We start from the raw sequence: 72,089 nt of genomic DNA, 5'->3' as shown, positions 1-72,089 counted from the left end.
ACAGTCCAAATAATGATATTTGTTATAGCCTTTGGATATTTCTTAACTTATTTGTTGATGAAGTCCCACTCTAGGTATCATCAATTTTCAAATAATTCTAGAGACCAACATTCATCTATACATCACTGGATCAGTTGATTCCATTTCTATTGCATACCCCCCAAATTATCAAGAACTCTAATTTCTTCTTTACAAATTTACTATGGCATTCATAGTTATCGTTGTAACTTGCAAGCTACTAACCTTCCATAGAATCAAAACCATTATCTAAACTATTAAGGAATTCTCTAGTCTACCACATATCTTCCTCCAAATGAGTTTGGTACCAATTTTTCAACATAATTTATGGAAAGAATCTTTTTCCTAACTCTATCTTTGTAATTTTTTTCTGTGGATTCTAAGATTGGTTATGTAAACAAGTATTGAATATTTCAGGCCAAACAACATATTGTATTTCTCACAAATAAGAGCTCTAGTTTATCTTGAGTCCTTGCCTTAGTAAAGAGTTTAAAGTATATTTTGAAAGAAAAGATTTGAATAGATGTGTAATGCCCCACTTGGGAACCCAAATGAAATAAACCTAATATGTTACAAAGCTTATTGAACTATTTAAAAGAAAAGTTTGAACAACATCAAAGTAACAATAGTATAGAAGCAATATATACATACAAATCAAATACACATAAGTAATTACAAATATAGGTATCAATTTCTCAAGGGTTCCTTCACATTAAGTCACATTTAAGAACATTTTATTAATAAGTTTAATTCTCAATTACAATGTCCATAGTCATAAAATGAATAAACACATAGATAATCATATAAACAAATGCATAAGTACAAATGATAATATGAAAGTACATATAATGAATAACATCCACTTTGCAAGTCATAGGGTATGTGAAAATAGATACAAGTACATCAATATACAATACACTATCCTATAGGATCTCAAAACACATGATACATAGATACCTCAAACTAATAGAATTCTCCAAGATAAGAATAAGAATGATAAAGGCACAACTGCATCACTGATCACCCAACAACTGACAATATGAGGGGTACCCAAATTCTCAGAAGTCATACCTCCTGATTGCATGGTTACCTAGTCAAGATTCCACTCCCACTGTGCATGGAAGATAAAAAATGACCTATAAATGGTTAATCAAACATAAAAGAATCCTAAGAAAGGAATCCTAATAGCCAATTTTACTTCAAGGATAATAGGAACTACTCAAGAAGAAAAAGACAATCAAAGTCAAAAGGACACTCAATCCAATACCAACACCCCATGCCAAGTCAACACCCAAATACCAAATAGAATACCATGTCAAATAAAGATAAAGTCAATGAAATATATGGACACCTTAACTCAGAAGTTTCTTGTCAAAGGACAATAATCAATAGCTAACAACTATCGTCAATAAAAGTAAATCACCAACAATAGGAACATCCACCAATAAGAACACCGATAATTATACCACTATAGGAAAGTACAAAATCTATGGAGGAGACTCAAGCTACATACTAGGGAGTTTCATGAAATTGTCAAACTACTTGAGTTACCCTAGATTGATCCCTTAATAGACCTCGAACCCTCAAGCATTGAGTTACCATAGACTGGTCACTCTAGACCTCAGACCCTTAATGTAACAGATGTAGAACTATAACACCATCTCATGGAGATGAGGAAATATAATCATAGCTCTCACTAGGTATCATACCATTCTCATCCTTAGCTTATACAAGCACTCAAGGCATGGGCAAGGAAAACACCTCTAACTTATCTTTTTATTGTATCTCAAGGAGAAAGGGCTAGGAGAGATATTTTGATTACTATGTTATCACTCATTACACAAATTACAATAGGTTACCCTGGTACTGACCACTTTGGGTCTTTGACACCAATTCTGATGTACTCCCAAAGATATGTACCTAGAAAACCTCTCCTAAGGACATAAACCACAATTGTGTCTCATACGACGACACCCATAATGATAGAATTTACTTTCTTAACAGATAATCCAAAACTAATTTGGTTCTCAAACCCAAGTCATTATATATGCTCACCAAATAAAAATCGTAAAAGGAAGCCTCAATTTTGAATCATAAAGTACATCCTGACATCTAGTCAAATGATCATCATAATAGAAATCTTAAAAGACTTCTTTGGTGCACAACCTAGTTTGGCCAACTAAGCAACCCACAATGAAAAACCATCACGAAAATAAACATCACAAAACTATAAATAGAATATTAGAAAACACTTAGTTTTTAGCCATATGATTTAATTCCATCAATTTCTCTTGTTTAGTTTGGGTCATAAGGATGTGTTTAGAAGTAAAATAAAAATATACATATAAATTGCTATGCTAATATACTTATTTAAATCAATCAGTATTTAAATATCCAATCTCTTTGCTTATAAAATATCATGCAATATTATCATGAATTTAATTTAAATAATCTTAAATCATAAATGATTTAATTAGTAATATAAATGTATATTATTAGATTACATATTAATATCAATTTCATTTCTAAAATATTAATTTGACTTCTATTTAAGTCTAAAATTAATATCTACTTTTCCTTTAACTCATAATACAACTAGAGATAATATTATAATTTTAATAGAATTATTTATAATTTCTCTCCAAAAGTCAAATAGTTATTAACTAGATGATTACAAAGTGAACTCTAGTGCAACTTCTCATAAAATATAATAAAATTATAAATATTTATTTATTAACTTCCCTCTTGCATTAATAAATATGAAAATCCTTTATATGCAACAAAGAATTTGACTTTAATACTCTAAGAGCAATGTTGGGGAAAAATATGGAACACAGAGCAATTTTAAGTTTTGCAAAACCTTCAAACTTGGTAAATAATGACATACACCATTATTTTATTAAAGTTAATGACAAGAATCTACGATTTTTGGGGAAATCTCAGAACCTTAAATTTGGGTCACATTACAAGTAGCTGGAAAAAAATTCTTTGCCTTCATCATGGAGAACTAGAGGAGAAACAAACAAGTCTAGGAAAATTTGTTTTGGCAACCCTCATGCAAAGTTGAGGTATGGAGTGTAGATATGAAATGCATTTTTGGCTCTTAATAAGTTCATTGGTTTGGGACATGCTAATATCCAATAGAAAAATTTGAATCATCAAAGTAGCATTATAAGTCTAGTTGCAACTATTTCAAATAATCCAGAGAAATCCTCATAAAGGCTAAGGTTGCAGCTAGTGGTAAAACCCAAAAGAAATATATGTGTTAGGGAAACTCTGGATTCAAACCAAGACATTCTAACCCAATTCTTACTAGTTTAGTATGAGGCAAGTAAGCATCTAACAAACCCTCAAATCCTTAAAAGTGACGATTTCCCCCATTTAGTAAATTTTTTTGCCAAGAAAGGATTTTAACCTAATATCATATTCTCCACTAAAAGTCTTAACAAACAATCCTGCATTTTTTATCTTGTGAGATATGCTACCTGTTATAGATTTCTAATGTATCATCAATAGATAGGCTCTCTAATTGAACCCAATGCGATTTCCCACAATACCCATGAAGCATATTTTTGTTAGTTTGATACCTCAATTTCCAACCCACCAGATAACCCCCCAATACATATATCCCCCCTCACCAAAGGAATATTTTTCCCATATCTCCTTAGTAGCCCCCCTCTCATCCCCAAATGGCTCCTCAATCCAATATCCTGATTATTAGCAATCAACACAAAAAATATTGTTAGCAAGATTGTCAAAATGTTGGTGTATTCACATTTTGGAATGGGCCAAAACATGAATTGATCAATCTCATTAAATGGCTAAAGAACTTTTACCAAAATTAGGTAAGTATCTCTCACCATTCAGATAGACTTGTTTACATTCACTATAGTGATGAATATGTCAAATATGATTTTTTTAATCTCTGTATACTATTTTAAAGGTTGTGTTGTTAAATTCTTAGAATTGACCCTAGATTGTAAAGAAGAATAATTAAAGTTCTCCATCCCAATCTGGATCTCAATTCAATCCATCCTACCAGAACTTATGCATGTAAAGATTCTTAGGAATATAGGAACATCAATTGGTATTCTAATAGGCTTCATATAAATATTGTAATAATGTTAAATTTCTTATCAACCTAGAGAATCATTATCTAGAAATCCAACCTATTAAGGTAATAAAAAAAAAATCTATCTATAACTTAAATTTTGATAGATTTGATGGAAATTTTTTAGAAATAATTAGATTAGATGATTAAGGCAAGATTGCTTTCAAAACTTTTCAACAAACTTTGGACCTTAAGGACACCTTCCTTATGATAAATATAAGAAATAAAAAAGAATTCTAGGGAAGTGCATTCATTTTACAGTAGGAAAAGAAATTTCAGATTTAGAAGAGGGTGAAATAAGAAATGGAAAACTAGTAGTCCTATCTCAAATTTTAGAAACTAGATATAGTTCTCCTTCTGTCCTCAAAGATCAAAAGAAAGTGTCAAAGCTATTACAAGAAGTAAAAGAAAAAGAATATCATAGCATAGAAAAAGGATTATCTTCAAAACTTGAGAACACTAAAGAAATTATTGAGCTATTAGATATGGAAGAAAATAAAGGCACTGGCTCATAGTTGAAATTTAAAGCTACATCTGAAGTCCAAAATTCTTATGATATCAACAAAAGAGAAGGAATAAAAATAGATATCTTTTTAGCCAACAATAGGATAGAAAAGACAACAAATAGTTGTAGGAGGCTAAAAAGGAAACCAAAAAAAGAACAAGCTAAGGCTACAATAGAAATGAGTCAAAAAGAAAATGAGTCAAAAAAGGATTCTAAGTCTTAGGATAAAAATATCATGGGCGATACTAATAGCAATCTTGAAGAAAATGAAAGAAAATGTCTCTTCTCTATTACATCTCTTGAACAAAGCAAGGCTAAATACACAAAAAAATTAATGGAAACTTCATTGCAACAAAAAGGAGAGTCTGTAAAGGAGACAATATACTCCAATAAAGAGGTAGTCAAGATGTTCACCAAATTTAGGCAGACACCAAATACCTCATAGGAATCCCCTATGCATAACCTCAATGGTCACAATTTATGGGAGGGATCAAAGTAAGAAAAAGGGAACATTAACACAAGATTTTCATGACTTCTTGAATAAAGACATGTCAAAGATTGATGATCTAGAAATTTTATCTTCAAATGAGGCTAAGAAAGAGATTTTGGAACTACTAACAGATGAACTAATCCAAGCTTTTAAACTTGACAATAATGATAAAAGTGTTGACTTATAGAAAGAGGAACCAGTGTTGCAATTCTGAGACTATGAGGACATAACTACACCTTTGAAGATTTAAGAAAAGATCTATTAATCATTGATGATGAAGATAAGAGAATTAAAGCTTTAGAAACAACTAAACATAGAATAGGTACAAGACATGGTGAGGCTAATAATTGGGATAGAACATGGAGTAATCTAGATGTAGTAGATAATATTCACACAGATGTTCCGAATACCCTCGTAGATCAAATAATGAAAGAGTTAGAAATCAAAGAAAAAGAAGTGAATGAAAGTCAACAATTGGAAAGTGTTGTAAATGCATAGGATAACATAGAACAATTGGGTATTCTGATGAATCAAGAAGGATTAACTACTCCCAAATATGGCATACAAAAAGCTAAGAGAGGAAGGAAGTCTATTAAAGAACTTAGAGAAGCAGATGGGCAGGCAAAAGAACAACAAAAGATAAGTCAGATACTTAATCCTAGGAAGGGGAAGATCCTTCCCAAAGTAGCATGAAAATCACTACCTGGAATGCTACAAGCTTAAATGCACCTAGCAAGAAACATTTACTAAAGCATAATTTAAAGCAATTTGAATGTAAAGTTATTATATTACAAGAAACAAAATTTAATAAGGAAGAAGGAATTAAGCTAGGAAAGAAACTAGGTAATTTGAACATTAACTTACATGAATCTAGAAGAGCCTTAAGGGGAATAGGAACAATTTGGAATCTCAAGAAAGTAAATTTAAATACACATAATTCAAAAAATTCAAGGATGAGTAGTAGAATTAAAAGCATAAAGACTAATTTATAGCTGATTCTAATAAACATCTATGGACCAACCCATAACATAGATAAAAAACTGCTATGGGAAGAAATAAGTCTTTTATTAAAAATCACACCAATGAACTCATTCTAATAGGTGGTGATTTTAATACTATTACAAGTATAGATGAAAAATTTGGAGGTATCCAACAAATTTCCCAAGCAATGTTAGAATATAAAAAATGGATAGACCTTAACAATCTATTTGATATTCCTATTAATATTGGTAAGTTCACATGGAATAATAGAAGGAAGGAATTTGAATTTATCCTTGAGAAATTAAATAGGTTCTTTCTCAAAGGAGAACCAATTGGATTAGATTTAGATATTCAAGCTTCAATTCTACCTATAGCAGGACTAGACAATTATCTAGTTACAACACTCTTTATAATAGACCTAAAAGAAAAATTATTAAAATTAAAAATGTCTCAAGCTCTATCACTAAAAAACCCTAACAATATAGAAAAGACTTTTGCAGATCATTTTAATAACTTATTAAATAATTTTGATCACTCAAATTTAACTGCACAAGAAAAGATGGTTGAAACCATACCAAATGTGGTCTCTAGAGAAGATAATAAAGCATTAAATTTACCTATATCCCTGGAAGAAGTTAGAATTGAGGTATATAACACAACCCCTAATAGCTAGCTAGGTCCAAATGGATTCCAAACTTTCTTCTACCAAAAATGTTGAGATATTATCAAAATTAATCTTTGGAAAGTTGTTGAAGCATCATGAAATGGATGGTCTTTACTATTAGAAATTAATAATACCTTTCTTATTTTAATCTCCAAAAAAGATAATATTGAAACCCTAGGGGATTTTAGACCTATAGCTCTTTGTAGCACCATATATAAAATCATAGCCAAAGTTTTAGCTAATCAAATGAAACTGCTTCTTCCTAAGCTTATATTAGAAGAACAAGCCCGTTTTGTTATAAGGAAATTGATCCTAGATAAAGTACTCATTATATAAGAAACATTACCCTTAGACAATAAGAATAAAATGGCAAGCATGTTCATGAAATTGGACATTCAGAAAGCATATAATATAGTTGATTAGAGGTTTTTATGTAAAACTTTAGAAGCATTTAGATTCTCTCACCAATGGATTAATTTTATATATCAATGTATTTCAGCAACTAAAATTTTAGTTCTTATTAATGGGTCTATTGAAGGCTTGTTTGACTCATCAAGAGGTATAAGACAAGAAGATCTCCTATCTCCTTTCCTATAAATTATCATGGTCAAAGCCTTTGGGAGAGCAATTATCAAAGCTCACAATGACAACAAAATAAATGGAACTACTATAACTGAAAATGTTCCCAATATTACACACCAAAAATATGCAAATGATACCATTCTACTAGGTGAAAGTACAACAAAAGAGGCCCTAAACATCAAGTCTATTATTCAACAGTATATGGATGTTAGAAATAGACAATACTAAGACAGGGGGTGAATCAATATGTTCAATCTTTTTTACCACAATTGGATATTATTAATTATGTTGCCAGATGCATAAGAAAGCAAACCAATAATGTTGAAAAGTATAAACAACCATACATGAAGAGAGCCCATAACACCATTTTTTGTTAACTAGGGAAACCCTAGCCAAGGTAAAAGCTCGGTGGGGATGAAACCCACAAGATAACTCAATATATAAAGAATCCAATTAAGGATATTGACCCTATTAGTAGTCTATGAAGAATGTATAGTTTCTTGAGTCCCTATTAGGAGATTAGTCCAACCCTATTAGGAGTTAGTGGATCATATACAAATATGTGCAAGAAGAGCCCACTACCCTAACATGCTACTATACAATAAATTCTTCAAGAGTATAGATATATATACAATACTGGATCACTTGTTGTACTGTATAGTAATTCCTCTAATTGTCAATTCTTCATACAAGAAGTAATTGGGCATATATTAATTTTTATCATGTCTCACATTATCATATCACATAACATTACTTCACATCATACATTATAACTTTGCATAGCATCTTAACTTCGCAATTGAAGTTCTTTACTTATATCAATCATATTAATAAATTCTTCCTTAGTCAGCTCACATATCATCCTTAGAGTTGACTCATCAAGATTTAATAATTGAAGCAATTCTTCAAGTCATACAAATCAATTTGCTAACTTGCTCTATTCTGCACTATGAAGTAACTACATCGGTATTTCCTTCATAACTCAAACTTGGTTGCTTGTAAGGACATACACACTAGCATGCATCATCAAAATGACATCATGCATCTATCATTAACTACACAAGAGAATATTCCACTATCAATAAATCTCATCATGCTACTGTAACATTGTCTAATACTTAGACAATTTTCTTTCACACATAATCATAAATATACTGCAAAACATATGTTTCCATAAATGACAAGCACATATTTCACCTTATTCAACTGATTGGTCATATTGCCAACAATCTCCGCCTTTGGCATTGATGGCAACATTTTGGGAAAATTGACTAAGTTCCCATAAAAAATGTTGTCATACCAATCAAAGTAAATAAACATACACAACACAACATAGTAGGTCTTATATTATATCAAAAATAGATTGCACCCCTTATAACTCTGATTAGAAAGCTTACTTGAAGAAAAGATTACTACTATAATTTAAAATACAACTATATGACTTACAATTACAATTTTCCTTATTTCTCCCCCTTTGACATCAATGACAAAGGTCTTAATAAAGGAAAAGAAAATATTATCTTGTCAAAATCTAAAATCTGCATCAAAACTTGGAGAAATAATCACTGAAGTTAGTCTTCAACTGTGCAAGGTGTTTCTTCCAACTATCTTCCAGTACTTTAGACACACTTATTAGGCACATAAAGCATATACAGCTAACTCTACTGCATTCAAGGTTGTAGCCACAAAATTTTTATTTTAGCTTTTAGCGGCCAAGAATTCTTCCAACTAATTTTGTAACAATGTAATTTATGGGGATAAATGGGCCCTCAAAAGAGTAAATCTTTTTAGAGCTTTCTCCTTTTCTTCTTGTATATCCTAGATGCTATCATGAATTGTTGGCATTCTATGCTCAAAGGTCTCTAACTTTTGATTCTATTTGAAAATGTTATAAATGAGTGTCTAAAGTTTAGTTCTTTTCTCTTTGATCTACTCATCAAAACTATGAAGGTTAGGGTATGCCAAGTTGCACTTAGCATATATCTATTTTTGTTCTTCCATACTCTACCTCAATACCTTAATGCATATATTTAGTGTTTCTATATGATTTCTTATATTTGTGCATGTATTGTTAAGAAGATTAGCATCATGCTCAGTTTGTGCCTTCATTATAGCAACATTGGTAAGCGTTGTGAACTCATTGTCAAAAGTTTTGCACACAATTGTTTATCTTTGCTAAATATTTGATGATGTATCCACATAACTTACTATCTTCTCCAACCTTTCCAAAATTGAAGTTGAAGTATTCTCAATAGACTTAATTGATTTCTTCTTTTCAAGGAATTTACTCAAAGAAGATATAAGGTTTTGTGCTTCATCTTCATCATCTAAATGTACTACTAGTGTACTGACCACAACTACTTGTGAAGGTGGTTTTACTATTACTGCAACTATAGGTGAACTTGTAGTAGCTGCCCTAGTGCTAGTTGACATAGATTCAATTTTCTTTTTAGAAGGTACATATTCTTTCTTTTGTTTCCATTATTTCTCCTTATCAGATGAGCTATTTTAATCAACAATATTGCAACAATGCTAGAGCCAAAATATTTAAATGGGCCCTCCTTTCAATCCACTATTATATTGGTGTTATCTACTTGCATAAATTCACTATCAAGGGTAATGTTTGGTCAATCACTTGGATTTAAGATTTTAGCTGGTTTCTCAAAATTGTTAGAAGGACTCACTGCTACTAAAGTAAGGCTCGTCTCCTTTGTCTATGCACTCTTCTCAATTTCCTTGGGCATAGTAGACATGTATGTAACTATTGACTTTTGAGTTTCCATATTCACTTCTTCATAATTTACTCCCATAAGAAGAATGGATCTCTTCTTATTCCTCAACAATGGTGCTATTCCTTTTAGAATTTACTTTATCTCTTCCTCATTATTTACTATATATAAAATTTTCACCATATTCATCCTTATTTGTTTATCCTCTTCAATTACTCTTCCTTTTTTGTTTCATAGTGTATTATACAAATCTTTAGGTATTTGACCTTTTATGCTATCAAACCTTTTACCTTTTAGAATCATATTTCTAACTACAACATTTTCTAGCTATCTCCTATCCATATTATTGTACAAATCAAAATACTTATTTAACTGCACAAATTTGTTGTCATTAATAATTTTCACATTGAGATTTTCTACCTTTGCCTTCCATGCTTTTCTTCCTACTAAAGTCTTTGCTTCTTGATGTACTAGCTATACTAGTCTATCACCAGTGTCTTCTTCAGATTCTAGGGAACTAATTTGCAAGGTTCTTCTCTTCTTACTTGTTCCACTTGTTGTTTTCTTGACTCTCTTCGGAGGAGGGAGTTTAGTTTTCTAAAACTTGGTGGACTCCCTTGGTGCTAACACTTCCTCTATTTTGTTTGGATTCCTTAAAGGTTGTTGCTATACAACTATTGCATATGGTACTACAATTTGTTGAGCACTTGTCTATGTAACTATGACCTCTTTTGTAGGTTCATCCATTGCAATAGGTGTAGGGGTCAATAGTTTAGTTTGACCATTGGCCTTCATCCCCAAGGCTATCCCTTTCACCTCTTAAAATTCCTTCTTTTCATCCCTGATTGTTTTAAGATAGAATCAATTACTTTGTCTACTTTCTTCTTGATGTCTTTGTCCATTAGAATTTTTTGGGCTTCTTTGATCTTTTTAGTAAATGCACTCCATCTAGGGCATCTAGAATCTACTTAGGAGTGTAGAATTATCTACACATAGCCTTTAACTAATTCAACACTCATTTCATAGCCCATAGGTTCAATGAACTTTACTCAAGGAACTATTGCTTCCATGCATGTGAAATCTATTTCCACCATGAAACACAATTCATCCTTATGTTTCGCTATCAACACAAGTGGTATCCTATACCTCTACTTCATTTCATCTTGGAATGATTTTATCATTCTATCAATGTCGTTGTCCCTGGTTGATTTCGATTAGGATCTATAAAATTGAGTAATAGTTTCATTGTGTGCTCACTTCCATCCCAATTTGAAATACTAGGAAACTTCTTTTTTGCATAAATAAATATGTGAGTCAATAAGGATTCAAACCTAAAGACTACGCTCCTAGACTTGTTGATCTTTGATATGTTATCCAACAACTGAGTATAGATAATATCACATAAATTGATCTTTTCACCCTTTTCTACCACCAGTTTAAAATACTATCTCTATATAATAGAGAGGTTATTTTTCTTACATAACCTTATACTAATCACATTAAGCAATGCACACTTTATTGTAGTCTCCTCATAGTGTCTAGTATGTATTGCTAAATGCACAACTTGTAATATTCTCTCGAACATCATTTTTCATTAACTGATTTTCTCTTTTACTAAGAATGCTTAATTCAAGTAGGATGAGTCATAGATAATAAGTGACTTTACTATCTTATTAGGTACATTAGGTTGTACTTCTTCCAAAACTATATAAGAACTTCCACATTCTTTTTCCTTTACAAATGTTTCCTCAAGTTCTTATGTATACTCCTTCATTTCTTCCTTCAGACTATCATCATTTCTTTTTCTGTTCCTTCTATAATTTTGATTCCTGTATAAGCTTCTTATATCCCTTATGCCAAACTTTTTTGTGTTTCCAAAGTTATTACATAAGTGACATATGGGTACATTCCTTCTTCGGTCATTCTATTGGTTGTCAAGTCCTCTACAATTCCTTAGAATGTGCCCAATATTATTGCATCTATAATAAACAATTTGTCTTCTTTCTCCACTTTTATTGCAATGAGATCTTGTTATGTTACCTACACGGTTAGTGTTTCTAAACATTCTACTATTTGCAATATCATTATCAAATTTAGGTTTCTTACAATCCACTTCATCATGTACATATCCATGATAATTATGACAATAAAAATTTGAAATAGGTTAAAAAGACGTACCATTGCAATCATCTTCAATATGTTTAGGTTCATCACATGTAAAGCTTTTAACATGAGACTCCTTTGATATTCTACTTTTCCTGATTTGATCCGATTCCTTAGATTTCACATAGTAAACAACATTCTTTTTGGCTTTGGATGTATCATTAGATTTGATAATGTTTAAATCTTTCCTAAGTTCATGAGGATTAGGTTCTTTTCTCTCAATAGACTTCTTTGTGGATTGTCTAAGAAAGAATCCAAGTCTAGTCTTATCATAACTAGGTCTTTGTACTAACATTTGTTCATCAATGTTTTCACTACCATTATATGACCTTTCAATTTTTTGTTTAGTTTGCACCAATTCACCTTTCACAATAGCAGTGTATTTTTCTAATTCTACATGTTCCAATTTGATAAATTCTAACTTAGATGTTACCTTGCTTAGCTGAAATCTTAGATCTTCATTTTTCGTTTTTATTTCATAATCATTCTTTCCTTCATTTTTCTTAAGACTTAGCTTAAGTTCTACTATTTTTAATTCATTTTTCAAGATCTCATTTTCTATCTTTAGATCTTCAATATCATCATCAATAGTCTATTCGCTAGGTCCTTTATGCTTTAGGTTATCTATCTTGTCTTTTAGTTTACCAATATAAACTTTTGCATCTTCATATCTATCCTTTAGACCATCTATTTCATCAGTGAGGAGAACAATTTTCTCAAGAGCTTCTTCAAGATTCTTCTTCAACTATTCCATATCCAATGGAAAGTTTATTCAAGTTGTTGAGCCTCTTCTAAATAACAAAGCTTTGATACTAATTGTTAGAAATAGATAATACTTGGGTGGGGGGGGAGGTGGTGAAATAGTATTTTCAATCCTTTTGCCCACAATTGGATATTATTAATTACTTTTCCACATGCATAAGAAAGTAAACCAATAATGTTGAATATTATAAGCAACCATATATAAAGAGAGATCATAACACCATATTTTGTTAACTAGGGAAACGATGGCCTAAGGAAAACCTTAGTGGCGATGAAACCCACAAGATGATTCAGTATATAAAGAATTTGGTTAAGAATATTGACCCTATTAGGATTCTTTGAAGAATGAACAGTGTCTCCAGTCCCTATTTGGAGACTAGGCCTTATTAGAAGCCTCAACCCTATTAGGAGTTGCTTCAACCCTGTTAGGAGTTGGTGGATCATATACAAATGTGTGCAAGAAGAGACCACTATCGTAACATGCAATTACACAATAGGTTCTTCAAGAGAATAGATATACATACAATACTAGATCGCTTTCTTTGTTTCACAATTCCTATGATTGTTAGTTGTTCATACAAAGAGTAGTTGTGCATATATCAATTTGCATTATATCTCGCATTATCATATCAGATATCATTAATTCACATCACACATCATAACTTTGCATAGCTTTCTAATTTCACAACTAAAGTTATTTTTTTATGTCAATCATATTAATAAATTCTTCTTTAGTTGGTTAACATATCATCCCTAGAGTTGGCTCATCAAGATTTAATAATTAAAACAATTTTTTGAGTTGTACAACTAAATTTGCTGAATTTGTCTATTCTACATTGTGAACTAACTACGTTAGTATTTCCTTCATAAATTGAACTCGGTTGCTCGTACGGACATGTACACTGGTATGCATCATCAAAATGACATCATGCATCTATGGTTAACTGCACAAGAGAATAATCCAAGGGAATCTTCCAGTATCAATAAATCTCATCATGCTGATGTAACATTGTCCAATAATTAGACAATTTTCCTCTAAAAATAATCATAACTATACTATAAAACATATGTTTCCATAAATGACAACCACATATCTCGCCTTATTTGGCTGATTGGTCAGACTAACAATAATCTCCCCCTTTAGCATTGATGGCAATATTTTCAAAAAATTGGCTAAGTTCCCAAAAAAATGTTGTCATACCAATCAAAGTAAATAACATACACAAAACAACAAAGTATGTCTTATATTATATCAAAAAAATGATTATATCCCTTATCACTCTAATTATAAATCTTTCTTGAAGCAAAGCTTACTACTATACTTCAAAATACAACTATATGACTTACAATTACAATTTTCCTTATTTCTCTTGCTTTGACATCAATGGAAAAGGTATTAATAAAGGAAAATAAAAATTTTATCTTGTCAAAATGTAAAAACTACATCAAAACATGGAGAGACAATCACTAAAGTTAGTCTTCAACTATACAAGGTGTTTGTTCCAACTATCATTGAATGCATTAGAAACATTTATTAGCACAAATAGAGCATATGCAGCTAAATTTGTTGCATTCAAGTCTATAGCCATAAACTTATCATATGAGGTCTTAGCTACCAAGCATTCCTCCAACTAATTTTGTAACAATGTAATCTATAGGGATAAATGGTCCCTCAAAAAAGTATTTCTTTTTAGAGCTTTCTGCTTTTCTACTTGTATATCCCCAATGTTATCATGAATTTCTCGCATTGTATGCTCAAAAGTTTATAACTTTTGATTATGTTTCAAAAAGTTATCTATGAGCATTTGAAGTTCAATTATCTTCTCTTTGATTTGCTCATCAAAACTGGAAGGGTGAGGGTATGCCAAGTTCCACTTAGCATATATATGTTTTCCTTCTTCCATACTCTACCTCAATACCTTATGCATATATTTAGTTTTTCAATATCATTTATTATATTTGTACACATATTGTTAAGAAGATTAGCATCATGCTTAGTTTGTGCTTTTATCGTAGCAATATTGGTAAGCATTATGAACTGATTGTCAAAAGTTTTGCACACAATTTCCACTCTCTTTTGAATATCTAAAGATGTATCCATAATACTTATAGTCTTCTCTAACCTTTCCAAAATTAAAATTGAAGTCTTCTCAATAGACTTAACTAATTTCTTCTTTTCAAGGAATTTACTTAAAGAAGATATAAGGTTTTGTGCTTCATCTTTGTCATCTAATTGTACTACTGGTGTAGTGACCACTATTGCTTGTGAAGGTGGCTTTACTATTACTATAGCTATAGGTGCACTTTTAGTAGCTACCTTAGTGCTAGTTGGCATACATTCAATTTTCTTCTTAGAAGGTACATCATATTTCTTTTGCTCTTATTCTCTCTCCTCATCAGTTAAGCTACTATAATCAACAATATTTCCAACAATGCTAGAGCCAAAATCTTTAATTGGGTCCTCATTTCTATCCACTATTATATTGGTGTTATTTACTTGCATAGATTCATTATCAATGGTAATGTGTGGTGAATATCTTGGATTTGAGGTTTCTACCAGTTTCTCAGAACTATTAGAAGGACTCACTGCTACCATAGTAGGGCTTGTCTCCTCTATTTACGCACTCTTCTTAGTCTCCTTGGACATAGTAAAAATGTATGTAACTATTTCCTTTTGAGTTTCCATATTCACTTCTTCATAATTTCCTCCCATAAGAAGAATGGATCTCTTTTTGTCCTCAACAATGATGCTATTCCTTTCAGAATTTCCTTTAACTCTTCCTCATTATTTACTATACATAATTTTTTCACCATGTATTCATCCTTATTTGTTTATCCTCCTCAATTAGTCTACTTTTTCTATTTCTTAGTATATTATACAAATCTTTAGGTATTTAACCTTTTATGCTATCAAACCTTTAATGTTTCATAATCATATTTCTAATTACAACATTTTCTACCTATCTCATATCCATATTACTATAAAAATCATAATACTTATTTAATTGCACAAAGTTTTTGTCATTAATAATTTTCATATTGAGCTTTTCTACCTTTGGCTTCCATGCTTTTCTTCCTACTGAAGTCTTTCCTTCCGAATGTGTTGGCTCTATTGATTTATCACCAATCTCTTCTTCAGATTCTATAGAACTGATTTGCAAGGTTCTTCTCCTCTTACTTTGTCCACTTGTTTTTTGCTTGTCTCTCTTCTTAGAAGAGGGTTTAGTTTTCTCAAACTTGGTGGACTTCCTTGGTACTGATGGTTCCTTTATTTTCTTTGGATTCCTTCAAGGTTGTTGCTATGTAACTCCTTCATATGGTACTGCAAGTGATTGCGCACTTGTCTATGCAACTACGACCTCTTTAGAAGGTCTGACCATTGTAATACATGTAGGGGTCAATACTTCAATTTTCCCATTGGCCTTCATCTCCAAGGCTATCCCTTTCACTTATTCAAATCCCTTTCTTTTCATCACTAATTCTTTTAAGATAGAATCAATTACTTTGTCTACTTTCTTTTTCATGTCTTTGTCCATTACATTTTTTTGGACCTCTTTCATCTTTTTAGTAAATGTAACCCATCTAGGGCATTAAAAATCTACTTCAAAGTGTTGAATTATTTGTGCATAGGCTTTAATTAATTTTGCACTCATTTCATAGCCCATAGTGTCAATGAACATTACTCAAGGAACTACTGTCTTCGTGCATGTGATATCTATTTCTACCATGAAACATAGTTCATCCTTATAATTCTTTATCAGTGTAGGTGGTATCCTACACCTCTTCTTCATTTTTCTTTGGAATGATTTTATCATTCTATCAATGTCATTGTCCTTGATTATTTTCAGTAAACTTGAGTGATAGTTTTCATTGTGCACTCACTTCCATCCCAATTTGAAATACCAGAAAACTTGTTTGATCAATTATGACAATTATGACAATAAAAATTTGAAATAGGTTTAAAAGGCTTACCTTTGCAATCCTCTCCAATATGTTCAAGTTTATTGCATGTAATGCTTTCAACATGGGATTCCTTTAATTCTCTACTTTTCCCAATTTTATTAGATTCCTTAGATTTCTTATAGTAAACAACATTCTCTTTATCATTAGATTTGTTAATGTTTAAATACTTCTTGACATGATACAGATCAGGTTCTTTTCTCTCAATAGACTTCTTTGTGGATTTTCCACGAAAGAATCCAAGTCCTATCTTATCATAACTAGGTCTTTGTACTAACATTTGTTCATCAATATTTTCACTATTGGTATACAACCTTTCAATTCACTAATTAGTTTGCACCAGTTCACCTTTCACAATAGTAGTGTACTTTTCTAATTCTACATGTTCCAATTTGATAGATACTAATTTAGATGTTACCTTGCTTAGCTAAGATCTTAGATCTACATCTTCAACTTTTACTTCAGAATCATTTTTCCTCCCTTTTTATTAAGACTTAGCTTAAGTTCTACTATTTTTAATTCATCTTTCAAGATCTCATTTTATTTCTTTAGATCTTCAATATCATCATCACTAGCCTTTTTACTAGGTCCTTTATGCTTTAGGTTACCAATCTTGTCTTTTAGTTTACCAAAACAAACTTTTGCATCTTCATATCTATCCTTTAGACCATCTCTTTCATCAGTCAGGAGATTAATTTTCTCAAGAGCTTCTTTAATATTCTTGTTCAACTATTCCATATTGATGAGGATTTTATTCAACGTATTAAGCCTCTTCAAAATAATCAAGCTTTGATACCAATTGTTAGAAATAGATAATACTGAGAGGTGGGATGGATCAATATTTTTAATCTTTTTTCCTACAACTAGATATTATTAATTGCTTTTCCACATGAATAAGAAAGTAAACCAATAATATAGAATAGTATCAACAATCATACATAAAGAGAGCTTATAACACCATATTTTGTTAACTACGAAAAACCTGGCCAAGGGAAAACCCCGCTAGGGATGAATCCCACAAGATGATTCACTATGTAAAGAATCTAGTTAAGGATATTGACCCTTTTAGGAGTCTATAAATAATTAATAGTGCCTGAAGTCCCTATTAGGAGACTAGGCCTCATTAGAAACCTCAACCCTATTAGAAGTTGCTTCAATCCTATTAGGAGTTGGTGGATCATATGCAAATGTGTGCAAGAGAAGCCCACTGCCCTAACATGCAACTATAAAATAAGTTCTTCAAGAGAATAGATATACATACAAAATTGGATCACTTGTTGTACTTTGCAATTCCTTTGATTGTCAGTTCTTCATATAAGGAGTAGCTATGTATTTATTAATTTTCATTATGTCTTGCATTATCATATCACATAACATTACTTTGTATCAGACATCATAACTTTGCATAGCCTTCTAACTTTGCAATTAAAGTTCTTTATTTATATCAATCATATTAATAAATTCTTCCTTAGTTAGCTCACATATCATCGTTAGAGTAAGCTCATCAAGATTTAATAATTGAAACAATTCTTTGAGTTGTACAACTCTATACTATGAAGTAACGGTATTGGTATTTACTTCATAACTTGAACTTGGTTACTCATATGAACATGGACACTGGTATGCATCATCAGAATGATGTCATGCATCTATGGTTAATTGTGCAAGAGAATAATCCAAGGGAATATTTTGCTATCAATAAATCTCATCATGTTAATGTAACATTGTCCAATACTTAGACAATTTTCCTTCACAAATAATCATAACTATACTACAAAACATATGTTTCCATAAATGACAACCACATATCTCACCTTATTTGACTGATTGGTTATATTTCCAATAATGGAAGCTTCCAATCAAAGATTGAATACTATAAAATCTGAAATCTTTTTCATTAACACCAAACTTGAAATTGAAAATAAGATTTGTAATATTATGGGACATAAAAAAGGTGCGTTCCCATGTAAATAATTAGGAATAGAGTTAGAAAAAGGTAGTAAAACTAACAAGTATTGGCATAGTATTCTTGATATAATGGATGCTAGAATAGAAGGTAAGAAAGATAAATGGCTTACAAAAGCTGGTAAAGTTACCAAGATCACAGAAGTGATTTTTGCTCTTCCAACATACCCTCTTTCTTGGCTACCTTTATCTAAACACATCAATAAGAAGCTTGAGGCAAAACTTAGAAGCTTCTCTTGGAATGACTTTGATGATAATAAAAAATTGGCTCTCATAAAATGAGATAATGTATGGAAGCCAAAGGAATTAGGAGGCTTAGGTATCAAAAACTTAAGCTGGCAAAATGAAGCATTAGGGGCTAAACTTACTTGGTGTCTTTTTGTAGAAAGGGAACATAAATGGGCTAAATTAATGTATAACAAATACCTTAACAAAGATGATCCCTATTTCATCATTAGAATGAGGACCCTCCCTAAAGGATCTGAAAGTTGGAACTTTATAGTGAAAAGAAGATCCCTTTTTAGTAAATATCTCACATGGGATGTTGGAAATGGTGATGAAGTTCTCTTTTGGGAGGATTCTTAGGATGGTTATTCCTTAGTAGATATCATGGGGATCCTAGCTAGCATCAAAGAGGAATTAGTTAAGCTCTAGGGGTGTAAGGTCAGTAATTATAAAACTAAAAGAGTTATTAATAGAATTACAAGATGGGAATGGAAATCTATGGAGAATATAGATGTGGAACCAACAACAAAAAGGGCATATAAAAAAATAATTTAGGATAGGAAAATAAGTGTAATTAGAGAGAATTGGAAAACTCAATTGGGTAGCATCAAAAGATGGTAGTTATAGTGTTGAAAATAGATATAAAGTTATAACTCATTCCCAAAGATGGGAAGAAGTGAATATCCTACTTAAACTTTGCTAGGATTTGTCTTGTCTATTAGAGTCATTTTTGTTATGCTTATTAATTAAATCATTTTGATTTAGTTAATTAAATTTTTTAATACTCTAGTTACTTAAGCTCTCTTAGGTGCATATAATTAATATTTAATATTAATTATATTGCGCAAACTTAGTTTTCTTTCCCTTTAGGGTTTTTTTTCACCTTTAAGGTTGAACCTTTTTGTTTTTCATAACTCAGAATACATTTTTGCTCTCACATTGTTGAGACTTTCCAAGCTCTACTTTTCCATTCTCTAGTTTCTCTTCATTACAGGATATTTGCATGTAGGTCTTCTTGGTGATCTATGAAGTTGGTTTTCTCAACTTCTACATGGTATTAGAGTGGACCTATTGCTTCCTCGTCTAAAGATTCTTGAAGACATGATTTAGAGACAAAAACTCCAACTTTTTTAGGGTTTTTTCCTCCAAAAGGGAAAATGGGCAATTTTTTGGGGCACTTTGGGCCAAAAAACATACCGCCATTAGATTTGAAAGGCCATTTGTAGTCAAGAAACATAATAAACTTATCATTTTTGTCTTCTGAGCATCTTGGAAATTTTTTTACCCCCACCCTTACAGGTCGTATGGAGACAATTTTTCGTGAAAAAAATTTAAAAAGTAAAAAAAATTCAAAAGGGCACACCGCAGATACTTAGCCAAGTAACCATTGTGGTGCCACTACGATGCTACCCATGCATCACTCTGTAGGCCCCACAGCCACGGTGTTGTCGTGGGTCTACCAATTCTTAGCCACCATAGCTCAACATTGCCAGCAACGCCACAACCAGCCCACCACCTCTACTAGTTTTCTCGACTCCAGCCCACTACCCTATCACTTGCCACTGACATCAATTTCTAGTGGCCTATGTCAGCATCTTCCAGTCTAACAGCATCATCATACTAGCTGACGTCAACTTTTTCTATAGCCACATCATCATCATACCGGCTGAAATCATCACCTTGGGAACCCCTACTGACATCATTTTTTGCTATAGTGATTTCAAATTTTGGCTACTTACATTAGCAAATCAGCTGTTGGATTTTTTTTTGGTGACATCCATTTGATAGTCATATGGTCATCAAATTTTTTCTCATGTTTTTATTTTTCCATTGAGCTCCTCTTTTGGACCTACAGTTGGTTTTTTACCCATAACTTGAGCATACAAACATATTTTTTTAATACAAAAGAAGTGCTGGAAAGCTAACTCAGAGATAGAGACAATAGTGCTAGATTTGTTTGATTCTAGGTTTGTTGGAGCTTCCAATTTTGGCATTTCTCTTCTTTGCATCTGAATTCCAAGTTCTTTTCTTAGTTTTTAGGCCTTCTATAGTTGGTTTCTTTGGTATTTTAGGGATATCATTATGTTTTGTGGGCAGGGGGGGGTCGGGGGGTATTTTTTTTTCTATAATTTAATTTAGAATAAGACCCTTCTACTTCCATCTACTTCTTCCTCTCAATGTCAGATCCTTCTATGACTCGGCTCATACCATACAACTATCACACCTGGAAAGCACAAATGACTAGGCTTCTCATGTCACAAGGTCTATGGTCCTATCTGAATAAGAACCAACCTATTCTATAGCACCCCTTTGAGGTTCTTTAGCTCAAAAAAAAAATGGATGAATCCATGGGATTGATTGCACTGAACATCTTAGATAGTGTATTGTTTTGCTTGGATGGTTTGGCCACTCCTCAGGCTATTTAGACCAAGTTCTACAACTTGTTTGGCACAATGAATGAGTTTCGAGCATTACATATTGATGCAGAGTTAACTTCTTTTTCATTGACCAGCTTCCCCACCATTGAATACTTCTTGATGAAGTTCAAATCTCTGTATATAGTCTTGCAAGGATGTGGCAAAAACAAAATAGATGATGAGTGTATTTTTTTAATACTCTCAAAGTTGTGAGGATAGTATTAGATCTTTTCTTCCACTTTCTACTCCACTATGGATGCCTTGGGTATCAAACATTAGATGCCTTCTTTTGAGACATTTTGTGATTAGTTGGCATGAGAAAAAGCTAAGATCCAATAGTTGGATGCCTTTGGCTCTTCTAGCCAAGCATTGAATGTGCAAACTTCTTAGGGGAAATGAAAACAAAAAGCTAAACCATAAAAAGATACACCAAAAATAGATACCAAACCTCTAGCTAACCCTTCTAAGGGTAAATCTACTTCAAAGTCTATTGAGTCTACCTCCAAGGAAAAGAAGAAATCAACTGAGACCTACAACTTTAGTGAAAAGGATGGACATCCCATTTCTAGGTGTTGGAAACATTTGGAGGCTTTAGAGGAAGCCATGTAGGAGCATCACATTTCAGCTCCTAAGTCTGCATTCCTCCCTGTATGGAAAGGTCACACTCTTACTATAGGAGCTATGACTTCTGGGCCTACTTGGTATTGGAAACACTTAGGAGCCCATATGAAAAACACTTAGTAGTTCATCACATCACTTGCTCCTTGTGCTACCTCATAGATTGCTATTGGAAACTCATTACATCTTTCGGTCATGGGTTCCGGTTCTATTGCATTAGCGAGGGTTTCCTTTCAAGATTTACTTTTTGTCCCTGACATATCAACAAACCTATTGTCCATTTATTAGATTTACCACTTTGGATCTGGTAAGACAATTGAGTTCTCACCACATGATGTCATTATTTGAGGTTTACTTGATCTCGAGATGATTGTGGCTATTAGGAGTTTTGACTCTACATCTCACCTCTACAATTTTGATGGATTTGAGTCCTCTTGCAACACAAGTTCTTATCTTGTAGCACATGAAAATTTAGTAAGAAGACTTTGGAATGAGAATTTTGGCCTTGTCAATTACAAATATCTTCAGCAGATGAGCACACAAGCACTTGTTCTTGGGCTTCCCCAAATTTCTTGTGCATATGGTGTTTGCCAGGGTTGTGCACTTGGAAAACAACATAGGGATCCTTTTCCACATGGACAAGCCACTCATGTTTTAGCACCATTAGATTTGATTCATTGTGACCTCATGTCATTTCCCACTCCTACTTTTTTAGGTGCCAGATATGTGCTTACTTTCATTGATGACTTCTCCAGATGTACATGGGTGTACTTTTTGAAGTACAAGTCTGATGTCTTTGATTCATTTCAAGTTCTTAAGAAATTTTTTGAGAAGCAGTCTGGTCTTTCTATTCGATGGATATGCATAGATAATTAGGGAGAGTATGTGAACCAAACTTTCAAGGATTTTTTCTCTGAATATGGTCTTCAGCATCAGTTTCCAGTGCCTTATACCCCTTAGTATAATTGTGTGGCTAAAAAAAAGCATAGAACCCTTCATGAGATGGCTAATTGTATGATTTAGTCTAGGTCAATAGATTTGTGTTTTTGGGCATAGGTAGTCAATTGTGCCAACTATATTCAGAATTAGATGCCTCGCAAGGTAGTTCAAAATATGATTCTTGAGGAGGCTTAGTCTCATGTCAAGCCTGATGTATCTTCATTCTGAGTTTTTGGTAGTGAAACATGGGCATCTACAATATATTCTTAGAGGGGAGCCATGGAGAAAAAGAGCCAATGGCTAATTTTTTTTTGGCTACTATGAGGATGTTAAGGCCTACAGGTTGTTTGATCCTAATTCTCAAGAGGTCCCATTTCAACAGGATGTCCTGTTTGATGAGCACCTTCCTATAGTAGATACCATGTCTCTAGAGTCTACTTTACTTACCACTACTCCCTCATCCTTTCCACTCTCTTTTCCAGATGATGAGGATGATGATCATGTTGATCTCTATTTATCTCCATCGTAGGATCCTCCCTAGATGCCTAAATGGGATCGAGCTATAGTTGAGGCTGGAGGATCTCAAGCTGGTGACCCTACCAATTCCCATCACACCTATTCACTTACTACAGGTTCTAGTCTTCTCAGTCATGCTATTTGTGATGATCCTCAAACTTTTGTAGTAGCGACAAGACATCCTATGTGGGATAGTGCAATGGAGGAGGAGTATTCTTCTTTGATGAAGAATCATACCTAGGATCTTTGTTCTCTTCCTAAGGGAAGAAAGTTAGTGCAATGCAAATGGTTGTATCGTGCTAAGTATGCTACCAATGGTTCCATTGGTAAGCACAAGGCCCATCTTGTTGCAAAGGGGTTTTCATAGGTTGAGGGTATTGATTACACTAAGACATTTTCCCCAATCACCAAGATGAACTCTATTTGCCTTTTCTTATCCCTCATAGCTTCACAGGGATGGGCCATTTTTCAGATGGATGTGAAGAGTACATTCTTGCAAAATGATCTTACTAAGGATATTTACATTGAGTAGCCTCAGTGATTTATGCGAAATTACTCCTTGGTTTGCAGACTCTGACGCTCATTATATGGTCTCAAACAAGCTCCTCGAGCTTGGTATGAGAAGATGGAATCTTTTCTGCTTTCTAGAGTCTACATTCAGCATCTTGAGGCCAAGGTTTTGATCTTTGTCGGATGATCTTCTTCTCACAATTAGCTCATCCTCTATGATTATGGCTATCTAGAGAGCATTGATGGACCAGCTTGAGATGACTAATCTAGGTTTGCTACACTATTTTCTTGGTCCTCCAATTGTTTAGTCCTCTACTAGCATTTTTGTTTATCAACACAAGTATGCTCTTGACATGCTTCAACGCTTTGACATGCTTGATTGCAAACCTGCTCCAACACCTTTCCAGCTAGGTGTCACCTTGTCTACCTCCTACCCTTTTCCTTCAGTGGATCCTACATTATATTAGTAGTTGGTTGGAAACTTGTTGTACTTGTCACACACTCATCCTGATCTCTACTTTGTAGTGGGTCTTGTCTTTTAGTTCTCAGATGATCCTCATGAGAGTCATTGGCAAGCTGCCAAGCTTATTTTGAGATAAATTTAGTGCACATTGATGTATAGCATTCATTAGATAGTAGGGACTCTTCACATTATTTTCTACACTGACTTAGATTGGATTGGTGATGTTGATGATCGAAAGTCTACTTCTGGCTTTGTTTTTTGTCTTGTCTTTGGTCCTATCACATGGTGATGTGAGAAGTAGAATGCTCACACACTTTCATCTATAGAGGTTGAGTATCAAGCATCGGTGCTTGCTAGTTAGGAGATTTTATGGCTTTGGAAACTAATGATTAATTTTGGTATTCCTCATGATCATGCCACTATTCTGTGGTGCAATAATCAGAGTGTTATTCATATTTCCTGCAACCTGGTGGAGCATCAATACACTAAACACATTGAGCTTCATATGCATTTCATTCATCATCTGATCTAGGATAGTGTTCTCTCTTTGTAGTACATTTCCACTAATGTACAGGTTGTTGACATCTTCACCAATTCATTTGCATCTCCTTGCTATCTTTAGTTGAGGTCTATTCTTGGGGTTTCAAAAGTTGTCCTTGGGGGGTCTTCTTGAAGCCTTCCTTCATGTTTTTTCAGCATGTTCATTCTATCTCTTTTTGGAGAGGGGTTTTTCCCATTATGTTTTCTCCTTTGTCTCCAATTTATAGAGATTTCCTTATTTTGGGTACTTGATTAGGCCTTGTTTTCAGGACCCATTTTTCATGCTTTCATAGCTTTACTAGGTTAGCTTCCTCTTAAGCTTCACTTAAAGGGGGTGTTAGAGTAATTGTTTTGTTACGCTTATTAATTAAATTATTTTGATTTAGTTAATTAAATTTTTTATTACTCTAGTTACTTAAGCTCTCTTAGGTGCATATAATTAATATTTTATATTAATTATATTGTGCAAACCTAGTTTTCTTTCCCTTTAGGGTTTTGTACACCTTTAATGTTGAACCTTTATACTTTTCATTTTTCATAACTTGGAATACATTTTTGCTCTCACATTTTTGAGACTTTCCAAGCTCTACTTTTTCGTTCTCTAGTTTCTCTTCATTGCAAGATATTTGCATGTAGGTGTTCTTGGTGATCTGTGAAGTTGGTTTTCTCAACTTCTACACTATCTACCAAAGACAAGTTTCTTTTTGTGGATGACATCTCAAAATAGGATCTTAAATATTGATAGAATTAGTAAGATAGGTATTGAGGGACCATCAAGATGTGTGCCATGTAAGCAAGACAATGAAAATACTGATCATATCTTATATAGATGCCCATATACACAATACTCTTGGGAATGGCTCAAACATATACTAGGTTGGACCACCCCCATGCTAGAATCCCTAGATAAGTTTCTTAAATGCTAGCCAATAGATAGTAGTAAAAGTATATATAGAAAATTATGGAATATTTTTCCATCTATCCTTGTGTTGGAGGTGTGGAAAGAAAGGAACATAAGAAAATTCTATGACAAGGATATGAAGATAGATGAGATTAATAAAAAAATTGAGGCATGTATAGTTGAAACTTTAAATGCTCACTTGAGGAAAACCTAAAAAGAGGAAGGATCATTTTTATTCTAGGATGGATTAACGAAAAATAATTGAAAAAACCTAAATAATCCTCTGCTTATTTATAAAAAGAAGAACAAAGAGGGAAGGGACAAATGTAGATGAATCCCACCATAAAATGTGTGGACCAAATTAAACCTTGATGGAGCTGCAAGAGGAAATCCTAGTACCACTAGAATCAGATGTATCATTAATAATGATTCTAGTTCCAAAAGGGTTAAATCCATAGGAAAAACCACTAACAACCTTGCTAAACTAGAAGCTCTACAAGAAGCTCTCCAAATTTGTCTAAATCTAGGTTTACCAAAACTTATTATTGAATGAGATTCACAGATTGTTCTAAATGCCATTAGGAAAAGGAAGATGCCTAAGTGGGTCTTAAACTCAAAACTAGAAGAAGTAATAAATAGTCTAGACCACTTCGTAGATATTTAGATTCTCTATATCTTCTAGGAGGATAACAAAAAGGTAGATCAACTAGCAAACAAGGGTGTTGATGGCAAAAATATTTTAATCCATAATGATTAGTAATTAAAACAATAATTTCTTAAATATTTAAAATTTATTCATATTTAGTTGTAAGTAAACTAATTGAAAAATAAATAATAGCTTTAAACAAAATTGGATAATGAAACTTTAAGTCCTATTAGCTAAATTAGCCCTAATGGAAAATTCAGATAATAAGGATATGTAAACAAATATAATAGCTCCATAAATTTTAAATATATATGCATACATTCATATCTTAGTATATATATATACATACATATACATACATACATACATGTATGTATGTATGTATGTATGTATGTATATATTTATGTATGTAGCTATGTATGTATGTATGTATATATATGTATGTATGTATGTATATATATATATGTATGTATATATATATATAATATATACATATATATGTATATGTATACATATATATATATATTTGTATATGTATATATATCTATATATATATATATATATATATGTATGTATAATATATATACATATACATATATATGTATATGTATTATATATACATATATATATATATGTAGATATATATATATATATGTATATATATATAAATCTATATATATGTATATATATATATATATATATATATATATATATATATATATATATATATATATATATATATATATATATATATATATATATATATATATATATATATATATATATATATATATATATATATAACTTGTAAACATTGACTTCCTGTAGCAAACATAAGGGAACATGGAGAAAAATAGGTAACGACCTTTCAAAATGCTGATAGACTTAAAAATATAATTTTAAAATAAGAATATAAAAGGTATTTCTAATTTAAAATAACAAAAATTAAGATAATAGTTCTTTCAAATATGAGTGGAATTCAACAAATCAATATGGGAGCACATTTTTGAATACTATTAGATTATTTATCACTAGATCTAGTCATTCTCTAGGATGCATTTTTATAATTTTCATCTCAAACATCTGTATCCTCTTTATTACTTCCCTAATTTTTCCATCATTTCATGACACTAGGCATCATCATATACCATTATGATTTAGTTCCATGTAGGTGGCATTAGCAGATGATGTCAAATATTCGAGGTTCTTCTAGATCCTTCACTTGAAGATTGCTAGTATTCTATTTGTATTCAAATTTGTATCCCTTCTCTTTCAATCTAGTGTAGTGACAATCTGAGCATGGAAACCAATATTAGTTTATTCCATGCCTTGGAGGTGCAGACCATGGAATTTAGAGGTAATGTGAACCAAGAAGATGGAATTGACTTTTAAACCCTATGGAGAACATGACTAGGATTGTTGTGAGTCATATCCTAGGGGAAGGTATTTTAAACTATGATTTCTCCTAGAGAACCAATAGCAACATTGGAGGTTCCTTTATAGGTTGTTTGGCCAGAGCCAAAGTAGATAAGTGAGAAATGATTAGACTTTGCTTCATTTTTTCAATCTAGTTTGGTGTGTTAGTCTTAACGAAGCTATTCTAAGTATAGATGAGAAACTTATGATCCCTCTACCAGAAATTTACACCGCACATCTACCTGGGCCTTTTGAACTAGCCATTTTCCCTAGAGAATGATATATTTTTTCAAGAATGGTTAAAAATGGAAGTCAATATCTATTTTCTTCTTAGGTGGAGAGGGCTCATAGAAGACCATAGTAAGGCTTGGCTCAGGAACCATCTATGTACCTTTAAGTCCTATATTCATTTGGGTTTGGAGCTCAATAATTTGGAAACATTGGATTTATGTATCATGAGTATGGAAAATTTTAGTAGGGAGAAAAGAACCTTTGAATTCTCACCAAATTTCCAAATTGAGAACCCCAAGGACATCATAGAAATCATCATGGTGTACTAGAAATAGAAGAATTTTGTAATATTGATGTCTCCTACATATTGGTTATATTTGGATGTGAAATTATTATGATATTCAATGTTAGTTGGAGGTTTTCCCTTTTTTTAACTTCTATCTTGCTTACGTCCTATATGTAATTTGGTTAGCACTAGTTTAGGTTTTTTGTCTCCTTGTTTTTAGCTTGGTGGGTTTTTGTTATGTGCAAAATCCTACCTTACCCTTATTTCTAGTATTCTGTAATCATGTTAGGTCTTGCTTGCCTTGGGGAATTAATATGAATGTAACCTATGTTTATCTAATTTTGGAATAAAATTATGGTTCCTAATTATCTAAGTTGAGTCTTTGCAATATACTTAGGATAGTTTTAGGCTCTACATATAGGTAATTTTATGAATGTATGAATACATATTAGAATTTTGGTACCAATTTCACAAATTGGTCTGCAAGCTTGGTAGCAGTGTATAGAAGTTCAGGCTCTTCCTTATCTAGAGAGCATTGTTTGTAAATTTTTGACTATATAAATACATTTAAATGTTATTACCTTTATTAGTTTGTTGGGCTTAACTTTCATTTTTTTCCTCCTTTGAAATGTGTATGATTTATCATGGTTGAAACTGTTAAGGATGAATTATATACATTATGAATTCACCAAATAAAATCAGGTCCTATCTTCTTTGGGTAAATTATTTAGATGTGATAGAGGAATTGATTCCAAAATGTGAGAGACTATCATGATTTATACTAATCTTTTGATCAACAATGAGCAATTTTTGATGATCTAAACCACTTGAGAAGGGTTAAATCGGGAATCAAAATCTAATTTAAGCATACTTTTTTAAGTATAGGAAACTATAGACTCAATTTTAAAGTGAAGAAATTCATAATATGTTAATTGAGAAGGCTTTAAATTGACATGTAAGGGAAAGGTTCCTCTTTTTCATTTGGTAACTATTGATCAACAGGTCGAAGCCAAATTTTCAGTAAATCTTGGATAAGTATAAGCCTTTTAAATAAAAACCATTTTAAGAAGGATTCAGAATAATTGACAAAGATATTAATCTAATCTAAAGATTGTTAGGTTTAAGTTTTTAACAAAGATGGATATTATGTTAAAGCTTGAGTGAGATCATCGTCATATTTATGACTAATTTTAGCAATCTTTTCCATAATGTTAAACAAAAGAAACATAGTGATTTCTAGCTACGAATTCAAGGATATCTATATCAATGTTTTTAACTAATAGTACTAATATTCATTTTGAGTTGCGTCATTGATCAACAAGTTAGCAAGGTGTAACGATTTCATCTAAAATAGCTAAAGAAGAGGTATTTAAAAATTATATAAAGATATGGTCAAATTTGTCACTCTCATCTTGGATACAAATAGTATAAATGATTGTTGTAGAGATCATTTGAGCTTACAAAATTTAGAGAAGGATTCTAGTCATTTATTTTATATTTTAAAAAACAAATTTGAAAGTTGGTAACTAGGGTATGCCCCTTTTGATAATGTAATAGTAAAGGATTATAGTCTTAAGTAAGACTGGAGGTTTTCTTCTCTGTTCTTTCCTACTAATGCCTATTTGAGCATAGACACTCTGATGTATTGTTAGCAAATTAATATAATCAAAGGCTTGGATCATTTTCTAAAGAAAAATAAAGAGTTTGACTAGACTTAAAGAATCACTGATACTAACATCGACTTTAACTATACGAAAGATATTTATTTAATTTTCAAAATTAATAAATAATTTTAATTTTTTCAAAAACATTTTCATTTTAATTTTTTTTAAAATAGACTTGGAATTAATAATTAATCATTAAAATGGGTTTTTTTTTTTGTAATAATAAATAAATTCAAAAATTAAGTTATAATTTGATAAAATAAAAATAGACATGCATTCACTATTTTGTATTCCTTTGATCTCTCAAATCATGGAACCATAATATACTTAGTTTTCTATTGTTAGCATATTTGTTTTCACATGAAATTCATGACAATCACGTAGTTCTAAAGACAAATTTAAAGTTGAAAACCAAACTTGTTCAATTTATTATTTTCTTCCAATTTTCTATAATTAAGTTTTCCTTGTATTAGAAAGGGTTTTAAAAGAATATAATCATAATAATTTTCTACTAATTTTTTGTAGTCAAGTTTTATTGGTCAATAAGCTTTTCCTTTTCAAAATTTACAATATAATTCCTTATTCATTAATCAATACAATAAATTAATAAGCAATATGCAAACACCTAGGAGGACACAATGTAGATAGATCTTTCAATAAAATTCTACAATGGGTTTTCAAACCCTATCTTAAAACCATAGCTAAAATCAAAGACAATTTGTGAATGCATGCAAATTCAAACCCTTTGAAACTTTCAACTATTATTTTGATCCAACCCCTATTTTGGCTCCCAAAAACCTATGTGTAGAAATGAGCTCGAATCTCTTAATAAAGCATTTAACTCTACCTAGGGTTTCTAGTTTTTGAACATGCAAAAGACTCTTGTTAAAATAAACTTTTACTATTTAATCATTTCATTGACACTTAGAAAACTTTTTAAGTTAAATATTCTTTTATATTTTATTTTCCTCTTGCTTATTCATTTCATTAGTGCAAGCACTAATTAAAGCATAGTTTATTTTTTAAATTAGTAATAATAATCAAAGCTCATTATTTAAATGCAAGTCTAATTTAATTATTATTAAGTAAATAATTATAATAAAGCAATATTAAATCGTTAATATTTTAATATTCTAATTAATTTTTAATACATCTTCTTAAATTAGAGTTTTAAATTAAATATTTAAAATTGAAGTACATAATTCATTCATAATTAATTAAATATCATCATATTCTAATTTCTCTTTAACCAATTTTCTAATTTTAGACTTCGAAATTTAGACATTTAAATTAAAGGACATATTTAATTACATTTTAATCAATTAAATATTCTCATAATTTAATATTTTCTTTTTAATCAAATAATATTTAATAATTCTCAAAATTATATGATTAACCCAAATAATATAATTACATCATATACCAAATAAATCACATAGTCAAATCCACATAAAAGCAACATTACAAAAACTAACCAAAACTCAAAAGTAAACAACACAGACAAAGATAAACTCATGGGTTTAAAAGGGTAGATAGTCAATTATGAGTCCTCCTTGCTAGATAAGTATTTGGGATATGATTGGGATTGGATCTGAACATTATATCTCCATTCTTACCATCGAGTTATTGCGATAGGGCATGCTCATCCTGATGATTCAAGGAAGTCAATGTCTGGTACCTACAAACTTGTATAAAAGATGAGGATGTACATGCACATATATATCTAAGATAAATAGGTAATGGTGGGGAGTGATACATTGTGTAGATCTTGACTGGTAGGTGAATATGACTCCCTCCCTTAACCACATCAGATATGTCAGATAGAAAAGTAAAATAAACATGCACACCATACACATGGAAGTATGGGGTGAGTACTATAATAAGTCTTGACTATAAATCATCACATATTCAAACATGAAAACTCATCATTTGATATCATCATGAAAGAAACCACATTTACTAACAAGAACCATTAAATTATTATTAATATGCTAGTAATCATAATCATTAATCGACATGTGAAATATAATCAACTAAGTAATTCTTTATTGCTATACAAGTAGTCCAAGTCATGAAATAATGTCATAATTATAAATCTAATATCCTTGAGACTAACACATGCATGAAATAGGCATAAAAGAGTTTGGTAAATATAATGGAAAAGAAAACTACGGTTGGGCATTACAAGATGCATAGATTCATGATGGTAAAAATTGTAGTTTATCAATCAAAATATGAATAGATAGATAGATTTAAATTTCAACAAATGTGAAGAGAGGAAGGTTCTTATAGGAAATGTTTAATGCATACATATTTTTGGAACTGCTTATTTGGGAGATTTAAGACATAAGTGGACCATATCTAAGGTTGCTAGACACAATTTACACAATTGCACTACTACAAAGAGGGGGGTCTAAAGACAAATTTTGAGATAATTTTTAAATAATTTTTCTGCATTTGAGACTAGAAGAAAGTTGTGTACTTTCTCAAATACGTCTCTAACTGAGGGTCTTAATACATCATCTTAAACAATTCTCTCCATAATATAATATTGTACATTTACAATATTGTCTTATGGAGACAACTGTTTAAGATGATGTTTTAGGACACTTTGTCAGAGACATATTTGAGATAGTACACAACTTTCTTCTTGTCTCAAATGAAGACAATTTAGTTTTAAAAATTCTTTAGCCTCCTCTTTGCATCACTTTCAATGTTGTCTCTACTATTCCTATAATGCAAAAATGAAATTGTGCTCTCTTGACTGTAATATTCCTACAGCCCAAAAATGATATTTGTTTCCATTTGCTTCATTGGAACAGAATTATCACAATAATTTTGAGATAGGACTAAGAACAGAACAGTCTAATAGTAAACAAAAGTTCTAGGCCTTAATAATCCAATACATGGTAAATATTTATTTCATATAAAAGTTGTTTATAATTGGAGGCTGATTATATAAGAAATCAAGAAGCAAAGAAATTACTTTCTTGCACATAGAATATTACATCATTCCATGTTTGTTTGTACACATCATTCTAGAAATGGAAAGTTATGATCAATATGCTACGAATGAAATATCTTTTTTCTCTAAAATGGTGTAAAATAAGAATACATTGTCCCACAATACATTATTGTGGGAGTTTTCTTTCATGTCATGTAGCATCTCCAACACATTGAAATTTGTTGCACTATACAAAGTAAATGAGGTTTCATCCACTTCTATTGAAACCCTCCCATTAAACATTGAGAATCCTCTAGTATTTTCATAAAAAAAGTCATGTGTTTGAGATATACACACAACCAACTTCACTAGTTAGCATATATTCAATATTTTTTCTAGAAGAGGGAAGAGAGCTCTATCAGGTTGTCAATGAGAACTACACAGTAAAGGAGTCATCCTTCACTAATCCAAAAACTACAAAGGAGTCATCCTTCACCAATCCTCAAGCTGAATATGGTGTACAAAGTAGTCCAATAGCTTCTTTCAATTCAATCACAACTTCACTGATGGTTGGTCTCTGATTCAATTTGCCCTTTGATCACAATAATGCCAACTCTACAATCTTCTACATTACATCGACTCAATACTTTTCCCTCCCCTTACATATATTAAGCTCTTAATATGGCCTTGAGTGTAAGAATTTGGTATAGCTATGATACCAAGTAAGAATTTTCCCTAGGGAAAAATCAAGCCAAGATCAAGAAGCACAAGACTAGCAAAATATGAACCAAATAGACTATGGTCAGAATAATGGTATGAGAATTTATAATTTTCTAAGATATAATTGATGTAATTGATATAATATATTATATGATATATACACTAGAGGTTCCTATATATAAAGGCCTCTACGATGCATCTAGAATGTCTCTAGAATGAACTAGGAGATATGCATTACAACTAAGCACATGTCCATCGGAAGTGGATTATCCTTGATTGTGCATGAGTGTACATGCATCAATGAGAGGATAAGTATGACAAGGTGTATCTCATGTAGAGATGTTGTAGACACCATGTGCTAAATTAGTGTTGCTTACTCCTGTTTTGTCAACATGACAAATCATATGAGTACACAAACTCCTAGGTGTCTAGCCTAATAAATAATAAAATAATGCATTTATCCTAAGTAAACTTAAGTAAAGCATAAATAATAATAATTTACACTATCACGCCCCCTTAAGTGCAACTTAGGGGAATGCATTGAAGCCCACAAAAGCTATGATTAAATGCATAATGGGTCCCAACTATGAGGCCATGTTAGGTACCCATTTACAAATGTAATGATATTCAATGATATCTCTCTATAGATAGAGAAAGAGGGAAAACCTCATGCGAAAAACCCTCCCTTACAAAGAGAGATAAGTACAATAAGGAAGATGCATGTATGGATGGAGTAAACAAGGCACCCCTATATACCATGTCAGCAAACTTACACATAGGAGCCATATCATTACAAGGCCATATAATCCAACTCAGTGGCCACATGACCCATCCATATAGCCCATATAGTCTATATGACCAGTCATCTACCACGTCATCTTGGGACTATCTTTTGTGCTTACGTCAGCCAGTCACACGATTAAAATTGAAGGTCATTTGACTATCATTCATAGGCCTAATTACACTACTACGATGACCATTTGGACATCAAATTTAACCTCACAATTTTCTTCTCAAACCTCTCTTCAGGTTTAGTTTTGATTTGACAGTCCAAATTTGGGAGGCCATATCTTAGTCAACGTGACTCCAAATTAGGTATACTTTTTTTTATTTTGGCTAGAATCTCCTAAAAAATTTAGTTGTGCTATTATTTTCTAGTTTTGGTGTATAGATTTGTCAGAAATTGACATTTTTGGTGACTGTACCTATCTAATCCTACATTTTGCAACTTCAAGCACTCCATATGGGCTCATCTAGACTCCAAATTAGGTTCCATTTTTTAAAAAAAGAGCTTTATTTTCCATCTACTTTCTAGTTCTACAATTATATTATAGAATTGTGTGGATCGAAATATCACTAATAGAAATATGTCCTTTCTTTGCATTGCATTACTTCAAATCTATTGTATTTCTAAGCTACATTGTAAAGTTCTAAATTTGAACTATCCAATGAGGTTGTAGATAGCAAAATCAGAAGTTCACTAAGACCTAAATTGCCAAGCAGCCTATTGTAAACACACTACCTATAAAGTGCCAAATCATACATTTGGGGGGCATGATTGATTACTTTTGTCTTTTGGGGGATGTAGACATTTATTAATCTCATGGAGTTTTGTTTCACATGTCAGTGTGGTGTTAGACCCAGCTTGATAAAGAGGAACTATCAGAAATTGAGTGCCTTAATCATTGATCATCTAAGAAGAGAGCATAAGGAAGTATTTCCTTATTTATGTTCCAATGAATTGATCTCTTCTATTTAACAACAACCTATTGCAAGACTTTTGGACATCATTTATTTCAGTATCACTTCTAATTTCTTTAAAGGCATTGACAAGTTGTAGTATCCTTATGACATTTAGATGGCTCTTTAGGAAATATATAGAGATCCATCAGTTCCTCCATTTCCAGAAGACATTCTATCTTCAATCACTCTAGTTATGGTACCTCTAACTCTAAATGAGATCACACATCCTGATACTCCTATTGCTTCTACTAATCTAGTTCTAGCCACATATGCTCCTGATTTAGTGTAGAAAGATATACCATTTCTTCCTACTTTAGCCTCATGGAATGACTTCCTTCTAGACTTTGCAGGGCTATTCATGGAGTCTTACATTGAATATGTGGGAGACATCATCGATGACATCAATCTTCTCTTTGTTGAGGAGACCTCTCCACTAATTTCAAGGGCACACTCTAACCCTCAACCATTGAGCTCTGATACCATGTAAGAATTTGGTATAGCTATGATACCAAGTAATAATTTTCCTTAGGGAAAAGTCAAGCCAAGATCAAGAAGCACAAGACTAGAACAACATGGACCAAATAGAGTAAGATCATAATAATGATATGAGAATGAATAATGTTCTTGAATACAATTGATTTAATTGATATCAGATATTATATGATAAATACACTAGAGGTGCCTCTATATAAAGGCCTCTAAGATGCATCTAGAATGTCTCTAGAATGAACTAGGAGATAAGCATTACAACTAAGCACACATCCACCAGAAGTGGATTATAATTCATTGTGCAAAAATGTATGTTGCATTAATGAGAGGATAAGTATGATAAGGTTTATCTCATGTAGAAATGTTGTAGACACCATGTGCTTAAATTAGATTCTAACTCTTGTGTTGTCAACATGAAAACTCATATGAGTATGTAAACTCCTAGGTGTCTAATCTAATAAATAATAAAATAATGAATTTATCCTAAGTAAACTTATGTAAAGTTTAAATAATAATTATTTACACTAACATTGAGATATCAACAACATTTCCTACAACCATAGAAAAGTGATATCAATTCATTAGAGTAACTATATTTATTTTTTATTGAATTATTTAAAAGTGTTATATAATAGATTTGTTAATGAAAGCCTTGTCTTCTTATTCAAACCCATGTAAGTGAGTTTGGGTAAACTACAATGAATATAAGGGTGAAGATGTAGAGCTCTACTTGTGAAGTCTAGCATTTAATTCCAGTATTTGGGATGAGGTGTGAAAATTATAGGCCCTTTGAGTTCTTGATGTGTCCAATAGTTTTGTGTTAGCCCCATTTTAAGATGCTATTAAATCTTGGGCAAGTCTGATTTCCCTAAATCTGAGCTCCAATGTCATGTCAAGTTTCTACCCTTGGTTAACCCTCTCTAGAAATTGCAATCCCTAGATGTGTATCACAATATTTTCATAGGATAGATGATAGTACCAATCTAAAAGCTGATAGAGCTCAAGACATTCATTATGACATCCAATAATTTTTATGAATTAGTTGTTTCTGGGAATGCAAAGTTGGAAAAAATCAATGTCTCTCATAACCATATTGGAGTGGATTCTCCAAGGAGATTACTCAATGTGCCAATTTGACTTCTCATGACCTCAGTAGTAATAGTCTTATTAGTTTAATTCTTGATAGTATTAACAACCTCGTCAAGTTGGAAATTTTTTTCCTCTCTTTGAATAACTTCTCTAGAAATATTCCAAGCTCATGAAAGGCCCTCACCAAGCTATCATGCTTTGTAATTAATCCAAAATAAAATAAAATACCAAAGTAGTTGCCATCTATCATAGGTTTTTAATCTCTTGATCTCATCTACAACATGTTATCAGGGTCTATTGATCCACAAGTGTTTTCAAATATGAAATCTTTGGACCTTACCTCAATCTTCTTTCTGAATAGATACCTCAAAATTTCTCAAGAAGGTTATATAGGTTGTGTTTGTGTAATAAAAAATTGACTGGAAGCATCCCTCTAACTATTTTGAATGCCCCAAATTTGACATATCTAGAAATGAATAACTCTCTTGATGACTCAATTCTAAAGAAATGAGTGAATTCCACTAAACTCAAATTTCTTGATGTTGGACACAATGTCTTGGGGTGTCATTAACCGAAGTATTGCCCAAACTTTTGTAGTTATAGTATGTAAGGATGCCAACAATAAATTGGATGAAAATATTTTAGATGACCTATCAAATTTTCCAACACTGACATAAGTGGATTTGAGTTGCAATCTCTTATCAGGATCCATACTCCCAAAATTATTTGAGTTTATGTAGCTATAGAATTTTCATTTACAAAATAATCATCTATTAGGAGTTATACTAGGGAATCTAGAGAAATATAATTCCCATGATAGAGCTTTAGTTGGGTGGTAACAACCTGAGTGGAATGATTCCACAAGGAGTTATTATGTTATATATCTTTATTCGCTACACATTACTTTTAATCTCTACCATAATTTTCTAAAAGGAAACATTCCAAGCTCTCTATTCAACCTGATTACTCTAGACATATTAAATCTTTCCAACAATAGGTTGACATAAGATATTCTAGGATCCTTGTTGAAGATGACGAGTCTCACAATATGGAAGCTATCATACAACAAATTAATAGGCATCATTCCCTTGACTCTCATACACAACAAAAACATAGATTTTAATTTCACTAGAGACTCTAGTCTTTATCAACAACAATCTAATTATCCTTCTACTATGAAGAAAAAAATGCTATTCGTAGGATTGCTTTCAAATAAAATGCAAGTAAAAATGGTACATAATATTCAAACCAGATAAAAATACTAGCTAATATTTTAGTTGTAGACTTGGAGGAGATGAATTAAGAGTGATGTTATTCTCAAACTGTACATAAATATTACTTAATCTATATATATCCTCTATCATACAAAGACAATTTTAAGCTTAAATAGTATAATTAATTTTTATCTATTCAAACATTATATTTGGAATTATTATAAGCTCCACCTAATCATGCAATAAGAAACCTAAAAGAATTCAAACTTTTGAAATCAAATTCATCATTATTATAAGACTTTATAACACATCTTAAAATTTTGATAGTTAAAGAAATTGGTCATTTTATACACACACACACACGCTGAAATCCTAGGAATGCTTAATCAAATTCCATAAATCAATGTTTTAGCATAAGATTTTAGTTCATAAGATTTCCATAATATATCCCACTATGATCTTTGCAACAAAGTATCCTTCTAGAGTGAGCTTCCACCATTCCCATATAGATTATATGTCACAGAAGTATGATGCCCACTTTAAGGCAACAAATACATGTTAATGAAGGATTTGTAAAAGTAATGATATGCAATGATCAAATAACATAATCCAATAAAATTTATCATGAAAGAATTTGATTTATTAATAATACAATTCTAAGGGATAGATTAACAGATGACCAATGCATTGTAAGTTTGTAACAATTGTTTGCAATTAAAGGTTAGTTGTTTTCCATCATAGAGGACAATATGAAGGTTTTTTGGAGATAGTTAATGTGATGTATTCTTTTATTTCCTTCTATGTGCATGATCCCATTCCATTGTAGAGTAAGGATTCAAACTTTGGTTTGAAAATAGTCCAAATTTGTATAAAATTAATCCATTAATTACTAATAAAAGTTAAATTATTAAATCAACATTGAGGTTCACTTCTGTAGCAATTGAGCTTCAAAATAACACCCCTAGATGAATCAACAACACAATAATATTGGTTTGATTTGTTAGAAAATATTCAAGAAATCTATTTATACTAAAAACAATAAAATTTTACTATTGAAAACACATACTAGATGTGTATATTAATGTTGGGCAGAAAATTAATCACAATGGATTAATTTTGAATTATTTGATGCAAATGTCTATATGGGTCTTGAATTTTTTGAAGAATTTACCGGCCCCAAATATAATTAATATGTATGTTGGGTGCTATATTAAACTAAAGGTCAAGACCCTTAAAATATTATTCTAAACTAAATGAAGGGAAGCACTAAAACCAATAGTAAAACATCTAAATTATTTATGTACTAAAAAATAGTGGCTATCTATTCCTAAAAATGGTGATGCACTTATCATAATGTCAAAGGATTTAATTATAAAAAGAGACTATTGTTAACTATGCATAGATGAAGGTGCACAACATATTCTCAAGCTCAAAATGTAACCAAAATAAAATAATTGTGCTAAAAAAAATTCACTAAAAATAGGGCAAGCAACATATCTCATCATGTTATGATCTTTAGAGTATACCTAATATCTCTATGTAGCCCTAAATCAATGCCAATTCCAGAGGCGTAGATGAATTAGTCCCATTTTAGTTTGTATTCAAAAGAAATCAATGATTTCTTCTAGGAAGAGCGGCATATGAAATAAAATATCAAACATTTACTATTAATAAAAATTTCTAAACAAGTAGCATAATTTTTACTGAGAGTTATGTAGGAAACCTGCAATTGAAACTAATGTATACATAAAACCCTCAAGTATACTCTCTAAAATGAAATTTTGGGGTTATGTAAAAAAAAAAAAATTCCATAAACCTGGAACATTTCTGTATAGTTTACTTGTGAACTGGCTAAATTATACTCTTAACTTAAGGGCAAATTTATAAAGAATAAAATATCATTAGAAAGGAGTTAACTAAATAGATGTAGCACACATTGAATATCATTTTAGTAAATCTTATACACCTTGGAAAATGTTGAATTCTCTACATCGATATATTCACTTTTACCCAGGAGAAATCTTTCAGTAAAATCCTAGTTAGAAATACTTCAGGCACATGTTTCCTTTGAAATATCATTGAATCAATGAAAAACAAGTGATATTCTAAAAAATTATTTTAAAAATGATACAAACTTGAACGTAATGCACAAACATAAAATCTGTACTTCCTTACCTAAATAAGTCTAAATGAAACTAAAATTCTCTAGCTCCTTTGAAAGTACCCTCGTAACAAACATGAAACTTGTTGTTATGAGACCAAGCAATAAGTATTGTTGATTGATTCTCTAGATAATTATAGACATTCAAAACAAGGGCTTTGTTGATAACCATGCTAAGTTCAAAAGAACAACTTAGCAATAAAATGCATTTTTCAAAAAGCTAAAGAACTTTAACCAAATTGTCAAGAGACTAAGTAATAATTTATACTAGTTGATTCTATAGACAATGATAAAAAAATTCAAAAAAAGGACTTAAAAAGGGGACAAACAACAACCTCTCTAAGCTCAACAAATGAAAACCTTAACTATGAATTATATTTTTCAAAAAACTAAAAATCTTTAGCCAAAAGAAAAAATTAAATCTTGAATATTACATATCCCATTCATTAACTACTTGAGTGATGCAATAGTATGAGATTAGACCACAATCTATACAACCTACATGTAATATATAAATGTCTATGCAAAAGGGCAATAGTATGAGATTATACCACTATACGTATGTATGTATATGTATATGTATATGCAAAAGGATAACTTCTCATTGATTTCAATGGCAAAACTAGATGGTAAATAGTCATGCCAATCACAAGACCATAGCAAAGACCAATTAAATCCAAATTTGTAATGTCTTTCATGCCAATATCCTTTTGAGGACAAGAAATGGGTGTTAACATTTGAGAGAATAATGCAAAACTATAGTTTAATTTCAATCTAAGGTATGCAATATAGCTTTAATATATTATCTTTCTGAACTAATATAAAAATCCTACATTAATAATCCATCTCCAAAACACAACGCTGCAAGCCCGTTGATAATACTTATTAATTGAATGAATTCAAATTGTATAAAATAAAATTGCTAGAATACAAATGTAGTTCAGTGTTGCATGCTAATAGAATAACTTCAATCAATGGTAAGATAAAATAGTAATTCTATAGATAATCTCTTAATCCAAATAATATTGAATTGAATTAGAATATAGTATGAAATTCTAGTTGATGAATTTGACATTTTGATTACTTATCTAGACAAAATATGATGATAGGTTATGATATTCCTACTACATGGAAAGTTTTACCTATTTTCGTGGCCATGCACTTAGACCCTTCTCTTTATGACAATACTTTGTGATTCAATCCTCACGGATGGCAAGCATAAAATAATTCACAAATTTGGCAAGCATTTTTTGTTCTTTCTAAATAAACTAAAAACTATGACATGCCACTCAATATTTGAAATTTTTTATTTTGTACATATCCATTTTGTGCTCATCATAGCTTATTATAAGACCACATTTTTTTGAGTCATTTTGTAAGATAGCTTTCTTATATTTTTCATGCAAGTTTGCCAATGTAGTTAGAATAGAAATATGTATTTACAAGTTACAACTAGCATATCATGACCATATTGTCTTTATGCAATCTGTCAAACAATGTGCACATTTGTATCTACTTTAATTTTGTAAACATGTCTACTAGGGCAATCACAATAATAAAATCTAACAAAAAATTTTATGATCTAAGCGTAGTCGATACCCTATTCTAAAGCTCCTATTTTGGTAGATACAAAGGAAGTTGGAAAACAATTTGGAATTCATCTTCACTTACATAAATACATACACATGCTACATATATGTATTTATCTCAAGCATTGGGAAAATCCTTATAGTATTTTTGCAACTAGTTTAATGAATGATTTGTCCCTGACCAAGAAACCCCAATTTCAAGTCATCATCCAGAGGTATGGTGTGCATTCTAAACCCCTTTAAAGAGCTTAAGTAGCAATAAAAATGCTGGCTATTTTAAGGGTAATTGGGAATTCTATCTTGAGAGTACACCACACTTCCTCAACCAACAAACTGCTCATAGTATTAACTTGCACTATGATGTTCTGCCATGTTTAGGACCTGATATAACATCTCTCTCTATAAAAAAACAACACTACTCTAGAGTAGCCCAACTTGATGCCTTAAAATTAAATAAGCATTTTCTCCATAGCCTTCCACATCAAAATGAATGCAACATCTACTGCTACTCTCCACTGAGTTCTATATATGATTACCCAACCAATAGAAGGAAATGACTACAATCTTCAACAATGAAAAAAATAACAATGTGGTAGTGGATGAGAGGATAAGTATTCTGATGCTTAGTGTCAATGTCAACATTCTTCTATTGATATCAAATTATAGCAATTTAAATACACTAGAATCTTTTTATTTTCATAATGATTATCAAGCTCATTTCTTATTAAAGGACAACAATGCTATTGGTGGATTCATAACTCAAATTTTAGATGGGTTAGAGCTAGAATACATTGAAATTTATAGATTATTCATCCATTATCATAAGATGCCAAGAAATTTTTCTTAAAGGTCATGATAGATGAATTTGGAAAAACATAACCAAGAGATCCAAAACTTTAATTTCATTTATAGCTTAAAATAAAAGTCACCTTCTTTCACCTTGTTCATGTTCTAAAAATGAATAATCTATATAACAACATAGAATCCAAGATTAACATGAAAACATATTCAAATTTTGATTCTATTACATTAATTACTTATTGTTTCTTATCAAGAAAATAAAGCTCAAAATATATTCCCACTAGGAAATGACAAGAAAATAAATCATAATTAATTAGTAGAAACATGTTCTTTTTTAAGAGTAAGCAATAACAATTGTTCTAAATGGAAGTTCAGTTTTAAAACAAAATGATTGTCATAAATTCTAATAAAAAAGTGCCTAGGAAACTTTTAGATCAACAATAGTCCACTTTCTTCCAAAGCATAAAACTAAGCTTAACAAGTTCACTTGCTAAAAAGTAAAAGATTTATATTGGTATATATATATATAATATAATGAGAATAAGGCCACTGCAAGACTTACCAGAAGCACTGCAAATGCATAAATCTAGGTATATGAACTAAAAATTATCCTAAATAAAAAATTACATACTCAAAATAAACTTATAATGGTGATAGTTTATGCTGCTCGCATGGGTATACTATGGATGTACTATTAAGAAAACATCATTATTCATCAGCAATCATTGTTTCTACATGTAAAATCTATCAACTAGGAAAGCACTCATTGTTGCAGATACATTAGGTAAGGATAGGGTAATGCGAGATGTAGAAGATGCATTTTTTGAGGAAGGGGGAGACATATACAAACAAAGAAGTGATCAACACCATGAAGCATCAAGAACAAGCAAAATAATAGAGGGAAATACATGCACAATGAAAATAAAGTCAACTAGTAGGAAATTTTCAACACTTCACATAAACAATTTAAGATTTATAGAATCTAAAAAAGAAAATCACAACAACCATTAAATTTTATAGAATCTACAAAGAAAAATTTCACTAGGGATTTATATGTTAGCTGAATTTTTTTGAGAATTCCTTACTAATTATTTGGAAGCACTATTGCTTAACTGAAAAAAACATAAAATACACTTAGGATAGCTAATGGTTACTTGGCTTGATGCTGTTATAGGTGTAGAGTCTAAAATGCTAGTAGCAACAACCTAAAATAGAACATAACATAGAGAAAATAGAGCACTGCGAGAACATAAAGAAAACACAGGATTTGAAACAAATTATACATATAGATTTACACACAATTACTGTTAGATTATGGTGAATAATCAGGAAAGTACTGTACACTTCATAATTAGTGGGGTTTGGGGCATCGCCCAAAAAAAAAATTTGGTACTATTCGCTAATCGTTTTGGTACTATTTGCCATTCGTAGATTTGCCACTAAAGTTATGACTAATTATGGCTGACATGTTATAACCCTAAAGTGGTTTAATACTTGTATAAAAGGGTTTAGGGTTGGGTATTTTTCATTATCTTGTGATGCGAAATTGGTTCTTGCGGCAGTATTGAGCTATAAGGGATTACGAATTGTAATTAGGTTGTAATCACTGGATTGTAATAAGATCGGACTTGCTTTTTGGTGGACGTAGCCTAGGGATTGGGTGAACCATATTAAATCTTGGTGCCTTGTGTTCATTTCTATGTGATCTATTATTTTCTGTTATTGGTTATATTTGCATGTAGTTTTTATTTATGTATGTGGTTTATCCTAACAAGTGGTATCGAAGCGAGGTTGTCTTTCAGTTATCCTCTACAGGAAAGTCTCATGGTTGAGTGGGAGTGATGGTAGATGAGGGTAAGCTAAGTGTTAACAGGTTTAATGGGCAGAACTTCCAGTTATGGAAGATGCAAATGGAAGACTATCTATATCAGAAGGATTTATGGAAGCCGTTGGAAGGCAAAACCAAGAATCAAGGAACTATGTCAGAGGCTGAATGGGATTTGTTAGACAAAAACGCACTCAAAAGCATTCGGTTATGCTTGGTACCATCCGTAGCATTTAATATTATAAAAGCAAAGATGACAAAAGATTTGATGAAAACCCTAGCGACACTATATGAAAAGCCCTTTGCTTCAAACAAGGTATTTCTCATGAAGCATTTATTTAATATGAAAATGGCAGAAGGTGGATCTGTTGCAGATCATTTAAATGAGTTTAATACTATTACTAGTTAGTTATCTTCTATGGGTATCAATTTTGATGAAGAAATTAGGGCTCTCTTGATTTTGTGTTCTTTGCCTAAAAGCTAGAATGGCTTGGTAATAGCAGTGAGTAATTCTGTTCCTAGATCTAGTACCCTAAAATATGATGATGTGATCAGTGTTGTTTTGAGTGAGGAAACTTGTAGGAAATCCTCAGGTGGATCTACATCAGGAAGTGCTTTGAATGCACAAAGCAGGGGCAGAACGACTGAAAGAGGAAGTAGCTCTGGAAATCATGGGAAATCAAGAGGAAAGTCAAAGGGGAGGAGGTCTCAATCGAGAGGAAATAAATTAGATGGAGAGAAGGAGGCAAATGTGGTAAGTAACAAATCTAAAGAGGATGCTTTGCTTCTATCTTTAGAGAGTGTTGATGATTTATGGTTTTTAGATTCTGGTGCTTCATTTCATGCTACACCTCATAGAGGTTATTTCATTGATTATGTCCAAGGGGATTTTGGGGTTGTTTATTTGGGGGATAATGAACCCTGTCAAATTGTTAGAAAGGGAAAAATTAAGATTAAGTTGCAGAATGGGAATCATTGGCTACTGCATGAGGTAAGACATGTTCCAAGACTGAGTAGAAATTTAATTTCAGCTGAGCAACTCAGTGATGAGGGTTGTGTAGTTACTTTTAATGATAAAAATTGGAAGGTTTCAAAAGGTTCCCTTGTAGTAGCAAAAGGTGTGAAAGTAGGCACCTTATATCTTTGTACAGGTCATATTGCTCCTACTACTTTGATTGTTTCAGAGAAAAATGAATGTTCAGGAACAATTGCTGCAGTTGAGCAGGGAGAATAAATAGTTGTTGTAGATTTTGATACAGCACTGTGGCACAACAGACTTGGGCACATGAGTGAGAAAGGTATGAAAGTACTTCATTCAAAGAAAGTTTTACTAGGTCTGAAATGTGTTAATATGAATTTCTATGAAAGTTGTGTGTATGGAAAACAAAAGAGAGTGAGTTTTGTAAAGACTGGAAAGGAAAACAAAAAGGAGAAATTAGAGCTTGTGCACACATATGTACGGGGACCAGCTCAGGTATCTTCCCTTGGTGGCTCTCATTATTATGTTACATTTATTGACAATGCAACTAGAAAAGTATGGATTTATTTTCTTAGACATAAATCTGATGTATTTCAAACTTTTAATAAATGGAAATGCTTGGTTGAAAATGAGACTGGTAAGAAATTAAAATGTCTTAGATTTGATAATGGTGGTGAGTATTGCAGTCATGAATTTGAAGATTATTTCTCCACTAATGGTATTCATAGATAGAAAACTGTTCCAAGGACTCCATAAGAAAATGGAGTGGCTGAACGCATGAACAGGACTATAATGGAGCGCGCAAGGAGCATGAGGTTGCATGTTGGGTTGCCCTTACACATGTGGGTAGAGGCTATCAATACTGTAGTATATTTGATTAATAGAGGTCCCTCTACTCCTTTGGGCTATGGTATTCTAGAGGAAGCATGGACTGGTAAGAAGGTGAGTTATTCTTTTCTCAAGACCTTCGATTGTGAAGCTTTTTCTCATATAGAATCTGAAAATAGAACCAAGCTAGAAGCTAAATCAAAGAAATGTGTCTTTGTTGGATATGGCATTAATGAATTTGGTTATAGGATTTGGGATTTTGAAAATCTTAAAATTGTTAGAAGTCGGGATGTCATATTCAATGAGAAAGTGTTGTACAAAGATCTATTGCAACAACATGAGAAGAAAGAAGATGATTATGTAGTGCTAGATGATACTCCAAAAGCTAATATTCCAACCATTCCTCATGATGTGCAACAACTACAACAAAAAATACCTCACACAATAGTGAATGTTAGATGGTCAACAAGGCAAATTAGACTTCCACAAATATTTTCTCCCTCTTTATATTCTATTTTACTTACTCATGCTAGTGAACCTGAAAGTTATGATGAAGTTGTTCAGGTGGATACTAAGATTCAGTGGGATTCTACAATGAAAGATGAAATGGACTCTTTGCTACAACATAAGACATGGGATCTATGCAAGTTACCCATAGGTACAAAGGCTTTAAAGAATAAGTGGGTTTACAGGTTGAAAGAAGATGAAGGAGGTAAGAAAAGATTTAAGGCCAAGTTAGTTGTAAAAGGATTTGTACAGAAAAAGAGAATTGATTTTGATGAGATATTTTCTTTTGTTGTTAAAATGACTTATATGTGTACTATTTTAAGTCTTGTGGCTACTGAAGATTTACATTTAGAGCAGTTTGATGTTAAAATAGCCTTTCTTCATGGTGATTTGGATGAAGAAATATATATGGCCCAGCCATAGGGATTTGAGGTCAAAGGTAAGGAGAACTTAGTGTGCAAATTGAAGAAAAGTTTATATGGCTTGAAGCAAGCACCTCAGCAATGGTATCTGAAATTTGATAGGTTTATGCACGAGCATGGCTATAACAGGTGTCATTCAGATTATTGTGTTTATTTTAAGAGGTTGGATGATGATAGCTACATTATTTTATGTCTATATGTTGATGATATGCTTGTAGCTGGGTCTAACATGAATAATATTAAGGGGGCTGAAACACCAGTTAGCACATGCATTTTCTATGAAGGATTTGGGGGCAGCAAAACAAATCCTTGGTATGAAGATTTGCAGAGATAGGAAGAACAGAATATTGACACTATCTCAAGCTGATTATGTTGAGAAGGTGTTGCAATGTTTCTCTATGGAGAATGCTAAAGCTGTCAGCACACCTTTACCTAGTCATTTGAAATTGACTAAGGAGATGTGTCCTAAGACACGGGAAGAGGAGGATAAGATGTCCAAGGTACCGTATTCTTCAGCTATAGGAAGCTTGATGTATCTTATGGTATGCACTAGGCCAGATATTGCACATGTAGTGGGAGTCATTAGCAAGTATATGAGTCATCCAGGATTTGAGCATTGGAATGCTATCAGGTGGATTCTCTGATATTTGAGAGGAACATCCAATAAATGTTTACACTTTGGGGGCTCTACTACTAATTTACAGGGCTATGTTGACTCAGATTTAGCAGAGGATATTGATACCAGGTAGAGTACTATAGGTTATGTCTTTACTATTCATGGGGTAGCTGTGAGCTGGGTTTCTAGGTTACAAAAGATTAATGCTCTATCCACTACAGAGGCAGAGTATGTTTCTGCTACAAAGGAAGCCAAGGAGATGATATGGCTTCAGTTCTTCTTGGAAGTATTGGGACATCCTTAGAAGGATAATTATTTGTTCACAGATAGTCAGAGTGCCATTGATCTTGCTAAGAATTCAGCTCTGCATTCTAAGACAAAACACATACAGTTGTGGTACCATTTCATTCGGTCAATTTTGGAGGATGGATAGTTAAAGCTGGAGAAGATACATACCAATGACAATCTAGTAGATATGTTGACAAAGGTTGTAACAAGGGAGAAGCTGAACTCCTCTTCAGCTTTGGTTGGTCTTTTAGACTGAACATGAATAAAAGAGCAGCAGAGTCTAGGGTGGTTTGATCTAGTGGGAGCCTGATGTGGTAGTGGTATTGCTATAGGATCAGTCTCCAAGTGGGAGATTGTTGTTTAATGTGGAGCCTGATCAGTCCCCAAGTGGAAGATTGTTAGATTATGGTGACTAATCAGGAAAGTACTGTACATATTAGTGGGGTTCGAGGCATCCCCCCAAAAATTTTTTTTGGTACTATTCACTAATCGTTATGGTACTATTCGCCATTTGTAGATTTGCCACTAAAGTTATGGCTAATTATGGCCGACATGTTATAACCCTAAAGTGGTTTAATACTTGTATAAAAGGGTTTAGGGTTGGGTATTTTTCATTATGTTGTGATGCAAAATTGGTTCTTGCAGCGGTATTGAGCTGTAAGGGATTACTGATTGTAATCAGGTTGTAATCACTGGATTGTAATAAGATCAAACTTGCTATTTGGTGGAAGTAGCCCAGGGATTGGGTGAACCACATTAAATCCTGGTGCCTCGTGTTCATTTCTGTGTGATCTATTATTTTCTGTTATTGGTTATATTTGCATGTAGTTTTTATTTCTATATGTGGTTTATCCTAACAATTACTATATATCTGTATTGATATTCTATATTGATTACATTTTGAAGGCTCACACCCTGAAAGAATTCTATCTCTATTTATTAAAAATAAAATATTATATCACTTCTCATAATAATAGTATATAGATGATTGGATAGAACATAGGAAATGCATGCATTATCCATGTCATACTCTATGCATTGGAGAAAGTAGTGTAACTCAAATCAAAGGGAATAAATAGAGTAGTAGAGAAAACACAAAACAAAGCTTTACCAAATTACATAAATTTGACACAGAAACACATCAATACCTTTATTGATTTTTCATATCTAACTACATATTCTCCAGACCACACCTAAAACATTACATTGGTAGTTTTTTTATAGAGGTTGCAACCTCTAGAATCATTTATATGCAATCCATGCATTGCTCAAATGATTTTACAATAACCTATAATTGCAATCCATAAATTATGTGTGCCATAGTTTACTTGATGTATTTAATTTAAACGAAAATTGTAGTTTCACTTTAATTATGACACATGAAAAAATTGGGTCTCTAATTGTTGTATAATAAACAAAAGAAACACATGATAATTTGCATGGAAAAGTATATGATGGCAGAACTTTGACTACCACATTAGCTCTCTACAATAGAGAGTTATTGTAGAAATCCTTTATAAATCTTTTGTTGCCCCAATTGTTATCAATGATGGCAATGATCTTTGTCTATATTTAAAAATAAAAACATAAAAATTATAAATTTTTTCAAAGACAACTTTGTCAAAGATAAAATGGTGGCATGTAAAATAGGGTTTCATCTATGGATAGACTAACAAGCTAATGAAAATATGGGGAATTCAAAAAATTTGTTGATGGAATGCAATTTGTAGGAGAAAAATACTAGGATATGAAGCACACTTACTCTGATTGAAACTTGACTTTATATCTTTCAAACCTTTTGACTTGATTCCTAGCTTTTTATGTAGCAATCTTTGCTGCCAAAATTGTCCACAATGATGGTAATGACCCTGTCTAGACTCAAAAAGAACAACTCAAAGGAATTATCAGTTCTGCCAAAGATAAAATGGTGGAATAAAAATAGGGTTTCCCCACTACATAGACTAACAAGCTAATGAAAAGATAGGGAAGCAAGAAAGATATTGTTAATGGAATACAACTTGTAGCCAAAAATACCCTACTTTAGATCTTTCAAACCCTTCAATTTGGCTCCCATCTGTCTCCACTATCAAGGATCAAAAGGCATTGGATGAATGTGTATGGGTTGAACTCAAATGAAATGTTGGAAAATTTCCGCACTTGCTAATTTTCCCTTTGCCGCTCAAATGAATGACTTTTTAGTGTCTAAAATGCATGTTTTTGATAAGAAAAATAGGTTTTACAGGGACCCTGAAACCCAATAGTTAAAACAAAAACCAAGGTTGATAATAAGCAGTTAAAGTCCAGCCAAAAATAGACAAGTCACAAGAAGGATAATAAGCATGAAAGCCCAGCCAAAAACAAAGGCCAACAAAAAGGCCAGTTCAACTTACATCCAAAAAGCTAGAACAAGAGAAAGCCAACTTGACAAAAAAAAAAGAAAAAAACTAACAACAAAAGACAGGAAAAAATAAACCATTATTACTCTTCTATCTTTCTCTCGAGCTCATGCATCATTTAAGCTACTTCATAGACATTGTGAATCTCCTCAACCATCTACTCCTAATTGTTCTAAGCTTCTTAATCTAGGCTACTAAAATTTATTTCTGTCACCACATCCTCTTCCACCCTGGCTCTTTCTTTGTCCTTGTCCTCACTCTTGTCCAACAAACCTTTGGCTTTTAACATTCTAGTAAGAGAAAGAATATTATCATTGATAGAATTGAAGATGGAAATCATCTGATTTTCCAAATTATGATTATAGGTTTCTAGGTTCAAGATTCTCTTGTTAACTAAACTAATTTGATCCTCCTGAGCCTTTTGATTTCCCAAACTTGGCTCCTTCCTATTGTTTTCTAGTTGTCCAATTTTTTCCCTAACTTCTTCCAATTCATGGTAAAACCATTTGATTGACCTAAAATTATCAATCATGATATTTTGAGCATTATTCAAAAAATTCATGCCCATTTCCCTAGCATTATCCATTATTACCACCATAGCTGGATTGATGAGTTCTTCAAAACTAAGTTGGCCCTATTTATTTTCTAGGATTTGAGGATTCATTGTCTCTCTAACAATCCCCATCTTGGATGGTGTTACATTGAAATTTTTCCAATCATTTTTCCTATAATTAATAATCACTTCTCCACCCTCTCCACCAATTTTCTCCTTCTCCTACTCTTGGGGATGAATAGGGGAAAGAGGAATTGCTGAGATATTTGGCCTTGACCCCAAAACCCCCTCAACTACCATCTCTTTTTGCCTCTTCCATTTTTTAGCAATTTCTTCTTGCCTCATAATTTCCATCTTCTTCTCATCCTCATCATTACATTTCATTTCCTCCCCTTCCTCATTGTAATCTTCATCACCTTGGCCTATAAGTTTAGGCCCATGTCCTCTAGGGTTCTTCCTGCTTGGGGTTATAGATGAAGGCGACTTCTTTTTCGACTCTTTGGCCTTCTTTCTAGAGGAAAAATTTTCCTTCCCTCTGACCTGATACTTTGAGTATCCTCTAAATCAGAGGAAAAACTAGAGCTACTTGATTCCTTAGAGGCATCCGCACTAGGAAAAAGAGTTTTGCTTAGATTTTGGGCTTTAAAATGCTCATAAACTAATAGCAATAATCTGTCATGTAGGGTAGGATTTGAAAAGGGTCTTTTATTGAATCCTATAAAAGCCTTGCTCATAGAAGTAAATAAATAAAAGGGGAAAGAAATCTTAATGCCATGGCGGAAATGACTAAGAAGAACAAAGTAATGAGTTCTCACCCGGCCAAATCTAGTATCCAACAAAATATACTCTATAATAGCTCGTAAAAGATATCTCCAAAGTTTTTTGATGGTATCCATTTCATAGTGCATTTCACATTTTACTAGTTCATTCCTCTCCTCTAATCTATTTGCAAAATCCTTGACTACATTCACCAACAACTTCTTGTCCCTATAAAATTTGAAGCCCTCCACTAGAATTTCAGACACAAGAGCAATGACTTCCTCTGTAACCTGAAATGGAACTCCATTCACTTTAACCCTCACATCCTTCTAAGAGTTAAGCATACTGTTAGTTAGGACTGGGTCAAAGCCATGGAGTTTAGTGATGTAATTTGCTATACCTCCCTTCTCCAATTTCTCCCATACTTTTGCCCTTTGTTTTGATTTTTTTGCTTCCCTCATAAGCTCCTTTCTACTCCATTCCCCCACCATGTCTGTGCTCTCCACTCCTCCAATTCTCATAAATGCTGACCTCTACAAACCCTTCTCAACCCTTTGAATGCTCTATTTTTGACTTCTCTAAAAAGTGCTGATATATTTTCCTATACCCCAAGAAAATAAGTAGATGAAAAAATTGACCCACAAAAAATGTCGATATGACATTGATAACCTCATCTAATTGTGTTTACTATAAATGCCATTATTGCAACAACTCACACCTCAGCTTCCATTAGAAAAAAATATTACATTAAGATCTCCACCATAACTCCCTGGATTTTTTCTACTTCGATATGACTCCTTTCCTCTTCCAAAATATTCCCACTTGAATTCCAAGTCATCACCTTGTCTTCCCTAATGGCTTCATTGACAAACTAGTCTGCCATGTGGTTAGCCTCCCTATAAACATTGGTGACATGGATACATTCAATATTTTGAAGGAAATTTTGGGTCTCTTCAATTAATTTAGCAATAGACCATGAAGGTTGAGTGATTCCTTTAATACATCTTATAATCTTATTAGAATTTCCTTTCAACCATAATTTTTTAATCCCCATGTCAAACACTAGTATAATTGTATGGTAAACAACATTGGCTTCTATAAAATGGTTAGTTTGGAAACCCAAAGGATGAGAAAAAGCCACCACCCCTCCACCATAATTATTTCATATGATCCCTTGACAACCCAAAGGTCTAGGGTTACCTTTTGATGTACCATCAAAATTTTGTTTATTCCATCCCTCGGGAGGGAGCAGCCACTTCACTTCATGTATTTTTGTCCTCCTATCCTTTTCTTTCTCCTTCTTATCATCACCATTTTCAATATCTCCCCCCTTCCTTACCTCATAGTTTTCCTTTATGTTTCTATAAATCTTCTCCCCTAAAACATAAGTAGGTTCCTCTCTATCTCTAAAAATTCTATTGTTTCTTTCCTTCTAATTTCCCCAATAAAAATTAGGCAAAGTCTAGGTGCTTAAATCTAGCAAGTTTGGACCTTTGAACTTACTTATCCAGTGGCAAAAGAAATCCAGAAGATTACTTGGTTTGCACTAGCTTGCTCAAAAATTTTTAGTTATGTTATCCCAGACCTCCCTTGAGAAAAGACAATGAATAAATATATGATTGTTCAATTCCATCTAATTTTAACAAAGGATACACCTATTATGCATAATATGACCTCTTTTTATTAAATTATCCTAAGTAAGAATTTTGTCTTGTAAGGCTAGCCAGTAAAAAATATTGATCTTTGGGGTAAGACCAAGTAAGCAAGCTTTCACCCAAGGGGGTTTCTCTTTTAGACTCCAAAGAGAATTATAGACCAAAGCTACTGAGTAACAACCATTAGGATTGTCACCCCATATAACTCCATCACTCTTACTATTAATAACCATAGAATTTAGCATAGTCATGATCAGCTTGAGATCTTTAGAGATAAAAGATAGGTCTCTCCATCCTTGGTTAGTTCTATAATTTCTAACTTTCAAACCAAATTACCTAATACAATCATTAGCCTAGATTTCAAAAGTAGGATTATTAAGAAGGGGTCCTTGAAGTAACCAGTTTAGAAGAGAATATCCTCTCCATTGCCCACTTTCCAAATAACCTTAGCCTTGGCCAACACTCTTGCCTTAAGAATACCATTCTAAAAAATAGATTTTCTCAGGATGTCCTGATTGTTTAGCAAGAACTAAATTGAAGGTCTTCTAAGATAGTTATTTACAAAGATATCTCACCATTCCCTAGTACTATTAAAGATGTACTAGATCTATTTGTCTAGGAGAGGCATATTGAGATGCTTTAATTTCTTGATACCAAATCCACCATAGCACTTTGGAAGATAGACATTATCCCATGCCACAAGGGTATATCTTTTCCTCCCTTCAAGACCTGACCACAAAAAATCCCTCTGAATCTTTTCCATTTTCTCTGTAAATTTAACCAGAATCCCAAAAAGGCTCCAGACATACACTAGGAAGTTCTGAATAGTAGATTTAACCAAAAGGCATTTTCCTTCTTGACTAAGAGAAGCCCCTTTCAAACCCACTAGCTCTTATTGAACCTATCAATGATCCCATTCCAAATGGAATTAGGATGCTTAGTACCCAAAGGGGGTCCAAGATAAGTAGTAGGTAGCTTTCCCACTCCACATCCAAGGGTCCTTGCAATTTTCCTCTGCCTATCCTCTAGAGTATTAATAAAGTAAATTGAGCTTTTTCCCCAATTAATAAGTTGTCGAGATCCTCTAGTGTACAAATCTAGAATATCCTTCATAACCTTACCCTCCTTGACTGAAGCTTCCCCTCCCATAATTGTGTCATCCACAAACTACTAATGGGAAAAAAGATCACACCTAAAGTATGGTTTAATCCCTTTTAGCCTTCCTTTTTGTTTGTTCTTCTCAATTAGCCTTCCAATACATTTTTCCAAAATGATGAACAAAATAGGTGAGAGGGGATCCCTGTATAAGCCCTCTTGTAGGTTTGAAAAAATTAGAAGGAGCACCATTAACCAAAATAGCAAGAGAAGAAGTAGAAAATAGCTGAAATATAAGCTTACAAACTTTCTAATCAAAGCCAAAAGCCTAGAGCACCAAACCAAGGAAAGTCCAGTTGACCCGATTATAAGCTTTTGAAAGATCCAATTTGAGAAGCATTCCATCTCTCTTTCCAACTTCCATTGAATGGATAAGTTCATGCACCATCATGATTGAATCCAAAATCTATTTTTTAGGGACAAATCCAGTCTGTTGCTAAGATATGATCAAAGGACGAATTTTAAGCATTTTGGAGGTTAGCACCTTTGAGATAATCTTGTAGAAAGAGTTACACATATTGATAGGTCTAAATTTATCCAAAGAGTCAGACCCAAGAGTTTTAGGAATGAGGACCAAAAAAATAGAATTAATCTTTTTTAGAATGCTTCTTTCTCTAAAGAATTCCTAAATAGCCTTCACAACATCTTCCATAACCACCTGCCAAAATATTTGGAAGAAGAAGTTAGGAAATCCATCCAGTCCTAGGGACTTATCCGTTGGTAGGAAGAAAGAGCTTCTCTTACTTCCTAAGCATTTGGAATAGCCCTCAACATTTTATTGTGATGGGGTTGAATAATCTATGGAATACATTAGACAATTTCAGTCTGATCCAACTTCAATAACAAGGGATCCCAAGATTGAAGAGAGGAGAAATAGGAAATAGCCGTAATAGAAATTTCATTCTCTTTTTTCAACATACCTTGCCCCTTTTATAAACTAGAAATTCTATTATTAGCTCTATGCTTTAGAGTAGAAAGGTGAAAAAACCTTGTGTTCTAATCCCCCTCTTTTAGCTAGTTAATCTTAGATCTTTGCTTCTAGAACTTCTCTTCCTTACTTATAATATTGTGTAGGTTAGATAGAATTGACAACTCAACATTCCTATTGAAATCATTGTACCCTTCCTATTGAATAATATCCTAAATTGAGGTGAGTTTAACAAACAGATCATCTTTGTCATGAAAAATATGTCCAAAATCCCTCTTATTCCGAACTTTTATCATTCTCTTCATATTACTCAACTTCTTCACAACTCTAAACATGGTAGTACCTTCCACTTTTATCCCCCACTAGTGATAAACCTTATTCAATAAGTCAGGATGTGAAGTCCACATCTTTTCAAACTGAAAAGGGAAGTTACTTTTTGGTTCTAAAGAGACAACTGAGAGATATATAGGGAAGTGATCAGAGCCAACTCTAGGAAGTAGAGACAACTTACATGAGAAAGACTACAACTAGTCTAGAGAGATAAGAGCTCTATCCAACTAAACTTGAGTACACTCCCTTTGAGTACTTTTGTTTGACCAAGTAAAATCTTCTCTCGACAAATCCAAGTCCAAATAAGCCAAAATATTTATAAAATTTGAGAGGTCCATTTTACTTTTCCAATTAGTCACCAAACCTCCCTTCTTCTCCTCATCCACTAATGCAGAATGAAAGTCCCACATATTAATACCTTTTTTTACACTATTGGTCTAAAAAAAATCATAGACTTTGGACCAATAATTCTTCCTCTCCATTTTGGAATTAGGATCATAGACATTCAAAAGGAACCACAAATAATTATAGTACATATTGAACACTTTATAAAGAAGGATGTTGCAATAATTATGAAAAATAGTAAATTTGAAATACTTATTATTAAAAAGGGTCAGCAATCCTCTAGATGCTCCTTCAAAATTTGATTCTTCCCCACTCATGTTATTACAAAAACAAATTTTACCCAAACTCTCTTTGTTCATCTTAGTTTCTTGTATCATCAGAATATCAGGTCTCTGATCTCTAATCATATTCCTAATGATTTCCTTCTTATGGTCTCCATTAAGGCTCCTTATATTCCAAGAGATTATCTTCAGTTAAAACTAGGGGAACACTCCAGAAGAGTTCTTTGCCTCCCATCTACCAAACTTCTTCTGGTCTCATCTTCTATGACTTGGCTAGCATGTCTCCTTCCTCTAGATCTTGACCTTATTCCCAAGTCTAGTTTACCACAACTCTTGGTCTTAGTTGGAAAAACTAGGGAGAGCTCCTAATTTATTTTCTTTTCAGGCTTAGGAGATAAGGATTTTTCCCTCTCTAATCCCTTTTCTAGATTGCAAGAAAAATTTGGGGCCTTCCTAGGAGACAAAGGGAGATCTAAGACATCCTCTCTTTTTTTTGTCACTAACTACCCTTTATTAGAGACTTGTTCCCCCACTTCTTGTGTTTGAGAATCTAACACCATAATTTCATGGGGTTGGCTTTCCACCTCTGTCCTGGTCTCCTTCCTTATTACTTGAGAAATAACCAATATTGCTCCATTTACCTCCTTAGCTTTTGAAAATCCAGGATTAGCCTCCTCGACTTCTAAGAATCCAGTATTCATTGTTAGATCTTCCTCCTCTCTAAAAGATGAAACAACTATCTTGTCTTCCCTTAAGTCTCCAAGGATTGTCTATTTTCTTCCATTATCAGGGACTTCCACTATCTTTTCTAGTTCTTCCACTGTCTGTCCTAGTTCTATGGTCCCATTCATCTTTGTTGCTGGTTCAACCATCACATTAATATCTAGTCCAAATACAACATCCTTGTCTACCCTAGAAGTTGTGCTAGATAGTTTATTCCTAACATCTCAGCCTTCTAGCCACCCTTAATGTCCTTTTTTTTCTAGGTCTTTTTCTCCTTTCTTTGGGAAGAAGATGGAAACTTTTTCTTTTCAACTTTAACCTTTGGACAATGATTCACCTTGTGCCCTAATTTTAGATAGTGAAAACAAGCAAAAGGGATACTTTCATAAACCAATTACTTAGTATGTGTTCCTAGCTTAGAGTGAAAGTTCACAACTTCTAGGATGTCATCCCCTTCCCTAACACTGATACATATCCTTACATATGTTAGTCCACTTCTAGAAGCTGTTATTGGGTCTATTGACAAAAGATCCCTAAAGGAGCTTGCTACTCCCACAAACACATCCTCATTCTAGAATTCCAAGGGAATCTCTGGAAGTTCAACCCAAACTACTACTTGCACAAAGAATGATTCATTTAAATATAGATTCCATGACCATTTCTGAAGCATGAGGGTAGACTAGCCTATACTCTAAGGTCCTTCACATAGGATGTTAGACAAGTCCTCTTTACAAGTAAAATTAAAAGATAGGAAGCCTTTCTCCATAGCTGTAACATTGACCTGTCCTTTAAGATGATATTTCTTCTAAGTGAAAGATCTCACTATATCTATGTTTGGCCTTTGCCCAATAAACTTTCCCACTAGGGTGGAAGCCATTGAGGCAATACTATGGTCTACCAACTCATCCAGAATAGCAATCACATAAGATCCCTATTCAAACTAGAAAGAATCTTAACTAGAGGGAATGAAGACTTACCAGAGGGTTTAACACCAAAAAGAGATGACCATTTCACCAGAAACCCAGACCGGTCCACCTTGGGTGGTAGAGCAGATTTGTTCGGACCTCTACTCTTGTCATGTGGGTCCCCATCCCCATTCTCTATCTCATCTCCAATCTCTGTAGTCCTCTGACACCTTGCAAACCCCTCCTTCCTATGGAATCCCACCTAGGATAGGTTTCAAATTTTGAAAAGGTGCACTACTCCATCCTTTCCCTATCTACTCTCGCTCCTACTTGACATGTTAATTTACCTTCACTTTTAATTAAAGACAATCTAACTAAATCTAATTTTTATTTAAAATGATTTAAATAGTACCTTAAGTATTTAAGACAAAAAATGTATTTTGTATGTAACTTATGTCTTAAGGTACCCTAATATGTAGTAATGTTGGGAAAATTTATTATTATTATTAAACATAGGTGGGATATAATGGATTGCTCTATTAATTTAAAATTGGTGTCTTTCATTTATTTTTTATAGTTAAATATATATAATAATAAAAGTATTCATGTCTGATAGATTTAAATATTTGTTATATAATAAAAAATTAGAAGGAATAATTAATAGTTATTATTTGAAGGTTAATATTATAATAAATTTGAGGAATAAAAATAAAGCAAGAAAATAGAAATTAAAGGAGTGATAAGATTTGTAAGGAAAAACAAAAAGGAAAATTTCAATTATTTTCTAAACACGACAAAGTCTAAAGAAAATACAATATTATAAATTGAAATTATCAACTTATTCATCATAAAAATTAATCATATAAATCTTAAAAATAACAATTTACTTGAAATATAAAATATGAATACAAATATTAAAATATATTAATTGCAATTATAATTTATGATTTATGTTGATCTCGGATTAGTTTTGACAATCGAGTATCAACACACTTAAATCATTTACTTAGTTGATGCTGAACTAGTAATGCATGCTAAGTATAATATGTAAATACAAGACCATGCCAAGTTCCAATGAGTGTTGAGTCACTCATGTGCTGAGTAGATAGACCATGCCAAGTGATTCAAGAGCCAATTAAATAGTTGATGCCGAGCTATTTAGGTGTCGAGCTAGAAACATAACTACAGTATTTGTTGAGCATTAGTAACTTCGAGTGCTAAGTAATACAGAATGGACATATGTCTTTGTAATTGCACAAACAACTATGCAAACCATTTCAAAGCTGACTTAAAGATAGATTATGATCTTTTGGAGATAAGGACAAATCTATTTGTGGATTCCCTATGCAATTACATGTAGCCAATCAGAAAATAGGAAAAGTTAAGTGACAAAATGGATGAATCTCAGCTGTAGATTCATACCTAACCCTAAGCAACCAAATTATTTATAAGGAAGATGAAGCCCTAAGCTTAATAATGTGTGTGTGTGTGTGTGTGTGTGTGTGTGTGTGTGTGTGTGTGTGTGTGTGTGTGTGTGTGTGTGTGTGTGTGTGAGAGAGAGAGAGAGAGAGAGAGAGAGAGATCAAGTTATAGGAAGGTAACAAGGGGTGAGTCATCAAATAGAGCATTCAAGGTGACTTAGCGGTGAGAGTGAATTGTAGAATCAAGTAGAGGAGAACAAAGAATAGAGAAGGATACATAATTTTTAGATCATATCAAAGAGGATCAAGGAGGACACTATATAGATTTGATTTTTAATCAGGCTATCCATACTCATTCACAAGATCTATGTTAAAATATCTTGACAAGTGATTTTAGTTAAATCTCCTAGGCGACATAGTCCTAATAGGCTGTAATAAATCCTTTAACAAGGTGAAATTCCAAGTGGATGTTCTAAAGTCATTTAACCAGACACACTTCCAATAGGGTGTTGAAATCCTCTAACAAGGTGGGACTTAATAGTCTTTATAAGCCTTTAATAGGGAAAATCATGTCACATGATCAAACCTTTGTAACCTTCATTGGCTACACTTTACAACTATAGTAGTAGAGATTTGTGAGTGTCATCCCCACCCTAGTTTTACCTTCTCATTTGGAGGGTTTCTAGGTGATCACATCTGGTGTCAAGTGTGTATGTTCTTACTTGTTTTAGATGCATTTACTTTACATGTTGTTCTTAGTTCATATATTACATGCATCTAATGAATGGTAAAAGTTTTAATAGTTGAATTTTGAACTTTTGATTCACCCTCCACCTCCCTCCCTCCTCTTAGAAGTATATGTTTCCCATTTGTAATTACAACAATTGGTATCAAAGCTGAGTTCTCAAGAGTAGAAGCTTTGTAACTTAGAGGAAAGATCATGAAATGGGAGTCTACAAATTGAGAAAGACTATTGAGAACTAGCATATTGAAATACATCTCATACTACATCAATTGAATGAAGCCAAAGATACTTTGAAGAGTTCCTTGAAGATAAGGAAAGAAATTGCCATTGCAGAGAATGACACACAATACAAAGAAATCGACACCATAAAGCTATCTACAAATGGAGTGTCCAGTGAATATGATGCAATAGTTGCAGATCTGATGGAAAAGAACAAAATACAACTTAAGGAGATAAAAAATCTCAAGCTAGAGCAAGAATCCCAAACCATCATGCTATGTGAGGTGATTAAACAAAATAAGAAGGCCATAGAAGAAAAGGCCATGATTGAAGAGGAAAAGAGAACTCTAGCAAAAAAAATGGAAGAGAAATCAACAGAGCTAACCAAAATCTCCAACATGAAGTTGGACACCTTGAGCCAAATGATGAATACTCATCATGAATTGAATGTCAAAGTCATTAAAATAAATACATTGAAGTTGTAGAATGAACAACTACAAAATGACCTGAAAGGAGAAAGAGAGATTGTTGAAAGTCTCAATAAGCCAAATGTAGCCACCAAGTACTTTGAGCAATTACTAAAATCCCCTAGCTCAAACAATAATACAACAGGGTTAGGCTACACAAGCACTAGAGAAGGAGAATCATCCAAAGTTGTTGAAGAAAGGACCATTAAATGTAAGAACTTTAAACCTACCTGTCATTTTTGTGGAAAGAAATGACATACTACTAATGTGTGTAGAAGCAAGAACATAAATTAGAATGCTCAGCCTAAGAATATGACTCATTGTCATATGTGCAATAAGCAAGGTCATCAGGCACATGAATGCAGAACTAGAACCATGCAAGCACCAAGATTTGAAGGTTATTTCTACAATTTTTAGAAGTATGGACATAGAGCTTTTGAATGCAAATCTAAATCTATGTGGTCATCAAACAAGTCAAAAAAGGTAAGAAATCATTGACACTTTTATAATTGGGATTATAATACAAGATATAGCTATCATTATTGTCAAGAATATGGACATATCCTCAAGAATTACATAAGAACACACTTCACTAGAAAATAAAAAATATGCTTGAGTCAAACTACATGTTTTAGTTGTTTGAAGACTAGTCACATCAACAAGCATTGTCCAACTAGGTCAAAGGAACCAAGTTGCAAATTTGATAAAGGAAAAGGCAAGGTAGATGTTGAACACATTAGAGGAGAGATGATTGTAGTACATCAAATGGAGAAGGGATCACTTCAGCTAATAGGTCAAGTGATTGCACCTCATTGAACTAAGCCAACAAGAGGTATGTGGGATTGATACTCAATTGTTATATCATACATCAGTTCCTAAAGAAGTTAGTGCTAGAAAGATTGCATTAGCATGAAAAAAGATGCAATTTGTGAAAATTTAAGTTAAATTTTCAAAGTTTTCATGTTGTTGCCAAGCATGAAAAGTTTCCTATTGATGCTAAGTAAAAGACTAGTTACTGCCAAGCTGCTAGCCTAAGTCAATGGATGTTGAGTCTATAGTGATTGTTGAGTAAGGGAAATCTCAATGGATACCGAGTGGAACAAAAATCATGTTGATGCCGAGTTTATAGCTATACAAGCACAAACCATTAAATGAAGATTTTTCAAGGGTATAAGGTCAATTTTCACTCATTTTTAGTCATAACGAATTTAAAAGAGATCAAGAAGAGTGAAAAGGTGATTCACAATCTAGCTTGAAGTGTTTGCAAAGACCTTAGCAATAATCTAGCACCAATTCATCAAATTTTCAAGGTATTCTTCATAAGCCAGGTCATGTAGTTTGAAATTTGTATAAACCCTAGTTTTTCATAATTGCATCTAGTTCAAGGAATGTAGAGGGCCAAGAGGTCTTAAATGTTCAATTAGTTAGCAATGAGTAAAATAACCAAATTTCAAAGCAGTTCCAGATGTTGCTTACAAACAAGACCCGTCAGAAACACTTTTTGTGATTCCTCTGAAACTCATAATGGTCCAAGACATCAAAAAATGTTATAACTACAAGATAGGTGGAATTGGTGACATGGAGATAAGGGAAGCATACAACAAGTTGTGTGAAAATGACATGTTGAAAGAAGAATATAATATTGTTGAAACAAAGGGTTTGACTCATGCCTTAGATTTTCCCACAACAATCAAAATGGGATGGATTAAGATAGTGTTGAGAAGAATACATGATGGATGCTTATAGTTAGAAGGAGGACCAATCAAGATTTCAAAGAGAATAATTCATAGGGTGACTAGTTTTGCAAACCTAGATCAGCCAAAGACTTTACAAAGTGATTCAAACAAGGTAATAGAAAATAACACAGGTTCAAATTAGAATAAGCCTAGAATGAAAATAGACACCATCATAGATCAACTAATAAACTTTGTAGTAAAGGTTATTTCTCATAAGTTTTATCAATCTAGTAGGATAAATAGTGCACCGTGCATTGCAGTGGATGTGGGATATAAAATTGTAAATAAGCATCATACCTATGATCTAGCTGAGCTTCAATTACAACAAATAATGGAGAATCTTGGAGCAGTTAAGAAGATAGAGAGTGCTCAATGCAAATTTGGATCAATTCTAATTTTCATATTTTTCTATGTACACAAAAAATTTCCATCTTTTGGTGAAATAGGTTGGAAGACAAATAGATCAGTGGTTGTATAGATCAATGAGTATACTAAGCAGATGGGTGAGAACTTTGAAACTATCATGACTAGCTATTTTGAAGACTTCAAGAAGTCTATGAAATAGAGGATGAGAATACTTTTCTCCCTAGTTGAACAATATTACAATGAAATATGTTTTCTTGCTGATATTGATTACACATATGTATAGGTTTCCATACCTAGGGTAACATGGCTAAGACCCTTAGGCTATGAGATCAATGTTGATGAAGCCTCAATAGCCATTGTTGCACTTCTTGCTAAAGAAGTTGATAAAACAGCCAAAATCTTTGGCAATTATGATGTTATGAAATCCAAAGTTGTGATGGAATTAAAGAAAACCTCCACACTGAAGAAGAAAGACAAATTGGTGAAGAAATTAAAGGCCAAATTTGGTGAAGGTGTAAATGAAGAGGAAAAAAAAGATGATGAATAAGATGAAGAGAAAGAGAAAGATTAAGTCAAAGAACCTCTTACATTGACCCAAGGTATGGGTGAGGAAAAGGAAGAAGAAGATGGTGCTAAGGAAAAGGAAATTGAAGAAGCACTAGTACATGCTGAGGCAAAGAAAGGAAAGGCCAAGGCACAACCTATGGAAAAAACAAAGGCAAAGAAGATTGTTAAGCCCAACCTAGCAAAGCCAATAACACCAACAACTAGGGAAAGCATAAGGTCCACTACACAAAAGGCCAAAGAAAAAGCCAAAGAGGAGAGAAGCGCTATAGAACAAAAAGGCCCAGTGTAGAAGAAACAAAGAAGGAAATACATTGCACAACCACAGACTGATGATGAGAGGACATAATCTGAGGATACAAGTCAGTTTAGAGTGGTAAGTCACACACCAAAATTTGATCTTGAGAATTTCTATGAAAATGTCAAAAATAATGTAGATTTATCTAGTTTGAAAAATCATGATTTTGAAAAACTTGATAGCGATAAGAAAAATCAAGTAGAAGAAGCAATATATGCAATGATGTCCAAATTCAAGAACACTTCACTTGAATTAGATAATACTATGCCAAAAGATCTATATGACATTGTTGAACAGAAATGGCATTATTGTTTAAACTTGGACAAACAAATTAGAGAATCAACATTAACCCAAGTGATGTCATAATTGACAAAAGGTAGATTACCAAGGCCAACAAGAAATATGTTGGAAGGTTTGTACCAAAATATAGGGCATTCAACATACTTTAGAATAACATTAAAGACATTGTGAAGAAATCCAATCAAATGTGGAAATTAATTTATGGATTGAAAACTATCAAAGAAGGAGAGGAAGATCTCTTTGAGGGTAGAAATAATAGAGATGAAGGTGGTGAAAAGGAGGAAGATTAAGAAAAGGATAATACTATGGAGGAGATACCAAAGAAAAATAATGACATGGCTACAATTGAAGAGTAGCAAGAAAAATAGAGTGTGCAAGACACACAAATGCCAAGTATGTGCCCTCCACATGACACTAGTATACCTACAGAAACTATAATTGTTAAGGATACCTCTGATGTCTCTACCGAGAACATCAATCTTTTTACTACAGAAGATTCTTTACTAATCTACACTTCAAGCATGACTGTGAAAATCCAGTATTGGTTAATGTAGATGAACTTCAGAAGGAAGTAGCTGACATAACAAGGGATAAGGTGAATACACAAGAACCACCTTTTGCCATCCCTTTAGCTACTAGTGTTCAACCTTTGATTCAAACATCAGTAAACAAATCCACAAAGGTTGACACAACTATTAAAGTTGATTTGGTTGAATAGAGATAGACTACAATAGAAGAGAAAGAAATAGCACATGATTAACTTGATACTGAAACACAAGGAGCAAGTCAAATCATTGTGATCGACCAAAATAGATCTGAAGAGAGTAAAGACACACCAAAGGAAAAGGAACAAGAGGCCATTCAAGCATTGGTAACTCTACCAACATTAGGTACTCTTACAAAAGTCCTTCAGTAGCCAAGCACAAAGGCTGTACCATTGCAAATTTTAGTACTAGGCTCAAGCTCTACAAAAGTTGATAAGGTAACTCACTATAGTGATGTAACTTTAGGTGAAGAAATAGTGATACCTACATTTGATTATGCAAAAATGAAAATAGAAAAAATAGGAATATTACAAGAAACTTCGCAAAAGAAGAAGCACCAAGAAGTGCTTAGAAAGGAATTTAGGCAAAAGCAAGCATTACAAGACATCAAGGAAATCTTCTTAGATGCATCCAACCTACCAACACCTACAGAATCAAAGCCACTAATGGAACAATTGTTAGATATTGTGGAAAGGATTAATAATGAGGACCTAGACATAAATGATAAAATGTTAGAATGGTCTGAAAAAAAATTTCAAGAAAAAGTCAAAGAAAAGATATATGGTGACATAGCACTAACCCAAGTTGCATTGACAATAAAGATTGAAGGAGTGAAGCAGGTACTTGAGAAGATATTCTCATTTTACACTAAACTATGTGATTCCACACTCTTCACCCATGACATAAGCCATAAAATTCTAAGTCTGGAGAGGAATTTAAAAATCTCATGTATGCAACTACCTCAAAACCTAGATCAGCGTGAGAAGCATTTTAATACATTTCTTTAATCACAAATTTGACTAGTACAAAAATTAGAAATTTTAGACGAACAATAAATCAATTCATTAGAGCCAAGTAGAAAAAAATTCAAGCTTCCCTTACCCTACATATGGAAATACTCCATAAAGAATTAGGCTATGTAGAAACTTTGTTAAAGAAAGATCCTGATCTTTCTACACTAGACCACCTAGTGCACCTTGCAATAGAGAGAGCTATCCAAATAAAGTCATTGGATGTTCGATGTGACAACTGGGATGCTACTCTGAAAATAATCATGGAAGTCCATATATCTTTCTCAGACAAATACACCATAAGTATATAAATGCTTTGACATAAGTGTCAAAAAGGAGGGGATAAATAGAAAAGGGGGAGATAAATAAGAAAGAAGGAGGAGAGAATAAGAAGAAAGGGGGAGAATAATGAAAGGGGGAGCAAACAAAATAAACAAAGGCGAAAGAAAGCTCAGAATAGAAAAAGAATAGGAATAAAGCATATTAGATGAGACAAAGAGTATCAGCAAGAGACAAATTTAGTTAGAATGGAGAACAAATTTTTGATACAAAACAGGCACATTAACTCAGGGGAAGTTATACATTTTGAGGTATATATGTTATTACAAATTTTTTGAAAATTTTGAAATTTTTTATATAAGTGGAGTTGTAAATATATTATACTTGAGAAAATTAGATTGATTATGTATAGTTAAGTGTTTTTGACAGTCATGTCAAAGCGAGAGATCGTTGATCTCAGATTACTTTTGATAATTGAGTGTCAACACACTTAAGTCATTTATTTAGTTCATCTTGAACTAGTAATGCATATCGAGTATAATATATAAATACAAGAAAATGTCAAGTTATAATGAGTGTCAAGTCACTCAAGTGCCAACTAGATAGAGCATGTTGAGTGATTCAAGTGCTGAGTAAACAATTAATGACGAGTAGTTCAGGTGTTGAGCCAGAAACAAAATTATAGTATGTGCCAAGCATCAGTAACTTCAAGTGTCGAGTAATATAGAATGGACGTATTTGTTTGTAATTACACAAACAACTATGTAAACCATTTCCAAGCTAACTTAAGGGTAGATTATGATCTTTTGGAGTTAAGGACAAATCTATTTGTGGATTCCCTATGCAATTACATGTAGCCAATCAAAAAAAGGAAGAGTTAAGCGGCAAATTGGATGAATCTCAACCATAGATTCATAACTAACCCTAAGCCACCAAAATCTTTATAAGGAAGAAAAAGCCCTAAGATTAATAATGTGAAATAGAGAGAGAGAGAGAGAGAGAAAGAGAGAGAGAGAGAGAGAGAGAGAGAGAGAGAGAGAGAGAGAGAGAGAGAGAGAGAGAGAGTCGACGGGGGGGGGGGGGGGGGGGGGGGGGGGTGACAAGTGGTGAATGATCAAACAAAGCATTCAAGGTGACTTAGCAATGAGATTGGTATTGTAGAATTAGTTAGAGGAGAACAAAGAATAGAGAAGGATACAACATTGTTATATCAAATCAGAGAGGATCAAGGACACTATATGGGTTTGATCTTTAATCAAGCAATCTAGAGCCATTCACAAGATCTATGCTGAAACATCTTGATAGGTGATTTTAGTTAAATCTCCTAGGTAGAGTAGTCCTAGCAGGCTATAGTAAATCTTTTAATAGGGTGACATTTCAAGTTGATGTTCTAAAGTCCTTTAACTAGGGACACTTCTAACAGGGTGTTCAAATCCTCTAACAAGTTGGCACTTAACAGTCTTTGTAAGCCTTTAATAGGGCAGACCATTCACAGAAAAAATCATGTCTCAAGAATCAAACCTTTGTAACCTTCATTGGCTACACTTTACAACTGCAGTAGTAGAGATTTTTGGGTGTCATCCGCACCCCAATCTCAGCTTCTCATTTGGAGGGTTTTTGGGTGATCGCATCTAGTGTCAAGTGTGTATGTGGTTAGATGTTTGAGATGCACCTACTTTACATGTTATTCTCAGTTCATATATTAGAAGCATCTAATAAATGGTAAAAGTTTTAATAGTTGAAGTTTGAACTTTTGATTCACACCAACCCCCCCCTCACCACTCAACTCTCAAAAGTGTATGTTTCCCATTTTTATTTTCAACAATTTAAATATCAATTAAATCATAAAATAACATACTTTAAAAAAAAAAAATGTATTTACATGTGAAAAATAATTCAACTATATTATAACAATTCCCATCTATTTTTATTTTCTAGTCCTCATCAACGTGATATAGATAGTATATAAGTGACTAATCTAATTTTAATCTTAAAATACTTGAAGACTAATGTTTGTTTGATAAAAATATTTTAGGAAAAAAATTATATATTTATATTCAATTTTTAATTTGCTTCTAATTCTCATCAACTTAATGTCACACATTAAAATACGAATAAAAAAATTAATGTTAGTAATTAGAGGCAATTGATTTTAGATTTCATTGCTGGACACAATGATGTTGAATGCACATTTTAAACCATTCCAGATTTAAAATTTGTCTTTATTATAGAGAAATTTAATCTTTAAAAATATGTCAATAAAGGCATGACAATTTGCTCTCTTTTTGTCCTCAATAAATACGACTATGCTTCCATAAGATTTTTTACCTATTTTATTTTTTCCTGAAAATACCAGAAACCTTGACAAAATTAGAGTTAGCCAGTCACAAATTGAAAAAAAATGACTACAATTTATTTTTCCAAATAATTGCATCAAAAAACTTAGTATTTATGTTTCATTTTGATGCCCAAAATTAATGCAACTAGCATTCAGGAACATTAGCTCCCCACCTTATAGATAAGGTAGGGTTTAATAATGTAAATAATTAGAAACATGCAATCCTAAAATTTGTGAGAGTTCATTTTATTCCATTTCCGTACTTGAGAAGATTGCTATATTTGTAACATCCTCAACAACAATATCCCAAAAGCTTTGAAGACAAAACAAGGGGAGACCATCCAAACTAGGTGATTTATTAGCTTTGAAAGGTGTTCTAGCCTCCTCCGTTGGAGGGGTAGTCAACACTTTATTTTTTTCTTTGTTCAAGATTTTTGGTATAACATCATTGAGCTAATTTTGACAGCACTTGTCAAGCCTTTCTTCTATAGAAAATGAATCAGCAAAAAATATACCACCTCCCTCCTGATATCTTCATCTTTGTCAATTTTAAGTGTATTCTTTATCAAATTAGAAATTTAGTTGGAGACCCTATGCTTTAGCACTCTCAAGTAGAGCAACCTCGAGATCTAGATTTTTCTATCTTTTTGCAAGGCATGAACATACATGAAATCCTATTTTTAACTTAGTATGTACACCACCTAGGAGACCTCTATCCTTGCATTTTATCATATTTTATTATTAGGTTGTTAATATTCTAATTCAAACAAAATTTCATTTAAACACAGCAATTTCATGGACTATCCCCAAATCACTGTTATTACTCCTATTCCAATGACTAGTGTAGTCTCCAAAAACCTTGTACACATCTAGAAAATAGAAGATCATAATTTATTTTTAATTAGTAATCAACTAGAAATCTAGATTCCACTATAACATAACTATAATTTCTTTAACATGATGTTTTAGACACTATAGGTTAATATGTTGTTCATAATTTAATATTCAAGCTTCTTTATCTTTTAGAAACATTAATAATAATTGTTAACTTTAACTTCTTATTTCATAATAATAATTTTATTTGAAAGAAACTATTTAAATTTTTTAATTACTATAGGAATTCGTGAACAATGTACAACTACTAAAAATACACATGCTGATTTTTCTACTAACAAATTTACGTTATCTGGTCGTTAGAAAAAGGACTAGTCTTTAGGTGTTATTCAGTGTATTTTTAGGTGCTGCATAAGTTTATCCTAACAATGGTGTTGGTGTTCTTGTCACTGCTTAATAGCTTTACTGTTGTTTCTGAAATCTAACTTTCTAGGCTCTTCCAAAATAAGACTGAGAAACGACATTTTAGCGGTTGGGGATAGATATGTGTAAATATTTGTAACTTAATAAAAAAAAGTGCTTCCAGGTTGTCCATACGCTGATGTTCCTCTCACAGAGCACGGAAAAGGCAGTGGCGTTATTTTTGTGCGTGGATGACTGGAATTATGAAGTATTTTTCTGGTTGCTTAACTGTTGGTCAAATTCAGAAATTATGGACGTCGGCGATGTGAAAGGAGGAAGCATACCATTCAGTATTGCCGCCAAATTTAAAAAGATGAACAAATTGATAGGTCATGTAGCTAGAAGACTTGGGGCGGAGGGAGGAAAGCTCTCAAAAAGGCAAGACATACGACATATTCTGGCAAGGATTCAATCAAAGATGTGCTATCGGGCATGATAAAAATTGTAACAAAAGAAGATAATATTGTGCAATTCATGGGTCCTGGTTACATTGTAGAAGATTGTGCTCTTAGATGCCTCAAACACATACGTGAAATGAAGGCACGAAGCACTAGTCACAATAATACAATGATTGCCACCTCCATTCTTGTAATGACCGAAATCCAAAACAATTGTCACATAAGCAAACAACTTCAAGATGCGGAAAATATATGGAAAAAAAAAATATGAAAAATGAAAAAGTTTAGCGTCAATTTTTGTTCACATAAATATATAATTCAATATCCATTTTCTCAGATGGAAAATCTATACATATCGACAAATAGTCGAGAATGACCGGAAACACAATCATTATTATATATCATCATCTTCTCTAAATACACTTGATAACATAGAAAATCGATCACATATCGATACAGTATACAAAACAAAGTATAAATGCTAGAAATGACTCATATGAACATAACATCTTTTGCCAAAACTATGTCGACCTACATCTCAAACATGAATGTACCTTCAGTACATCATATAATATAAGGCATTTAAAATTATAAATCATAAAAAAATTAACATGACATCAAACCTTACTGTCCATTTGCATGAAATCTTGTCTCCGAGCCATCAGAACAATGTCCACCCGCTATCTTGAGATGGAAGAGTAACCATGCAACCATGGAGTGGTTAGCTCTCCAAGGTTCTTCGATTAAGGAGAACTACCGACCCTGGCATGAGAAGGCTAGCAACTCGACACAATTGGATTGGAAAGATCTGGTGCGACCTTTGTGCCTAATCTACTTACACATATGTCTAGTAGAAACATACAGAAGGACGTGGAAGAGGGAAAACAATATAATAATAACCAATGCATCTCAAACACATGCATAAAAGTTTTACCGAGTTTGGCCAAGCATCATGAACCAATTTAGTGTAAAAGACTGGTAGGTAAATTTCTAAGGAAAAACAATACATTTCCCATAATTTACCCTCCTCTTTGATCCCACATTTAGCACCCTTCTCAGAAAATCACTTTCAGATACATCAAGTGAATAAGTATACAAACTGGTTGAGAAAGAGAGTTTAAGAATTTACTTAAAAGTTCTAAAACCGGTGTACTTTTTAAATGATGAAATTTACTGCACTAAATAAAATTGTTCTTATCAATAGCCAAAAAGAAGAAATGAAAAATGTCTTTTTTTTTTCTCTAAAATTATAGCCAAACAGTTTCACTGGAAAAGAAACCAATTGCACAGAAAACTATCTTCAAACTAATGGATGAAATAATCGTACAAGTAAAACATTAAGCTACAGTAAATAAAATAAATAAATAAATATTTCACCTACCGATTTACTTCAACTTCTACTGGCAAACATAGTCTTAAAGAAAACTATAATATGGATGAAAATTTGCTGCTCTAAATATATATTTTCTAATATCATTCTTTTCTTATAAATGAGGCAAGTCGACTATTAATTAAAAAAATGAACAAGTCTGTTGCAAACTATCAGCCCACTCGGTTATT

At 32.6% G+C, this 72,089-nt stretch overlaps 1 pseudogene; it reads left to right on the top strand.

The window, feature by feature from the left end:
* Nucleotides 1-36,841: 36,841 nt before the first annotated feature.
* Nucleotides 36,842-70,567, top strand: LOC149562572 (uncharacterized; annotated as a pseudogene).
* Nucleotides 70,568-72,089: the final 1,522 nt, after the last annotated feature.

This window comes from Cupressus sempervirens, chromosome 4, assembly GCF_028749045.1.
Source record: "Cupressus sempervirens isolate cs-2001-9-10 chromosome 4, ASM2874904v1, whole genome shotgun sequence".
Taxonomy (NCBI): Eukaryota; Viridiplantae; Streptophyta; class Pinopsida; order Cupressales; family Cupressaceae; genus Cupressus; species Cupressus sempervirens.
Note: the sequence above shows the minus strand (reverse complement) of the source record. Positions and strands in the feature narration are given on the sequence as shown.